Source organism: Choloepus didactylus, chromosome X (assembly GCF_015220235.1).
Source record: "Choloepus didactylus isolate mChoDid1 chromosome X, mChoDid1.pri, whole genome shotgun sequence".
Classification (NCBI taxonomy): Eukaryota; Metazoa; Chordata; class Mammalia; order Pilosa; family Megalonychidae; genus Choloepus; species Choloepus didactylus.
The window spans coordinates 180992411-181064499 of NC_051334.1; the positions used below are offsets into that span (position 1 = coordinate 180992411).

The 72089-nt window shown below is 36.9% G+C and overlaps 2 pseudogenes; one reads left to right on the forward strand and one right to left on the reverse strand.

Moving 5' to 3' along the window:
• The first annotated feature begins 17346 nt into the window (after nt 1-17346).
• On the forward strand, nt 17347-19664 carry LOC119523467 (annotated as a pseudogene).
• Nucleotides 19665-26072: 6408 nt separating this feature from the next.
• On the reverse strand, nt 26073-39500 carry LOC119522502 (annotated as a pseudogene).
• Nucleotides 39501-72089: the final 32589 nt, after the last annotated feature.

The following is a 72089-nucleotide window of genomic DNA, read 5'->3' on the forward strand; positions in this document are numbered from 1 at the left end:
TGTATAATGGTACAGCCACTCTGGAGGAGAGTCTGGCATTTCCTTAGAAAACCAGATATCGAGTTACCCTTCGATCCAGCAATTTCACTTCTTGGTATATACCCAGAAGATCTGAAAGCAGTGATATGAACAGATATTTGCACACTGATGTTCATAGTGGCATTATTCACAATTGCCAAGAAATGGAAACAATCCAAATGTCCTTCGACAGATGAGTGCATGAACAAAATGTGGTACATACACACGATGGAATACTACGTGGCAGTAAGAAGGAATGAGGTTGTGAAACACATGACAACATGAATGAATCTTGAAGACATAATGCTGAGTGAAATAAGCCAGACACAAAAAGAGAGATATTGTATGTTACCACTAATGCGAACTCTGTAAAAGATGTAAAATAAATGTTTTATATTGTAGAATGTAAGGGACCTAGAGATAGACAGCAACTAATGAAGGGGGAATGATAATCTAATAAGAATAGATAAGCTACTGAGGGGAATCTCAATGTTATGGGAATGCTCAGGAATGAATATGGCTTGCAAATTTTCTTGGGTATGTTAGGAACATGTTGGAAGCACTGTAGTTATTTTAGGTTATTTGTTTTTCTTATTCCTTTGTTTTGTTAGGGTTTTGTTAATTTTCTTGGAGTATGGTAGAGACATGTTGGAAGCAATACAGTTATTTTAGATTATTTGTTTTTCTTATTCCTTTGTTTTGTTTGAATTTTTTGTTTTTTTTTAATGTTTTGATAAAGTAAAATAAGCTGTTGCATTTAAAAATTAGCTTCAAGTGTAGTTATTTTAGGTTATTTAGTTTTTCTTATGCCTCTGTTTGATTATGGTTTGTTAATTTTCTTGGGGTATGGTAGGAACATGTTGGAAGCAATGTAGTTATTTTAGATTATTTGTCTTTCTTATTCCTTTGTTTAGTTATGGTTTGTTAATTTTCTTGGGGTATGGTTGGAACATGTTGGAAGCCAAGCAGTTATTTTAGCTTTTTTTCTTAATCCTTTGCTTTGCTTTGTTTGAAATGTTGTGTTTTTGTGCTGTTTGTTTTCTTAATTTTTCGATAAAAAGTTAAAAAAATAAAAAAGAAGAAAAAAAAATGTAGTACCAGAATATAACCAAAATTCCCTGACATTTATCGAGACAAGGGTTTTGAAAAAAACATACATACTCAAAAAAGTAATCTGCATCATTTAGACAAACAGAAACTGAGGATAAGCACGTACACGTATGTGCACATGCATATGCCCTTCATCGATTAGTCAAGCACGCACAATGAAATATGTGCACATCCCATATATTTACCATAATCAAATGAAAACACACACACACTTAAACATAGTAAGTGTGACGTTTATCTGGTACATTTAAATATATAGTTGTTATCATCTGCACTGAAGTAACTTAAGCATTTCATTATGTCACAATCAGAGGTGTGATATCTGATTCTACTATGGGATTTTATTTTTAATTCTAAAGTAAAGTGGGATTCTACAAACTTTCCCAAACAGATGCAGGAGCAGTATCTAGAATTACCAGGGGCTGTGAAAAGCAAACTATCAGTTGTTTCTCAGATAATTAAGCATTAAACTCTTCTCTGGGGGTTAAGAAAAACATTGTTTTTCTTTACTAAAAAACTTGAAAACAGCATTTTATTAGAAAACATATGTACAAAAAAGTATTTTCCAGTCAAAACTTTTTAAAAAATAAGCAAATTAGGTGTTATTTTGAAGGGAAATATTTCCACGGTTTGGCCTATGCTTAAGTTTTGCCAACTGGAAGCAAATATCTCATGTTTTCTTTCCCTGGAAAGAAGGATGGGACTCACAAGGTAGACAATAAGAAAAATTCTGGTTGGGTGAACTCTAGCAAGTCAGAAAGGCAGTTGCATTCTACTGACATCCAATACCCAGAAACTGAAATGATGACATTAAGATTCTATCAGCTTGACGTGATAGGTTTCAATGAATAATGAAGGGTCAGGTAAGGAAATCCATGAAAAAAGTCCTTACCATTACTACACACTAGGCAGTATGCAACATGCTTTATGTGCCTTGACTCAATCTCAGAATAAGCATACAATTAGAATACTTTATTACCTAAATTTCATAGAAAGGAAAGAGGCTTTCAAAGGTTCAGTGGCTTTCCCAAGATCAACAAAGCTATGAAATGACAAAGCCGGAATTAGAACCCAAGTATATTGGTGTAAAAGTTTTTTCCTGACACTATTCTGTTGTTAACCATAAACATAAAGGGGGAAACACACAAACACATTCAACCCGCACTTAATACCAAATATGCTTGACACACATGGACACACACACACACATTATTCTTTTTCATTCTTAACCTTCCTTACTCTCAATCTCCTCTCTTTGGAAATTGGATAGGTAGGTAGGCAGGATAGACAGATGATAGAGAGATAGATAGATAGATAGATAGATAGATAGATAGATAGATAGATATAAAAAAGAGAGAGAGTCAAAGACATAAAGATATTTACATACTATGAGGAAGAGAATAGATTAGATTAGATTCTAGTGCATCCTTCAAGGAGAAGACATCTTCTCCACAGAATCCCAGATGCATGGGTACTCAGGACTGAAATGATCACTTTCCTGTAACTTTCTGCAGCAGCCTGTTTCAATGTTGTGCACTATTAGAAAGTTCTTAGCTATGTTGAGAAAAAACATTCTTCCATGTAACTTTCAACTTTCACCCCTTAATGCTAGTTATACCCTCTAGGCCTATAGGGGGTAAGTCTATTATTTCTTCCTCACAATAGCTCTTCAAATATTTAAAGACTACTAATATGGCTTCCCTTAGTCTTCTCATTCCAAGGCTAAACACCCACAGAAGTTTACAAAGTAGCATTAATATCTCCTCCTGGCATTTTCTACACTCCCACGTCTTCTCTTTTGTTCTTTCTCTCTAAAACAGTGGGAACAATGAGAAATTATGACAACTATGAACCAAATTATATAATCCCATCCACCTCTTAATTCATTCCCCCACTTCTTTGCTGTCCTTCCAGGTGATGAAGTGCCATGGGATTCAGGGGCAAGAAACCTATCAGAAATCATTCTTAAACCAAAAGACTTTGTTTTAACCCTAAATGTCAAGAGAAATATAAAAGGCAGTCACATTCCCAGATTCACCACCATTCTAATTGAAGTGTGCCACAGGAGAAAAGACTGTATGAGAAACTTTTGATTTAAAAAAAGTAATAGATTTACAAAATTTATAGCAGTAGGTACAGTAACAAGGAATATTGCATATTGCTCTAAGTACATTTTAGAATCAGATTTGAGATTCAATTCTAGCTTAGTCATTTGCTGTGTGATTTTAGACAACTTACAAATGCTCTCTGAGTCACAATTTCCTCAAAGGGGGAAAATAATTCTTAATTCACTTGGCCATGGCAAAGATGAAGAAGAACTTATCTGTAACATGTTGGATCAGGTCCACTTTATTTGAAAGCACACAAATGATCAGGCTCACCCTTGTACTGTAATAAGCAAATGAATGGTTAACTTCACTTTTAAGTATGAAGTCAAATGTGCAAAATAAGACCTATCCAGCAAAGGGAGGAACTTGTGTCAGTCAGAATGAGCTTCCAAGAGCTCTGAGAGTCAATCAAGGCTACTTAATTCATTCAATATGGTGAATTTAATCCATTCACTAACCTCTGGTCCCAACTGAAACCCTTCTAAAATGGCAGTAAAATATTTTAAGGCATAAATCTGTAAGGTCAAAAAAAGAAGAGAAAAGACAGTTGACAAGAAATGTAACCCAAATTCAGATGCTGGAAAGCAGATGAACTCATGGAAACTGATTTAGCAGTCCAGAGAAATTTAAGTATCTACAGGGGGGAAACCAATTTGTAATATAGCACCCCAGAAAGACTGAGATTGCAGACATCACTTACCTCTAAAAACAGAGATGTGGATGGAGATAAAAAGAGGAGAATTAGTTGAAAGTCCATATAAAAAATGTTAATGCCCCCATTATCTTTTCTTCCACAATATAGCCAGGGGCCACCCCTTCCATATCTAGCAGAAGGCTTGAGATGAACTCTCTAAGAGATACTAAACACAAGCTTCTGAAATAGGGATGAAATGGAGGTGAGGGCAGGAGTGGGGCGATTTATAGAAAAGACTGGAATTAAGTGATATATTCTATATATTGAACATCAGGATTCTCAAGTACCCTTTATCTGATCAGCTCCCTAAAATCTGGCAATCAGTCTTATACCAGAGGCAATGAATTCCAACTGACAAATCCTATCCACAGACACAAGTTTCCAAAAAGGTTTTGTCCATAATAATCTTTTTAGTATTTCACTGTTATTTTTAAGCAGGCAACCAAGATTACTGGAACTCTAACATAAAACAGTGAGAGAAAAATGAACCACCATCCAATTGGGAAAAAAAGAATTAATAGATAATATATAATACAGGGATGCAAAAGAAAAATTGAACAGAAAGCTATGATATTGTCAGAGACATAAAGGGAATTACTGTATCCCTAAATTAAGAATAGAAAGCTATAAATATGGAGCATACAGATTACAAAGAAAGAGCTCTTTGAAATTAAAAATATGATTACAAAAATTTTTAAAAAATACAGTAGAAAACTTGGGGGGGGAGGGGTTGAGAAAATTTTCCAGAAGGTAAACAAAAAGACAATGAAAAAGAAGAGGAGATAAAGCATTAAAAAAATGAAAATCAGTTCAAGAAGTCAAATACCTGAATAACATGACATCCAGATACTGACTATAGAGAAAATGGAAAACAGGAAAAAAATTAAAGAAATAATACAAGATGATTTCCCAGAACTAACAGATGTGTTTCTAAATTGAAAGAGTTTACCTAGAGACCAGCATTGTAAATGTAAATAATCATATAAAGGCCCATCATCATGATGTTTAAGAATGTTGAGGATAAAGGAAAATAGATCTTAAATATTTCTTGAATTGAAAAAGAAATCAAAACAAATATATGGAAACAAACAAAGTAATAGGAATTAAAATGGTATTGAATGTCTCAATCACAACACTGGATTTGGATGCTAGAAGATAATTTGGTAGTATGTTCAATAACTGGAGTGAGATATTCCAAATATATAATCAATATGAAGCCCAACTATTACTTAAAGGTTTGGACATTGTTTCAGTTTGCTAAAGCTGTCAGTATGCAATATACCAGAAATGGGATGGCTTTTACAATGGGGATGTATTAGTTTACAAATTTACAGTTCTAAGGCCATGAAACTGTCCAAATTAAGCCATCAGTAGGATGACACCTGGACTCTGAAGACAGGCTGCTGGCATCCGGGGTTCCTCTGTCACATGGGAAGGCACATGGCCAGTGTCTGCTGGTCCTTTGCTCCTGGGTCTTTTTGCTTTCAGCTCCTGGTTCCAGTGGCTTCCTCTCTGAGCTTATGTGGGTCCTCTCTTAGCATCTATGGGACTTTTCTCCCTCTAAGCTCTCTCCAAACCTCTCTGAGTGTATTTCTCTGAGCTCTCTCTGCTTTTTCTGTCCTTTATCCTCTCAAAGGACTACAGTAAAAGGATTAAGACCCACCTTGAATGGGGTGGGTCACATCTCAATTGAAATAACCTAATCAAGAGGTCCCACCCACAACAGGTTTGCACCCAAAGCAAAGGATTAAAAGAATATGACCTTTTTTGGGGTAAATACCAGCTTCAAACCAGCACAGAAATGTAATGTTAAAAAAATATCCCCCATGCATCCTTTGTTAAGAAAATACTGGAGGATGTTCTCCAAGAATATGTGGAAATAAATAAGGAAAGAAGATATTTAGTGCAGGAAACACAGCATTTGCTGCAAGACAAATGCAAAGGGAATCTCCAAGATAATGGTAAAGAGAGACCCCATGGCAACAACTGTGCAAAGCGGCTTTAAGAACATCTGGTAAACATTTGAGAAGAAAGAAGAGTCTAGGAGTGATAACATCAAGAAAATTAAAATGACAGGTCACCAAATGCAACTTGGTCATCTGGATTGGATTCTGGAACAATAAAATAACATTTGTGGAAAGCCTGGTAAAATCCGAATAAAACCTCTGGTTTAGCTAATAATAATGTATTAATGGCAATTTCTTATTGAAAAAATGTACCATGGTTATTTAATATGTTAACATCTGGGGAAAACTGGTGCAGAGTATAAGGGAACATCTCTATTATCTTTTCAAGCTTTCTGTAAATCTAAAATTATTCCACAAAAAAAATTAAAAAGTCAAACAAACAAACTTGAACATTTTTAAAGAGATTTATACTTTGTCAAAGAGTTTGGAAATGAAATAGTGATATTTAGATATAAAACAAGGCAAACAGATACCCAAGCAAGAAAAAATTCACTCATAATATAATATATGGCTCAGCTATGAAAAATGGTCAAATACTCCTAATACTGTCACTGTTGAATAATGAGTATTCATTAATCACAAGTTTAAATTATCTACATGGAGCTCATGAGGAGGTGGGGAGAAAGTGGAAGGTATATGACTGTATGAATGTGAGTGTTCATGCATGTCTGTATGTGATGTAAGAGATAAATATTAATTTTCCAGGAGAGAAAGTATACAGATAATATATAATACTGAAAAATAACAATATACCAACAAAAGCATAGTTAGAAGTAAACTGGTAAACAAAAAATGAAATAGCTAAAATAATTGAAAATAGCTACTTATAGATAAACAGGAAACTCTGAAAGGGAAAATGGAATAATGGGGTAGAGGGATGCTGTTGTTCACTACAAGCATTCCAGACTACTTGCCCTTCTAAATGGCATACATATATTACTCTGATAAAGTTAACTTTTAGATAAAAATGTCTACAGAATCTGATGAATCAAAGAACAACTCTCCCCAAGCTACAAAACTGCAGGAAACCCTATTCTGGGCTGCGTAATTGCTCTTTCTACCCTTTCTGGATATGAGGCAAGGCTGATACTGAACTGTGGAATAAGGTACTTGAGAAAACAAACTCAACTCTAACAGAATGTGCCTGAAAATATTTGGCTACTTTCTAGCTGTAGCTCACTTTCCTTCTGGTACTCATATTCTAGAACCATTTTGCTCATGAACTAACCACCCCACCCTCACCCTCCAAATGATGTGTAAATTTGCTCAGTGCACATAGCAGTAGGCAATGAATGTTGGTTCCTTTCCTTCCCCATTCCCTTAATAAAGAAGTTATATTCAAAGATGAAAAGTATAGAAATAATACTAAAGGTAAAGATGTTTAGAAAGTTTATGGCTCTCTTCATGTTTCATGTGAAATGGGGAGCAGAGCACCCTTATCTCTCTGAGAATTGTGTGCTGCTGGCTGAGATCACAGGGTGTGTGATTAATATCATGAGGGGTTCCCAATCACATCCTTAGACACCTAAAAACCATGGGTGTTAATACTTAAAAAACCCTGATTGAAAGCAGACATTTTCTCATAATTAATTTTCATAGGTTTCGGGCAATGCCAAATTTACGTAATTTTAGTCATAATCCCATCAAGTTTAGAGCTCAAAAATGTTGACCCATGCTACTCAGAAACTGTCATAGGCAGGGATAATTCTCAAGGTTTGCTTTTAAAGGTAAAAAGAGTGATTTATCTACAAGATGGAGTCACAGGGACAGTATTTACCTTCCTGCCTTAAACAAATAGAACACTGTGGAAATGTATGAAACAATGGTTTCCAGACCTTGAACAATAAGCAGCACAAAACTGGGATCTTTGAGAAAAAAGGAAAAAAAAAATGATGTGCATCCAATGATAGCCCACAAAATAGTACCTTGGGGGCAGTTTCCAAATCGTAGTGCAGGGAAGTGGACCACATTTATACATACCCTGGAAATGTCAATTAATTGAGGAGACAGAGTTCAGAGTCTGGGAAGACAAAAATGGCTACAATTTGGGGGCATGGTAACAGAGAGCAACATGATAGAGAGACACAGAGAAAGGGGAGAAAGGGGAGAGAGAGAGAGAGAGAGAGAGAGAGAGAGAGAGAGAGAGAGAGAGAGTGAGTGAGTTCTGGAGATCTGCAGAGGGATCACTTGAGTTTTCAACTGAGTACTTATCTGCACATACATGATGGGAAATAGCCAAGACCAGGATAAGAACCACTGGAATGGAGGAGTGGTAGAAGATGTCTCTGAGCTCGTACAGGGCTAGGAATAGATTTTGTTCCCAGCAGCGAGAATGGAAAGACTGCTTTATATTCAGGTCATTGAGTGGTATCCTCACAAGGGTATAGCTTCAATAGTGGGGCTAGCTGAGCCATAGACTAAATGCTGCTCTGAAACCACACCAATAAAGATTAAATGCAAGCCTCAAAGTGATTCAAATAACTTAACTGCATGCCATAAAAAGTCTAATCATTTTTAAAAGAATACAACATAATCCAGCAATCAAAATCATAAAATTCACAATGCTGGCATCCAATTAAAGAAAAATCACCAGGCAGGCAAAGAAGCAGGAAAATATGATCCATAAAAAGGAGAAAATCCACTGAGTAGAAAAAGATCCAGAAATGACAGACATGATATAATTAGCAAAGAAGGCCATTTAAACAACCATTATTAATATGTTCATATGTTTAAAAAATTAGAGGAAAACATTAACATGATAAAGAGAACAATTATAGATGCAAAAAAGACCCAAATAAAACTTATAGAGATAAAAAATAAAACACTTGAAATGCAAAATACACTAGATGAGATTAAGAACAGATTAGATGCTCCAGAAAAATATATCAGTGAATTTGAAGACACACGCACACAAAAACTATACTGAAGAAGTACAGAGACAAAAATATGATTATATACTACATATCAGGAAGATGTAAAGTAAAACAAACTAGTTATTCCAACATTTATAGTGATGAACACAAAACTTCCTGTGCTAACTGAAAGAACTCAGAACAAGAGACTGTTCCCCATATATATGAAATTCTAGAAAAAACAAACATGTAGTGACAAAAGAGAAAAACATATCAGTGGTTTCCACATATGGGGAAAGAGCAAAGGAATGGTTGCAAATGGCATGAGATAAGTTTATAGGGTGATGGGATTGTTCTATATCATAATTGTGGTTGGTGGTGACATGACTGTATACATCTGGCAAGAATGCATTGATTAATTTAAATAAAATTGTTGAATTTTAACTGATATAAGCTATAATTCAATAAAGCTGATTTTTAAATTGAGCAGAGCATCAGAAACCTGTGAACAATATCAAACATTCTAACATGTGTATAGTTGGAGTCCAAGAAAGAGGGTGAGGAGAGCAGAAAGATGTTTGAAAAAACAATAACTGAAAACTTTCCAAGTCTAGTCAAAAAATAAAACCAAGATTCAAGAAACTCAACAAATATAAAACATAAATAATATAAAACCACAGCAAAGCACATCATAATCAAATTTCTGAAGACAAATGATACAGAATCCTAAAGGCAGCTGAAGGGGGAGGGGCAAAAATGTACAGAGAAGCAAAGATAAGAAAGACAGGAGAAATCAGATTAGAAAATGTGCTCACCAAAAGATAAGGAAGCAACATCTTTAAAGTACCCAAAGAGAAATATGTCAACCTAGACTTCTATACCTAACGAAAAATAAGTAATTCAAAAATGAAGGTGAGGTGTGATGGCAGTGAAAATGGTTGAGTCAGGACCTCCCTAAGTTCTCTCCTCCATAAAAGCAATGAGAAAACTCTAGGTCTTCAAAGGGCACTATCAGGAAAATGAAAAGAAAACCTACACAAGGGGGAAAATATTTGCAAATCATATATATGATAAAGAAACTGTGTTCAGAATATATCAAAGTGCTTACAATGCAACAACAAAAACACAAACAATTCAATTAAATCAATTAAATAATGAATAAAGAACTTGAATAAACATTTCTCCATAGAAGATACACAAATGCCCAGTAATCACATGAATAGATCCTCAACATCCTCAGTCATTAGGGAAATGTAAATCAAAGCATCAATGAGATCCACTTCACAAACACTAAGGCAATGATAATAAAAAATGGAAAATAAAAAATGTTAGTGAGGATGTGGAGAAATTGAAACCCTCACACATTGTTGGTAGGAATTTAAAAAGGTGCAGCACTGTGGAAGTTTGACAGTCCCTGAAAATGGTAAACAGAATTACCATATGAACTACCAATTCCACTCCTAAGTTTTATGCAAAATAATTGAAAACAGGTTTCAAACTTGTTCAGAAAATTTAATGTCACCATTCACAGTAGCTAAAAAGTGGAAACAATCCAAATATACATCAAAGTATAAATCAGAAAACAATATTGATATATTCATACAATGTAATATTATTCAGCCCCAAAAAAAGGGAATGAATTTCACATTTCCTGACTTTAAAACTTATTATAAAGCTACAGTAATAATGGTACCAGCACAAGGACAGACAAAAAAACCAATGGAATTGAATTGACAGTTTAGAAATAAATCCAGTAAACTAATTCCAGAGAAAGCAGAAGGAAAGAAATGACAAAGATTAGAACAGAAACAAATAAAATTGAGAATAATAAAACAGAATCAACAAAATCAAAGTTGTTCCTGAGAGAAGATCAGTAAAATCTGCAAACCTTTAACTAGACTGAAAAAAAAAAAAGATGCAAATTAATAAAATCAGAAATGAGAAGGGGGACCTCACTACTGACCCCACAGAAATAAAAAGGATCACAAGAACATATGAACAAATGTATGCCAACAAATTAGACAACTTAGATGAAATGGGCAAATTCCTAGAAACACCCAAATGACCTACACTTACTCTAAAAGAAATAAAAGACCTCAATAGACCAATTACAAATAAAGAGATTGAATCAGTCATCAATAACCTCCCAACAAAGAAAAGCCTAGGATCAGATGGCTTTACATGTGAATTCTACTGATCATTCAAAGAATTACTGCCAATCCTGCTAGAACCCTTACAAAAAATTGAAGAGGAGGGAACAATACCTAATTCATTTTATGACGCCAACATCACCCTAATTCTAAATCCAGATAAAGATGCCACAAGAAAAGAAAATTACAAACCAATTCCTCCAATGAATATAGATACAAAACCTCAACAAAATACTTGCAAATCAAATCTAACAATAAATCAAAGAATTATACACCAGGATCAGTGGGTTTTATTCCAGTTATGCAAGGGTAGTTCAACACAAGAAAATCAAATAATGTAATACATCACATTAACAAATAGAAGGGGCAAAACCACATGATCATCTCAATTGATGCAAAAAAGGCATCTGGCAAAATCCAGACTCCTTTCTTGATAAAAAGACTTCAAAATATATTAAGGGCATATATGAAAAACCTACAGCTAACATCATATTCAGTGGTGAAAGACCAAAAGCTTTCTATGTAATATCTGCAACAAGACAAGGATGCCCACTGTCACTACTGTTATTCAATGTTGTGCCAGAAGTTCTAGCAAGGGCAGTTAGTCAAGAAAAAGAAAAAAAAGGCATTCAAGTTGGAAAGGAAGAAGTAAAACTTTCAGTATTTGCAGATGACATGATCCTATATATAAAGTGCTGAAAAATATACAACTAAAATATAGACCTAATAAACGAGTTTAGGAAAGGGGTGGGATACAAGCTCAACTTGGAAAAATCAGTAGTGTTTCTATACATTAGTAATGAGCAATCTGTGGAGGAGATCAAGAAAAAAAATCCCATTTCCAATAGCAACAAAAATAATCAAATACCTAGGAATAAATTTAACCAAGGGTGTAAAGTACCTATGCGTAGTAAACTACACAACATTGCTTAAGGAAATCAAAAAGACCTTAATAAATGGAAGGGTATTCCATGTTCATGCATTGGAAGATTAAATATCATTAAGTAGTCAATTCTAACCAAATTGATTTACAAATTCAATGCAATCCAAATCAAAATTCCAACAGCCTAATTTGCAAAATTTGAAAGCCAATTATCAAATTTATTTGGAAGGGCAAGGGACCCTGAATTACAAAAAACATCTTGAAAAAGAAGAATGAGGTTGGGAGACTCAAACGTCTTGATTTTAAAGCATATTACAAAGCTACAGTGGTCAAAAGAGCATGGTACTGGCATAAAGATAGATATACTGACCAAAGGAATCAAACTGAGAGTTCAGAAAAAGACATTGAAACATCTATGGCCAGTTGATATTTGACAAGGCTGTCAAGTCCACACAACCAGGACAGAAAAGTCTCTTCAACAATTGGTGCTGGGAGACTGGATATCCATATCCAAAAGGATGAAAGAGACCCCTACCTCACAACTTATATAAAAAGTAAATGAAAATGGACCAAAGTCCTAAATATAAGAAGCAGGACCATAAAACTCCTAGAAGAAAATGTAGGGGAGAATTTTCAAGATCTTGTGGTAGTCAATGGATTCTTAGATTTTACACCTAAAGCACAAGCAAAGAAAGAAAAAATAGATAAATGGAACCTCTTCAAAGTTAAAAACTTCCGTGCTTTAAAGGACTTTGTCAAGAAAGTAAAAAGGCAGCCTACTTAATGTGAGAAAATGTTGGGAAAGCACATATCTGATAAGGGTTTAATATCGGGAGTATATAAAGAAATCCTACACCTCAACAATAAAATGACAAAAACCCAATTAAAAAAATGGGCAAAAGACTTGAATATACATTTTTCCAAAGAGGAAATACAAATGGCCAAAAAGTACAAGAAAAGATGCTCAACATCTCTAGCTATTAGGGAAATGCAAATCAAAATCACAATGATATCATTTTATACCTACTAGAATGTTCACTATTAAAAAAAAACCAGAAATCCAAAAGTGTTGGAGAGGATGTGGAGAAAGAGGAACATTCATTCACTGTTGGTAGGAATATAAAATGGTGCAGCTGCTGTGGAAGACAGTTTGGCGGTTACTCAGGAAGCTACGTATAGATGTGCCATATGATCTGGCAATCCCACTACTAGGTATATGCCCAGAACTAAAAGAAGAGGTGCAATGTTCATAGCAGCATTATTCACAGTTTCCAAAAGATGCAAGCAACCCAAGTGTCCATCACCTGATGAATGGGTAAACAAGATGTGGTATATACATATGATGGAATGTTGTTCAGCAGTAACAAGGAATGAATTCTTGATGCATGTGACAACATGGATGAACCTGGAGGACATTATGTTGAGTGAAGTAAGCCAAACACAAAAGGGCAAATATTGTATGATCTCAGTAATATGAACTAAGCATAATAAGCAAACACTTAAAGTTAGAATCTACAATATAGGTTACCATGAGATAGAACGGTGGTATAGAATGGGGAGCTGATGCTTCATTTGTGCAGAATTTCTATTTAGGTTGATTGTAAATGTTTGGTAATGGATAGTTGTAATGGTAGCACATTATTGTGAGCATAATTAACAGTGCTGAATTTATGGGTGTGAATGTGGATGGAAGGGGTAGTTTTAGGTCGTGTATGTTACTAGAAGGAAAGCTAGAAGATAAAACATGGGACTGTATAACACAGTGAACCCTGTGGTGGATGATGTCTGTGGTGAATAATACAAATATAAGAATGCTCTTTCATGAACTATAACAAACGTACATCACTAATACAATGTGTTAATCATAGGGTGGTATATGGGGAAAATACACCTAATGCAAACTGTGGACTACAGTTAACAGTAATCTTTTAGTATTCTTTAAATATAAATGAATCTATAGAGACAGAATTAGATTATTGGTTATGTAGGTGTTTCTAGTTTGCTAATGCTGCCGTTTTGCAAAACACCAGAAATGGATTGGCTTTTATAAGGGGGGGGGGGTCATTTGGTTACACAGTTACAGTCTTAAGGCCATAAAGTGTCTGAGGTAAGGCATCAACAATCCGGTACCTTCACTGCAGAAAGGCTATTGGCATCGGGAAAACCTCTGTTAGCTGGGAAGGCATGTGGCTGGCTTCTGCTTGCTCCTAGGTTGCATTTCAGCTCCTCTCTCAGCTCCTGTGTGCTCTTCAAAGTGTCCCTCGTGGCTGCAGCACCGTCTGGGTCTGTGTGGCTCTTTTAAAATACTCCAATGTTCCAATTAAGACCCACCCTGAATGGGCAGGGCCAAATCTCCATGGAAACATTAAATCAGTTATCACCTACAGTTGGGTGGGTCACAGGTCACATGGAAACACTCAATCAAAGGATTCCAACCTAATCAGCACAAATACATCAGCCTTTACAAGATTGCACTAAAGATAATGGCATTTCGGGGGCCATAATACATCCAAACCAGCACAGTAGGGCTGGGGAAGGATAGAGGGACTGAGAGGTGACTGCTAAGGGGGTATGGAATTTTTCTTTTTGGAGTAATGAAAATGTTCTAAAATTGACTGTGGTGATGAATGCACAACAATGTGATTACACTAAAAGCCACTGATCGTACACCTTGGATGGATGGTAAGGTATGTGAATATATCTCAATAAAACTGCTAAAAAAGATAACCTATAGAATGGGAGAAAATATTAGGAAACCACATATTCAATAAGGGTTTAATATCCAGACTATATAAAGAAATCCTACATCTCAACAAGGAAAAGATAAATAACCTAAATTTAAAATGAGAAAAGTCTTGAATAGACATTTCGCCAAAGAACATATACAAATGGCCAATAAGCAATTGAAAAACGTTCAAAATCATTAGCCATAAGGGAAATGCAAATCAAAAGCACAATGAGATGCCAATTCATACCCACTAGAAGGGCCATTATTAAAGAAACAAAAAATAACAAGTTTTGGAGAGGATGTGGAGAAATAGGAACTCTCATTCATTGCTGGTGGCAATATAAAATAGTGCAGACACTGTGGAAAACAGTTTGGTGGTTCTTCAAAAAGTTAAGTACAGAATTATCATATTACCTGACAATCCCAGTTCTACACATATACAAAAAAAAAACTGAAAGCAAGGGCTCAACAGACATTTACCTATCAAAGTTCTTAGCAGCATTATTCATAATGGTTAAAAGGTGGAAGCAACCCAAGTGTCCATCAACAGATGAATGGGTAATCAAAACATGGTATATACATAAAATGGAATCTTATTCAGCTGTGGAAAGGAATGATGTCCTGATACATGTGTCAACATGGATGAAACTTGAGGACATCATGTTGAGTGAAATAAGCCAGACACAAAAGGACAAATGTCTTGTGATCTCACTTATATGAAATAACTAGAATAAGCAAATTAACAGAATTAGAAACAAGAAAACAGGTTACCAGGGGTTGGGGTGTGGGTAGGTAATGGGGAGTCAATGTTTAAACTGAACCGAATTTCTGTTTGGGTTAATGGAATAGTTTTGGTAATAGATGGTGGTGATGGTAGCACAACATTATGAATGTAATTATCTCCATTGAATTATATATTTGAACTTGCTTACAGGAGAAATTTTAGGTTGTATATATGAAAATAGAATAATTTTTTCAAAACTCCATAGGACTGCATAACACAAACAGTAAACTCTACTGCAAACTATGGACTATATTTAGTAGTATAATTATAATAACATTGTTTCATCAATTTTAACAAAATTACCACACTAATGCAAATTGTTGATCGGGAAAACTGTGTGTGAGGGTGATATACAGGAACTCTGTATTTTCTGCATGACCTGTATGTAAATCTACAACTTCTCCAATAAAAAATTTTTTTAAAAAGGAATAAAGTACTGACTGGTACATGCTACAACCTGAATGAACCTTGAAAACTTTAGCTAAGTGAAAGAAACCAGACCAAAATGTTCCATATGGTATGATTCAATTTATATGAATTGTCCAGAATTGGAAAATCTGTAGAAAGAGAAAAACGTTTAGTGTTTGCCAGGGACTAGGGGAAGGGGGTATGTGGACTGACTGCTTAAAGGGTATGGGATTTCTTTTGGGGCGGTGAAAACGCTCTGGAATTAGATAGTGGTGATGTTTGCACAGCCTTGTTAATGTACTAAAAGCCACTGAACTGTACACTTCATAATGGTAAAAAATGATGAATTTCGTTATGTGAATTTTACATTAATAAGAATCATATACTTGATAAAGATTTTGTATCCAGGACAATAGAGGTCTCTTAAGAACTCAACAGGAAGAAGCAAAATCATGTCAGTAAATAAAGGGCCAAATAGTATAGCAGAAAATTCACCACAGAACATATTCAGAATGAATGTAAAGAAGCACACTATGTAATAATCAGCATGATTAACTATTAGAGAAATGCAACTTAAAACCACTGTACACCAAATAGAACAGCAAAAATTTTTTAAACGCTGGTAACTGAAAGTGTGGGTAATGTTGTGGAACAACTGGAACTCTTTTACACTGCTTGTGGAAATTCCAAATGGTAGAGCCACTTTGGAAATCTGTTGGGTGCTTTCTTAAAATGTTAAACAGTCACTTACCACATGATCTAGTAGTTCTACTTTTACCTATTTACTCAAGATAAATGATTTCACAGATCCACACAAAGACTTGTACTGAAGGTTCACAGCAGCTCTATTCATAGTAGAACCAATTGGAAACAATCCAAATGTCCATCAACTAGTGAATGGATGAATACATTGTTTTTCATCCACATAACTATTACAGAGCAATAAAACGAATGAACTACTAATGTCTGCAGCAACGTGGATGGATATCAAAATTATTATGCTAAAATAAAAAACTCAAATGCAAATTACTTCATAATGTATTCCTTACACTTACACGAAATTCAAGAAAAAGTAAAACTAGAGAACAGAAAGCAGGTCAAAGTTTGCTGGGGCTGAGGGTCCCAGGAGGAGATTAAAGCTACAAGGTGAAAAAGAGACCTTACTGGGTTGATGAAAATGTTTTGTATTACGAATGCTCTGGTGGCTACACAACTGTACATGTTGATGAGAACTCATCAAAGTACATGGTTAAAATTGGTAAATGTTATTGTATGTAAATTTTACAACGTTAAAGACTAATGAGAACCTGCATGGGAGAAGCATACCTGGGGTGGCCCTGCACTCAGCTCATCTCTGCTGGTGCAGCTTGTCCCCCCTACCCTGAGCATGGCAGCCCAGCCATCTGAGAGTGCGTGCTCCCTCCCACACAGCCTGGGCTTGGCTGGCTGGAATTGAGGATGGGAGAGTAGCTACAAGAGGTGACCCCGCGACACTGAAATTAATGTTTTTGGAGACAATTTTGTGATATTTGATTTACCCGTGGAGTAATGTGGACAGATGTTCTCAAACTCGCATCCTGTATCAACTGGAACCAGCAGTGTGTCTTAATGTTCACTTAAATCAGAACTGGTGTAAGGAAAAGAATGAGAGTCCGGTTAAATAAAGGTGATTATGTCAGAGACTTGAAAAGGATCGTTCTCTGTTTTCTAATAGTGTATATGGCCCTTTTAGTGGGAACAGATCAGGATTTTTACAGTTTACTTGGAGTATCCAAAAGTGCAAGCAGTAGAGAAATAAGACAAGCTTTCAAGAAATTGGCATTGAAGTTACAACCTGATAAAAATGCAAGCATATTAATTACTCAAAGATGAAGAGCTCCAGGAAAAGTATGACAAATATGGGGAAAGGGGACTTACAGATAATCAAGAAAGAGGCCACTATGAAAGCTTGAACTATTACTGTTATGATTTTGAAATCATAACATTAGGTAGAAGAAAATTTGATACTGCGGTTAATTCTGGAGAACTGTGATTTGTAAACTTTTACTCCCCAGGATGTTCACACTGCCATGATTTAGCTCCCACATGGAGAGACTTTGCTAAAGAAGTGAATGGATTACTTCGAATTGGAGCTGTTAACTGTGGAGATGACAGAATGATTTGCCGAATGAAAGGAGTCAACAGTTATCCCAGCCTCTTCATTTTTAGATCTGGAATGGCTGCAGTGAAATATCATGGTGACAGATCTAAAGAAAATTTAGTGAGTTTTGCCTTGCAGCATGTTAGAAACACAGTGACAGAATTACGGGCGGGAAATTTTGTTAACTTTATTCAAACTGCTCTTGCTGCTGGTATTGACTGGCTGATCACTTTTTGCTCCAATGGAGGAAACTGTTTGACTTCACAGTCATGACTCAGACTCAGCGGCATGTTGGATGGTCTTGTTAATGTGGGATGGATGGACTGTGCAACTCAGGACAACCTTTGTAAAAGTTTGGATATTGCAATTACTACTGTCTATTTTCCTCCTGGAGCCTCTTAAACTAACAAAGGGAAAAGTGGTATTTTGTCTTTTAATTCATTGGATGATAAAGGAATATATTTGGAAATAATGAATACTCTTCCAGGTTTTGAACTACTTTTGGCAAATACACTAGAGGATCGTTTAGCTCACCATAGACAGCTCTTATTTTTTTTCATTTTGGAAAAAATGAAAACTCTAATGATGCTAAGTTGAAGAAATGGAAAACTCTACTTAAAAATGAAGATATTCAAGTTGGAAGGTTTGACTGACCCTCTGCACCAGACATCTGTAGTAATCTCTATATTTTTCAGCCATGTCTAGCAGTATTTAAAGGACAAAGAACCAAATATGAAACTCATCACGGAAAGAAGATTCTGTGTGATATACTTGCATTTGCCAAAGAAAGTGTTAATTCTCATGATACTACACTTGTACCTCAAAATTTTCCTGCCAGTGACAAAGAATCATGGCTTGTTGATTTTTTTACTCCTTGGTGTCCACCATGTCAAGCTTTATTGCCAGAGTTATGAATAGCATCAGATCATCTTTATGGTCAGCTTACGTTTGGTATGCTAGATTGTAGAGTTCATGGAAGATTCTGTAACAAGTATAACATTCAGGCTTATCCAACAACATGGCATTCAATCAGTCCAATGATCATGAATATGAAGGACATCACTCTGCTGAACAGATCATGGAGTTCATAGAGGACCTTACGAATCCTTCAGTGGTCTCCCTTACACCCTCAACTTTCAATGAACTATTTAAACAAAGAAAACATGATGAAGTCTGGATGGCTGATTTCTATTCTCCATGGTGTCATCCATGCCAAGTCTTAATGCCAGAATGGAAGAGAGTGGCCAAGTTGTTAACTGGACTGATCAATGTGGGCAGTAGAGACTGCCAGCACTACCATTCTTTTTGTTCCCAAGAAAATGTTCGAAGGCACACTGACATAAGAATTTTTCCCCCCAAATCAAGTAAAGCTTATGAATATCATAGTTACAGTGGTTGGATTAGGGATGCATATTCCCTAAGAATCTGGGGTTTAGGATTTTTATCTCAAGTGTCCATAAATCTAACACCTCAGACTTTCAATGAAAAATTTCTGCAAGGGAAAAATCGCTGGGTGGTTCATTTCTATGCCCCTTGATGTGGACCTTGCCAATATTTTGATCCAGAGTTTGAGCTCTTGGCTAGGATGATTAAAGGAAAAGTGAAAGCTGGAAAAATAGACTGTCAATCTTATGCTCAGACATACCAAAAAGCTAGTAGTAGAGCCTAACCAACTGTTAAATTTTATCCCTATGAAAGAGCAAAGAGAAATATTTGGGCAGAGCAAATAGATGTCAGAGATGCAAAAGATATTGCTACCTTAATACATGAAAAGTTGTAAACTCTACACAATTAAGGAAAGGGAGATAAGGATGAACTTTGATGTTGAAGATGAAGAAAAATTGAAAGAAAAAAAAATTCTAAGAAATGACATCAGAAGGCACCTTTTATAATGTTTCTACAATCATGATGGGATTAAATGAGCATTAACATGGACTTGAATTGTGCTGCCTGAATTCTGTAAAACATAAATCAGGGATCTGAAAATTTTTCTGTAAAGGGCTAGATTGTAAATATTTTAGGCTTTGCAGACCATATACTGTATGTCACATTTTTTAAAACAATCCATTTAAAAATTGTAAAATCCAATTCTTAGCTTCAGGTGGTATAAAAATAGGCCACAGGCCAAATTCAGTCCAAGGGTCATAGATTACTGACCACTAGAAATGATATTTAAGGTGGTGACTCAAACGTTTAAACCTTCTCTGCTGTATCTATATACATATCTAAGATGTACAAAGTGGAATTTTTCACTTTAAGGTTTACAGCCAGCTGAAAAGGGATAACTTGGTTTCTCTTCACCTGTTTTTCTAAAAAAATTCCATCTCTAACCATATATTTCATTTGAAAAACATACAATGTGGCAAAATAAACAGATACCCTATTTTTGAGCTAAAAAAATAACTAATGAGAAAGATAATGAAGAAAACAATGAATTCTCATCTCATAAATACTGTTTGTAGGGGAGATCATCTATTTAAAATCATTGGAAGAGTATAAAATTACCCATTAACTTATTCATTAAAAAGCTATTAAACAACGATTTACTGGCCACCTACCCTATACCTGATACTGTTCTAGACAATGAGGTTACAGCACTCAACAAGCAAAACAACATCTCTGATTTCACCTCATGACTATTCTGGTCATCCTTTGAAATATAAATATTTGAAACTGCATTGTTAATTGATTTAGGTGTCTCTCCTCATAGGATATTATCTTCTAAGTGTACCACCTCCCCATTTGACAATACCATTTGGCACATATTTGTTCTCTCTCACAGTTTGTGTGTTTTTCTTCTTCCCTAGATAGTGAGCTCTGGGAGAGCAAGAACCATAGCTCTTTGTTGTTTGTTCTGTTTTGTTTAATTTCCTCATCATCCCAGAACTTAGCATAGTGCATAGTCACTAAGTGCTTTATGGAATTAAATTGAAAACCCAGTGCATATGACTGTGATATGTATGTGTGTGCATGTGTGTGTGTGCGTGTGTGTGTGAAATGAAAGATTGTTTCTGATTATACTTCACCTCAGCACTTGAATAGTCAAATTCTCCATCCACCATCCCCTCCTCCAAAGGCAAGGGAGATGTTTGGTTGAGTATAAGGCTCCTAATTCCCTCCTGCATAGAGTGCTTCCCTGGTTAGACAGCTGCCTCTTTTGGCAGACCATCATTGACTGACTATTTTAAATCTTATGAGGAGTTATATCATCTAAAAGCTTTCAGAGGGCACCACTCTGGGAGATGATGAAAAAAGCAGCAAAGGGAGGGGCATAGATTGATGCCACTGCATCTTCCTAATAAATTAATTTGTTTTATTTTCTTCTAGCACTGCCTACCCCAGGCTGCTCCCAGTCTTCAACATCAACACAGTTAGTCAAGTTGACTCATCTAGAAAGCATATGCTCCATTTCAATGAGTGTTTCAGTTGATCCTATGGTTAGCCTATGTAGTCCAAATGTATGGAAGACCCCTATTACAGAAATGAGCACATTAGCCCACTAGGGATTATGCTCATTACAGAACCAGAGGACTCCAGGTATATCTAAACAAATGAAGACAATCTTGGGCATCTGAGTAATCAAATTCTGTCCCTTTATTAGGGTCCCCAGCCAGGGACCAACTATGAAGAAGAAAATAAAAGTCTACATAACATACTAAGATCTGCAGAATGATAACTATAGGAGCTAATTAGTAACACCAGCCAGGATGTAGAAACTCGTCAGACAAAATATAGAAAATAAATGAAATATATGCCTCTTTTTATGGTGTGATTGACATAGTCAAGTAGATCATAGCTCATCAGACCTGAAGCAGCACTTAGAGAACTTCTGGCTCTGTGCATCTCAAGACTGCCTATATACTATGAGAATCTGGAAATCCTTATATATATATACTGATGTCCAGGGCTCACCCAACTCCAATTAAATCAGAATCTTTGGGCCTGGATCTTGGGTACCAATATTTTTAAAGCTCCCTGGTGGATCCCAACGTGCCATCAGGGCATATACACACACATACATAGCATGCATTTCCTGTTGGTTCTGTTTCTCTGGACAACCGTGACTGATACAGTAACATTTTAATATTTTTCATCATAAAAGCAATACATCTTCATTATAGAGAATTGGGGAAATATAGAAAAGTAGACTGTGATCATATGGGTATATTAAAATGTTTATATTGTTTGTAAATCTGTTTTTCTCATTAATAAGTGATGCATACTTATTTTAGAGAATTTAGAAAAAATACTGCACATAATTTATCAAGAAGAAAATAAAATTCACCCAGAATAACTACTGTTAACATGTTATTGAAAGTAACCAAATTTATTCAACAAATAATTACCGAGACACGACTATGTGCTTGGCCCTCTTCTGGAAACTTGATATACATCAGGAAACAGAAGAAAGATCTCTACTCTCATGGAGTCTCTGATGATAATTCATGGATTGCAAAGCTGCAGTTACATTCGTATTGAGATCAAAAAATAAAATTTAAAATATTTTGGCTCAAATACCCATCTGGAAGCAGCAAAAATTAACATATGTACTAATCCAAATGAACAAGCCTACACTTCATTAAACCATCTGTTCCTAAGAAATCAAAATCATCATCAAGTTTCAAAGCGTGAGTATGGCAGACTAGGCCATTAATAACCTGCTTCATTCCCATCTTTCGAGTCTAAATTGGCATTCCCAATTTACAAATCCAAGCTCTTTTGAAGCCATCTAACACTCCTTGTTCTTTCATGCTTTCCTGACCTTAAACATGTTTCTTCAGCTTGAAATGTCCCTTGCACCACCTCCTGTCTTGCCTATCCAAGGAGTTCCTCTTCATCATTTGATACTCAGCAGCAATACTGCATCTACGATGCTCTTTCCTGCATTCACCTACATCTGGGAAATCCTTCACTCTTACATGGTGCTATTGCTATATGTATATCTTTATTAAAACAAATGTCATAGAACACTCTGTAAACATTTATTTAACTCTCAGTTCACTGCTACACAGTGAACTCCTTAAGGGTAGAATATTGTGTTATTGATTTATAAGTAAACAGTGTCTGTGAGAGTACCTGAGTTACATAGTAGCTGTTCAACAATTGTTTGTTATATGCATTGACAAGCATATTTTGTTGCATTATTTAAAAATGTAGTTCTTTCAACCATACAGATTATTTCCTCATACATAAAAAAGATGGTATTTGTCCACCCCTAGCAGACTGCAGACTCTTGTTTCTGGCATATTTTGGCTCTACTCAAGTGGATTTTGGCTCCCTCTTCCAATTGCTTTACAAAATGCATTGTTTTGCATGCCATCATACATGAGTGGAATTCATAAGCATTATGCTTTTTCTAACTGGTGTCTAAGTGAGCTGGCAGACAGCACGCATACCCAATGCCCTGCAAGTAAAATGGTAGATATAGTTCTTTCAGAAGGTAAAGAGTTAAGCTATCTGTCACTTCTTTATTGTAAATAACAGTAACAACAACAACAATAGTATTTTCTACAAGTCTGTGAGGGTAAACATGATTAGAGAGCTTCATCTTTATGAACCAGTAAAAGGTTTTTGTCATGTCCAAAATTTAAATGAGGCCTCACATAATCATGTTGATATCTATTTATAAATAGCAACATGGAAGAGTGTTTCCAAAGAGGCTTCTAGGAGAAAAGTCAGAAAACAAGCAGCATACTGCACTGCTTACCAAGTAGACTCTGGAAGTAGGTCTCCTGGGTTCAAATACTGGCCTCACTGTTTACTAGCTTAGCTGTATGGGCAATTTATCAAGTCCTTCCATGACTCAGTTTCCTTATCTGCAAATGTATCTGTGGTTGGGAGAATTCTAAGATGGCCCCCAAAATTTTCTGCCCTTGTATATATGCCTTGTAAAATCCCCTCCCCTTGAGTATGGGCAGGCTCTGTGACTATAATAGGATAATCATTGTACTGATTACATTATGTTTTTCAAGACTCTGTTTTAGCAGAAGGGAGAGATTCTAATCGAGAGCAATACCACTGCTGGCCTTGAAGAAGCAAACTATCATGTCGCAGACTGCCTATGGAGGGGTCCATGCAGCAAGGACCTGAGAGCAGTCCCTAGGAGCTGAGAGCAGTCCCTACCCACAATTACCAAGAAAACTGGGATCACAGTCATACAGCCTCAAGGAAATCAATTCTGCCAATAACCGGAAGGGGCTTGGAAACAAATTGTTTGTAGTCAAGTCTCCAGATAAAGACACAGCTGGTCATAAAAGCCTAAGCAGATAACCCAGCTAAGCTGTGTATGGACTCTGGACTGATGGAAACTGTGCAATAATAAATTTAAGTTGTTTTCATCCACTAAGTTTATGGTAATTTTTTATACAGCAATAGATAACTAAGACATTGCCTACATCATAGCACAGTTATGAAGACAAAATGAACGAAATATTTAAAGCTATATATGTTCCTAGGAAATGAAAAATGCAAATCATTTAAGGAACTAAAAATGAAGAGTATCCACATTCAAAACCCATACAGAGAAAGGAACAATATTGGAATAATTTCCTCAAAACTCAATCTTTAGTTTCATATCCTTGACTCTGGACTTGGAATCACACTTCTTACCTCTTTCAAATGAGCGCCCTCTGGGGCTACTTCTAACAGAGCTGCACTATAATTCATTCTCCATTGATCTGACATATATAATCTTCTCAGAAACTCCTACAAATAAATTTCTTCTTCATCCAGTACTCACTTATTAACAGTTCACGTCTCTTAAGATGTCTTCAAGCATAACAGTTCTATGGAACAGATAAGGTTAAAAATATTTAAATTAATCATAAATATGCAACCATGATGAATTATTTTTTCACATTTTAAACAAATTTTTCTCAATTTCTGTAGGATGTTGCAAATGAAGCTTCAGTTCTTTTAAAAAAAATCATTTAGGCTCTTTTTTGCCCTCCCATTATACTTATAATGAAACATCTGAAGTGGTTTAGAAAGATTAGACTATTAAAACAAAATAATCGACATTTTAGCGCTGATCTCAAGCTGTTCCATGAACAATGAATCACCAAAGTTGCCAATTTTACACTATGAAATAAAAATGTTTCATACAATAAAAGTTTATGCTCCTGGTGACAGCCAATTTATTATTTTATTTAGAAAGATTCATTTAACCTCCAGCTGTTGTATGCTAGGTATATTTTGAAATAAGTTTGTCACTTAGATATTGATTTACATGCATTAAGAATATTAAAACAAGTAGGATTTTTTCTTCTTTTAAGTGTTTGTTACAGAATTTCAGGCTCAAAGCATTTTCACTCACTTTTATTGCTGTATCATATGAAATTGATATTTACCAATTGACAAAAGAATGCATTCACTAAGACTCATTATATTCTTACAGTCCAAATTATCTTGGAAAATAATTATTTAACTTAATTTCCCATTAAAATTTTAATTCCACTCAATTTTATATATTTATAACATCTTACTTCATATTTTTATTATGTAATATAACCTTCATTGTCCAGTCTGCAACTGCCAAGACCGGTGATTAATTGGTATGTGCTATGGATTTTCACAAGAAGTGCTTTTAATCCTGTGGATGGCTTTGTGCTGAATAGAGAGCTCACCCAGCAGAAATCCTCACCCTTCCCAAATAATTATGCTTATGTATTTATATATGTATTCAATTATTTATAATGTAGTGGCCATGCACATATTCCATCACACTCGAGAGGGGGCAAGAACATGTTACATGACTTTTCTTTATCCTGTGGTGATAAATTCAATCTTGTTTTTTGGAGGCCCACCTCTCTGGAGTTTTCCTAGAATTGGAGGGATTACTTGGTGAGCAAAAACAGGGGATGTAAAACATGTAAACTGCTTTAGTGCGTATTCCCAATACCTGTGTGGTTTATTGACAGGCTGTGAACGCTATTCCCTCCATGGTGGGTAGAGGGTTCTTTTCCCACAAATTCCAAGGCCACAAGTATTAGCTATAGATGTTCAATTCCCCCAGGATTCTATTGTCTTATTTTGCATGGCTGCTATAGAAAATAGCATACAATGGGTTGGCTTAAAGAGCAAGAATGGATTGACTCACAGTTTCTGAGGCTAGAAGTCTGAAACGGAAGCATCAGCCAGGCAACATTTTCTTCGAGGTCTGTAGCATTCAGGTGCTAGCTTACCACAATCCTTGAAGTTGCATTTCCTGCCTCGCGTCAGGCATCACGTGTCACGCGTCACATGTCGCACAGTGATCTCTCTCTTCCTGTGGCTGCTTTTCTGGTTTTGGCTGACTCCCGGCTTCTGGCTCCTCCCTGCGGCTTTCTATGACTTCCGGCCTCCAGTTTCTTCTCTTTATGCGGCCTCCAGTAATACACATTAAGGCCCACCCTGATTCAGTAAGGCCACACCTTAACTAAGATACCGTCTTCAAAAAGTCCTATTTATATTTGAATTCACACTCACAGGAACATGGATTAGAATTAAGAATATATTTTTTGTTGGGGTACATAATTCAAACTACCATGCCTGTCAATCAGAGTTCTGTCAATTTTAGGATGCTGCATGTTACTGGGGTGCACATCCCCAATATTTGCAGAAACCAACTTCTTTCCCCCAGGCCTTGTGAATAGAGCCCTTTCTCCTCCATGATTAAGTTCTGACCCTCACTCCTGTCCCAGGCTCCATTAACTGCTAATATTCCCCAAATAAAAGTCTTGTCAGGGTTTCTTCTTCAGGATAACTTCCACTTTTTAATTTTGAAATAAACTTTATACTTTTTGGAATAATCTTAGATTTACAGAGAAGTTTTCAAGATAATACAAAGAATTCCTATATATCCCTCATCCAGTGTCCTCTAATGTTAATATATTATATTACCTTGGTAAAGTTGTCAAAACTAAGAAACCAATATTGGTTTAACATTATTAAGTAAACTCCAGACTTTATTCAGATTTCACCAGCTTTCCCACTATTGTCCTTTTTTTTTGTTCCAGGACCCAGTCCAGGAAACCACATTTCATTTAAAGCAATTTGGTTTTGACTCAGTAACAGAAAGGACGTTAAGCTCCTCCAGGGGCATGGAAAGTCCAGATCCTTAACACAAAAGCTTTTGAGGATTGCCTAGGGAAGGTAACTACCATTTTTTCCTCAGTTCCACAGAGGCAGGATGAAAATAAATATTTCAGTAAATTATCCTGCCGCAATAGTTTACGAAACTCTTTCTCATGTAATAATACCTTTGACCCATAAGCATATTTTTATAGAGGAAACTGATGGCCAGAAATGGGATGTGATTGTCCATATCTAGTAAATGGAGCTTTGACCTTCAGACCCAGTTTTATTGACTGTAATTCTGGGAATCTTTCCACAATACTATACTGTTTCCTATCCCTTCTCTGAGGCCAGTAGAGGTCTAAAACCTGAGACAATTTTGCCACTTAAACAACATTATTATACAAGATAATGAAGTAGAAAAAAAATGAGGTAGGATATAAATAAATGGGCTGTTTTGTGCCTGCACCTGAGTATATATTAGGTAACGGATGATAGGGACAAAAAACCTACCAGGATTCTGAAACTAGTAATAAATATCAAGTCAACCACATCCAGTTATAATAGATTTTAAGGGACTGTCAAAATTCCTTTATTATACCACATTTTTTGTATCCAATATTTTTTGAAATATATCAACTATCATCTGTGTCTTGAGAATAACTGTTGGTGTGGACATTTGCACAGTGGTGATATTAGGACTATGATGGTAAAATGTACAAGTAGGACTGTCTTTAATGGGGCCCCTAAAATCTGCTTCCTGTTTTCTTGTTCCAACTGGAATCCATGTTGTCCTTGTCCAATTATATCACTGGGAAAGATTATATAATTTGTGGAAGTTTACCTATGAGGCCATAGCAATATGTTTCGATTAAACATGGCAATATAGTAATAGTTTATTGTCAAACAAGAATTCAGTAGTACACTTCAAAACCAAGAATGTGGTTATTTTTAACCCATAATCAGTCTGCTCTCCAGGGCTCATTGCATTGACATTCCCATATATAAAAAGTGTTGAGATCCACTCCAGACACTGCTTAAACTTTAATTTCATTTTTCTCTAAAGAAAAGTTCCCATCTAATATGACTATTTTACAGTCTGTTTCATGATTAATAATTAGTCGAATTTTAGGTGTGTCCAGAATTACATTTAGAAATATTTCTCCCCCACCCCATTCTGTTTTCTGTTCTGAATAGACTTCCAGTGTGGGGAAAAACAAACCTTCAAAGGCACATTCCATGAAAATATATTCTTTGCTTGTCAAATGATCCCATTTTTCCATGACTCTTAATGCACTTTGCCTACCACTGCTGGGAGGAAAAACAAGAATACTTGTTTATTATCTTCATTTAAAACAAACAAATAAATCATTGTTTCCTTATTGCATATGAAAAATACACTATCCCTCTCTTCTCTTCCCCAAGCAAGTTACTCCCTTTCTTCACACTGAACAATAAGGCCCATCTTCATTACATAGATTTTCTGGATTGAACAAAGAACATTTTGCTTTCTCCTTCTGGTTTCCACAGACAGATGTCCCACAATTACATTCTTCTCTCTAGCCTTGCCTCTCCTTTTAAGAGGTTTGGGTCTTGACAAATAATGTTATAAAATATTAGGTGGACTATTCATGTAAAATTCAATATTTCTGTGATGAGTGACATTATATTTGTATGTCTTATTTCTACATCTACTGAATGTTAGAGAAGATTTCAGAAATTATGATTAAGGAAAGAAAGAAATTTGACAAAGCTCATGTAGCAAATCAAAGACAAAATTGTCTATTACTACTTATTCTAGTCCTTGGGGCAGAAACTTCCATATATTTTTTACCATACTTCTGTGTGCATTCTTGACCTTAAGAAGTGTGATGTTTGATTACCTGGCAACAATGAGTGGACTGTTTTTTCATCTTCCCTGCTTTAATTCCTCATCTAACTGGACTTCTCTATATATCTACTATGTTACATGGTCTTTCTGAAGTCATTTTCCTCCTAATTTCAACAAATTAAACTTCATTGTGCAAATGGACTGAGAATAACTAGGTGTTAAAAGGATGAGGGAAAGAGATGCAAAGTGTTATGACATTACAAGCTCTCTAACCCAACTGGGTTATGACAAGTAGTTACTTGGTTAATTGAAAGTTGGTGGAACAGAGCAGTATGTTTCTTTTTTTTAAAAGGCACATGCATATGTGGTACGATTTTAAAGAAAACAAAAGCACATCAATTTGCTTTATTAGTCTGGGTTCTCCAGAGAATCAGAGCCTATATATATATGATTTATATATATGATTTATTATGGGGAACTGGCTCACATGATTTTGGGGACTGGTAAATCCAAATCCCATATGGCAGGTCTGAGACTGGGAATTCCAGGAAGAGTGATGTTAAAATCCAACTCTGTAAGGGAGGTAGGGCAGAGTGGAGGGTATAGTCTCAAGGCAGAATTCCTTCTGATACCTGAAATCCTCAGTTCTAATCGTTAAGACCTCCATCTGATTGGATGAGGCCCACCCACATGCCTGAGAGTAATCTTTACTTAGTCAACTGCTTGCAAATGCTAATCCCATCTATGGAATACCTCCACAGTAACAACTAGGCCAGTGTTGGACCACACAACCAGACACCACAACCTAGCCGAGCTGACACATAAAATCAATCATCACATTTGCCAACCTTGCAATGTAACCTAAGGCCTTTGCTTTGGATATATGATCAAGTCTCATGCCCTTCTTGCATATATATCACTCATAATGGTGTAGACTACCATCTTCAGTTCCTGCTTCTTTCAAATGGGGCAGTAACTTAGAGAATTGTGGTAGCAAGCTGGATTCAGACTAGTTAGAGGGTTCTATAACTTTCCCCAATTTTTTATACTTTTCTCTCCCCACGTACACATTTGACAGCAACTCGTCTTTTTAATGACTCATCATTATAGAGTCTTCTCAAAGCCCTCAACTTGTTAATAAAAGAAAGAACACCTCTTTTCTTTCAAACTCATATTTTATTGATTTACATAATATTTAAGTAAATTAGGTAACTCTAATAATAAGTAGAACTGATATAATCTGATTTAGAAATGAGTACTCCTGGTAAGTGTGCCAATCAACTGTTCAGTGATGTGCTTGGTCACATGAGGGGGCACTAGTGATTGTCAGAGAGAGGAGAAATGATAACTGAAGATTAATCTGATGAGGAGGTTAAATGAACTCAACAGCAGTTGGGACAGTAGATGGTGAGAAAAAACTGGAGTTGGGAAGCAAAAAGAGGAAACCTCTTTAGCAAATGAAACACTCTTTCTCCATGAATAAGGGATACTTTTATATAAATGCATGCATAAACATTGGTTACTTTATATTTCTAAGAGTATCCAATCAAGTATAATCCCAAAATATCGGCTCTCAGACACGCTGTACTCTGAAAGAATTCCTTCTTGATAATAATGTCCCTGATGGGTTCATTTTCTAATTTGAACTTGAATTAATTACCTTAAGCAATTTCACAAATGCTCCTAAAATATCTTCTCGCAAAGATGTTATTGAACTTGTACTATGTAACTGAGCTAAAAATAGGAAATTGACAGCTTAACTCTCTTTATCGTGTCTTCCAAACTGCAGAAATAGAAATAATGAAACCTACAACACTTATTTCAACAAAAGGTAAGATACAGTGAAGGAAATCTTTCAAAAGCTTCTTCGTGGGGTGAGAGCTGTATTTTGATTTTGCCCACCTCATAGCATCATGCTTTGGGAAATCTTATCAGAATTAAAAACTCTTGAAATATCCCCATCATTAAAACATACTTTTAAAGTTTCCCATTAGTCACCTTATCGTACAGTGTACTAAAAATACACCAATAGAAAATTATATTCAGTGAGATACTCTCTTGCTAGGAGTCCCTATTTTTAGCAAGCAGGTGACTGTTTTGAAATTGAAGATTGCTTCTATTACATAAAGTGTTCATGCTCTTAAATATTCAGTTCTTTTAAATGTCATCAATCTTCCCAGAGTGTGCAACCCCAGAGGCATTCTCCCCACCACCGGGAATTAGGAAAAGGTCAACTTTCTTCTGAGGGACCACGACGCAAAATCATGCACATCAGGAACTGAAACTCATTTTTGCCTATTATAAACCAGCATGCTACTCATTCCACATGGCCCAAGTAGCAATGCATAGTTCTGCTTCTGCTAAAACTGGTTTTCTATCTCATAGCTGTAGGTTGTTGTCACTCTCTCTCTGGTCCCCTTACCATGATCTTGAGAGAATTTTCAAGAGAACATAATTTTATTTATTTTTCCTGGAGGTATATTTTGCCTTGGCCATGTCATTGGATATTTTTGAAGAGCATGGTGTTTTTATTTGTGAATTAGAAAGACAAGGGCCAGCGATGGATTTAATGGGTTTTCATTCTCATTTCCCTTGAATTCACTCTCTGAACCTGAAAAAAGTTTTGGCAGATGCTGACACCAGCCCATTCCTAAATAACTGATTTATAAGCCTGTGCATTGGACAGGGCATTCATTCTCATTGAAACCCCTTTGTGTAGAATTTTTAAATTGAATGCCACTTTCTCCTGGCGAAATATAATTTCTGTTCTATTGCCAATGTTATCGCCACAGCTGCACAAGTCTTGAAATGGATGTTTTAAATCCCTGGTAGTGTGCCAATAAGAGCATTAAGGTTGCCTTTCTATAGGCCAAGAAAGTCTAATGGCTATTTTTAGGTGTGCATGTATGTGTATCCTTGTATATGTACACACAAACACACAGGCACGCACATTTTTCCTTGGTGGTAGATACGTGATGTTTGACTTTGAAATCATACTCAAAACCCCGGAGGTACTTCCTGCAAGATTTTTTTAAAGTCACTAGCTTAAAATCAAGGTTTCCTTGAGATATACACTCACATTATTATGAAAATGATATTTATTAGACAGTCTTATTACCTGCCCCTTCTACGGTAGTACTGGCAATTTCAGGTATTGCTCTTATTTTTGGTTACCTTGGATTTCAAAAGATTTTCAATGATTTAACTGTAGGAGGTAATTGGTAGGTTTGGCTGTTTAACAGTCACGACTAACTGAGAAACACAAAACCGTACTTGTTTTTTAAATTGTTAACCCTGACTTTTATTTGAACTTAATATCAGATCTACATATCTATGAGCAAATTCTTATGCATGACTTGGAATACAAGGTGAGAGACTGATATCTCAAAACATTTCATGGTTTTGAAAAAGTCTCATTGCTAAATAATGTTTAGTATTTTTTTTTCTTGTGAAACATGACCACATACAAAAAGCGCATACACTTAAGCAATGTATTAAAAAATTATAAAGACACACAGGTTAGTGTCACCCAAGTTAAGAAATAAAATATTTCCAGCACCCAGAGGCCCAACATATATCCCTTCCAGATTTCAAAGGTTGTGCCTCCCTAAAATATCTAAATGGTTTTCCCTAGCTTATTTTTTAGTTTGTATAAATACAATTATTGGAATTATACTAAAACGTATCTTAAATGCCTTGCTTTTTTTTTCACTCAACATGATGCTCATGAGATTTATCATGATCTGTTGAGTAGCTGTAGATCATTTATTTTCATTGCTGTACTTCACTGTTTTACCTCACCATGTAAATATAACCATCCATTATACCATTTGTGGACATTTGGGTTCTTTTCCAGTTTGGGACTATTTTAGAACAGCACTGATATAAACATTCTTGTACGTGTACTCTGATACATATATGTATTAGATTGTCAGTGGTCTATACCTAGGAGCAGAATTTTGGTCATAGGCTCTGTTTCTTCAATTTAAGCAGATAATGACAAATCATCTTCCAAAGTAGTCATATCAATTTATGCTTCCACCAACAGTGTTTGAGAGCTCCTGTTCCTCATACCTAAATAACTGCTATTGTCATTTTAACTTGTGTTGATCCAATGGATATTTGGTAATTTTAATTTTAATTTATCTGATTATTAATGAGTCTGAGTGCCTTTACCTAAATTTATTGCCATTTGGGATTCCTCATTTGAAAAGTGCCCACTCAAGATTTTAGCCATTTTTCTATTGGTTGTCTTTTTCTTATTGATTTGCATATTCTCTATATATTCCATATAAGAGGCTTTTGTTGCTTATATGTCCAACAAGTATTTTATTCCTCTTTTTTTTTACATTTCACTCTCTGTGCTTCAGTTTCCTAGCAGCTAAAACAAATACCATAGAGTGAATTGGCATAAACAATGGAAATTTACTGGCTCATAGTTTTGAGGCTGGAAGTCTAAAATTGAGGGGTCAGAAAGGGGATACTTTCTCCCTGAAGACTGGCATTTTGGGGCTGTCTGGAAGTGAACCTTGGTACCTGGCTTTTATCTTACATGGCAATGAACATGGAGGAGTCTTATCCTTTCTCTTTCAGGTTCCATTGACTTCCATCTTCTGGCTGCTCCTCATAACTTCCTCCATCTGACTTACAATCTGCTTATCAAGGATTCGATTAATTCAGATGAATACCCAATCTAGGCTGGAGGGGCAAGATGGCAGCATGGAGAGGTGTGGAGTTTAGTTAGTCCCCTGGAACAACTAATAAACAACCAGGAACAACTAGCAAATAATCTAGAACAACTGCTAGGAGACAACCATGACTGTCTACACATTGTAGATCAACCTAGATTGGGTGGAATGGCTGAGATCACAGCATAGAATCCGTAAGTAAAAACTGCAGAATCGTGCCGTGAGCTCCCTACCCCCATGGCTGGCTGAGCTGCAAGACCTCACTGTAGGAGAAAGCAGCATTCCCGGAGCCAGCAAATATAGCTCAGCCTAGCTCCAACTGGGGTTTTAATTAACAAACGTGGACTGCTGAATACAAACTACAAACATAGACAAACCCCTAACAAGCAACAAAGTACCCTGAGGTCACTCCCAGTGGAGAGGAAGTGGGGCTGATGGAGAGAAAAAAAATAATTAAAAAAAGAAAAAAAAAATACAGAGACTTTTAGAGACTGGCCTTAGAGAGCCAGAAGGTGCCTGTGCCCCAGGAAAGGGAGACCAGAAGAATGGTTGATCTCTCTGGCCGATGGGGTGAACCTGAGGGGGGCTGTGGAATGGCTCTGAAAAGGGGCTTTCTTTCTCTTATTACTCTCTCTACCTGAGTGGCTCAATGGAGAGATCCTCAACCATCTGCAGTTCTCAGCACTCTGACTCAGACAGAGGTGGAGTTAACAGAGTCAGAGAGACAAAGGAGTAATTCAAATGCAGAAGATAACTCCCTAGGAGGTGTATCTTCCCTAAGAAGAGGGAGGTGGGGCCCAGCCCAAATGCCCGCCCTCCCTTCAGAACTCAGACCCAGGGCCTTGGGGAAAAGAATCAATCCAGAAACAACTTAACCTGAAAATTAAAGGAGCCACACCTCTTTACACCAGTGGGGAATGACAGGCTTACAGGCACCACCTGCTGGGCAAGTTAGGAGAAGCACAGTGACTGGAAACCTCATAGGAAAGTCTGTCATTCCTTTAAGATACACCCTGACTATAGCCCCGTTCTGAGACCTGAACCCATTCTGGTCTGGGAAAATATGACTGGGGTTACCAAGGAAACAAGATGCCTAGACAACAGAAAACCACAAATCACACTAGGAAAACAAAGATATGGCCCAGTCAAAGGAACAAACATACGCTTCAACTAAAATACAGGAATTGAAACAACTAATACTAAATCAATTCAACAAGATTAGGGAAGATATGGCAAAAGAGATGAAGGAGTAAAGAAAACACTAGGTGAACATAAGGTAGTAATCGAAAGTTTGAAAAAACAACTGGCAGAATCTATAGAAATGAAAGGCACAACACAAGAGATGGAAAACATTCAGTAACTGGAGAATAATACACCTGAAATCCTACACACAAAAGAATAGATAGGGAAAAGAATGGAAAAACATGAGCAATGCCTCAGAGAATTGAATGACAATATGAAGTGCATGAATGCACATGTCATGGGTGTCCCAGAAGGAGAAGAGAACAGAAAAGGGGCAGAAGCAATAATACAGGAAATAATCAATGAAAATTTCCCATCTCTTATGAGACATAATATTACAGATCCAAGAAGTGCAGAATACCCCAAACAGAATAGATCTAAATAGACCTAGGCCAAGACACTTAATAATCAGATTATCAAATATCAAACACAAAGAAAGAATCCTGAAAGCAGCAAGAGAAAAGTGATCTATCAAATATAAAGGAAGCTTGATAAGACTATGGGTGGATTTCTCAGTAGAAACCATGGAGGCAAGAAAGATGTGGTGTGATATATTTAAGATACTGAAAGAGAAAAACCACCAACCAAGAATCCTATATCCGGCAAAACTGTCCTTCAAATATGAGGGAGAGTTTAAAATATTCTTTGACAAACAGACAAACAGACAATGACAGAGTTTGTGAACAAGATACCTGCTCCACAGGAAATACTATAGGGAGCACTACAGACAGATAGGAAAAGACAGGAGTGAGAGGTTTGGAACACAATTTTTGGTGATGGCGGCACAGCAATGTAAGTACACTGAACAAAGATGACTGTGAGTATAGCTGAAAGAGGAAGATTTGGACACCAGAAAGAAAGAGGAAAGATAAACCCTTGGACTGTATAACCCAGTGAAACCTATAGTGCTTAACAATTGTGATACAATGTTCAACTATGTTGTTACATGAGGGAGAACAAATGAATGTCAACCTTGCAAGGGGTTAAAAATGGGGTGGTACTGGGGAAAAATACAATCAATGCAAACTAGAGACTATAGTTAACAGAAACATTGTATTATGCTCCCTTTAATGTAACAAAGGCAATATGCTAAAGCTAAATGCCTATAAGAGGGGGATATAAGGGAGGGGTAGAGGACTCTTGGCATTGGTGATGTTGTCTGACGTTTTTATTTTACTTTAGTTTGATTCCATCTTTCTTTTTGTTGCTTTTTAGCTGTTTTTTTCTTTCTTTTTCTTTTCTTTTGTGCCTCTACCTTCTTTGATCTTCCTCCTTCTTTGTAGAAGAAATGGAGATGTCCTTTTATAGATAGTGATGATGGTGGTGAATGGATATACATGTGATTATACAGGGAACCACTGACTGTTTATTTAGGACAGAACATATGGTGTGTGAACAAAACTGTCTTAAAAATGGGTTGATGAAGAAACCTTGAGGGCATTATATTGAGTGAAGTAAGTCAGACACAAAAGGACAAATAATGTATGGTGTCACTGACATGAAATAATTATAATATGTAAACTCATAGACATGAAATATAAGTTACCAGGATATAGAACGAGGCTAAAGAATGGGGAGTGGTTGCTTATTATGAGCAGAATGTTCATCTAGGGTGAACTTAAATGTATGGAAATGAACAGAGGTGATGGTAGCATGTTGTGAGAATAACAGTGCTGAATGGTATGTGAAGGTGGTGGAAAGGGGAAGCTCAGAGTCACATATGTCACCAGAAGGAACGTTGGAGGTTAAAAGATGGGCGTGTATAAAACAGTGAATCTTGTGGGGAACAACGTCCATGATTAACTGTACAAATATTAGAAATCCCTTTCATGAACTAGAACAAATATGTGACACGATAACTAGAAGTTAATAACAGAGGGTTATATAGGGAAAAAATATACTTACTGCAAACTATGTACTACAGTTAATAGTATTTTAGCATTCTTTTATCAATAGTAACAAATGTACCATACCAATACTATAAGTCAATAATGGAGGGGGTGGGTTAGGGGTATGGGAGGATTTGAGTTTCCTTTTTTGTTTTTATTTATTTTCTGGAGTAATGAAAATGTTCTTAAAATTTGAAAAATAATTAATTGTGGCGATGGATGCACAGCTGTGTGATGGTACCACAGGCAATTGATTGTGCACTTTGGATGATTGCATGGTATGTGAACAGTCTCAATAAAATTGAATTTAAAAAAAACCCAATCTAATTAAGTCTGGGCATGTTTTAACTGAAGTAACATCTTGAAGGGATCTTATTTACAGTGGGTCCACATACAAATGGGTCTACACCCACCAGAATGCAGATCAAGACCAAGAACATCTTTATGGTAAAAAAAATAATAATTAATGATGCAATTTCCAAATGTTTAAAGGACAGTTATGTTTTCATCTTTTTTTCTTGAATCCATTTGGGTAAATTGTATTTTAATAGTAATATGTCTATTTTATCTAAATTTTATCTTTCTTTCTTTTCTTTTTTTTACATAAATTGACCATGGTACCCATTTAATTCTTACTGTCTGCAGGATTTGTAGCTATGTTTCCTTTTTTTAAAAAAAATTATGTTGGGGATTATTGTTTTGTTTTTCCATAAAACCTTTATTCTGCTGCATGTCAAATTTAGATCAGAAATCCATCTGGAATTAAATTTTATATGTGAAATGAGATGGGCTTAGGGTACATTTTTTCCATATGTACATCCATTTGGCCCACCATAATTTCTTGAAACAATCACATTTTCCCCCACTAAATTGATTTGGAGTCTATTTCATAAATCAGGAGATCATATAAATGTGGGTCTGTTTCTGGACTATTTTTTTTTACATTGGTCTATTTGTCTATCCTTGAAAATATCCTTGTCTGTCCTTGAAAATATCATATTGTCTTTTGGTAACTTCAAAGAAAGTCTTGATATCTCATGATTTACATCCTCCACTTTGTTTTACTTTAATATTATTTTGAAGAGTTTGGTTCCTTCTCAATTACATGAGAATTTCAGCATTGGTTTGCCAATTTCACCCAAAATAACCTTGCTGTGATTTTGATTGGCAGTGTAATGAGACTTCAGATAAATTTTCAGAGAATTGACATCTTTCCCAAATTGAATAATAAATGTGGTATATTCCTCTATTTATATTTATATTTTTAATTTCTTAAAATAGTGTATTTCTCATTGAACTTTGTTTTAATGAGTCTCAAAATTTTGCGACAGATTTTTGGTCATTGTTTTCAATTTAAAAAGAACTGTTTTCAAAAACAAATAACTTAAAACTGCCACACAAAAACAAATTGTCCACAAAACATTCCTTTCCTTCTCAAGGTTTTACAAGGCATTGTTATCATTAACCAGTCTTTTACTATTAAACTTAAAAGGCCAATTGAGACAAACAGTTCTGAGACAGTTCTTCCACCACTGATTAAGACTGGGGTTGCAGGTGTTATGGATAATATTAATTTAGCTTTCTGAGCTTTCTGGGCAGATTTAGTGACCTTGCCAGCCCCAGCAGCCTTCTTGTCCACTGCCTTGATGACACCCACAGCAACTGTCTATCTCATATCACAAACAGCCACATCACCCAGAGGAGGAGAGTCAGAGAAGCTCTCAACATTCATGGACTTGCCAGGAACAATATCAATGGTGGCAGCTTCACCAGATTTCAGGAATTTCAGTCCATCTTCCAGCTTCTTATGGGAATGTCAATCAATCTTCTTCAGCCCAGCACACTTGCAAGCAATATGAACTGTGTGCCAATCCAACACAGGTGCATGGCCAGCACTGATTTGGCCTAGGTGGTTCAGCATAATCACCTGAGCAGTGAAACCAGCTGCTTCCATTGGTTGGTCATTTTTGATGCCTTCAGTCACATTGCCATGATGAACATTTTTTACAGACATGGTCTTGACATTGAAGCCCACACTGTCCCCAGGAACAGCTTCACTCAAAGCTTCATGGTGCATTTCAACAGACTTCACTTCAGTTGTAGTGTTGACTGGAGCAAAGGTGACCACCATGCCCTGTTTGAGAACAGCAATCTCCACTCAGCTCACAGGGACAGTACCAATACCACATATTGTAGACATCCTGAAGAGGCAGATGCAAGGGTTTGTCAGTTGGACGAGTAGATGGCAGGATGTAATCCAGAGTTTCATGCAGTGTGGTTCCACTAGCATTGCCATTCTTACAGGTGACTTTCCATTCCTTGAAGCAAGGCATGTTAGCACTTGGATCCAGCATGTTGTCACCATTCCAACCAGAAATTGATACAAATGCTACTGTGTTGAGGTTGTAGACAGTTTTTTTCATGTAGGTGCTGACTTCCTTAACAATTTCCTCATCTTTCTTCTGGCTGTAGGGTGACTCAGTAGAATACATTTTGTTAAAACCAACTATTAGTTATTTCACACCCAGTGTGTAAGCCAGAAGGGCACACTCACAGTTCTGCCCATTCTTGGAGGTACCAGCTTCAAATTCCCCAACACCAGCAGCAACAGTCAGGACAGCACAGTCAGCCTGAGGTGTGCCTGTAATTGTGTTTTTAATCAAGTCTCTGCATCCTGGGGCATCAATGATGGTCACATAAAACTTGCTGGTCTCCAGTTTCCACAGAGAGACAGCAATGGTGATACCACACTCACGTTCAGCTTTCAGTTTATCCAAGACCCAGGCATACTTGAAGGATATGTTTCCCATCTCAACAGCCTCCTTCTCAAATTTTTCAATGGTTCTTTTGTTGATTCCACCACATTTGTAGATCATATGGCCAGTAGTGGTGGACTTGCCTGAATCTACGTGCCCAATGACAACAATGTTGATATGAGTCTTTTGCTTTCCCATTTTGGCTTAAGATATAGTGATGGTTTTCACTACATCTGTGTTCTGGCAGCAAATCCATTGTAAAAAAAAAAAAAAGATGAAATAGTGTTTTCTTTGGTTTGTTTTCAGTTTCCAGGTTACAGGTATTTCAAATATTTTATTATATTTATTCTTATATATATGGTGTTTGCTAATGCTATTTAAATTTTCATATTTTTAAAATATTGTTTTTATATGTTGCTTATATAAAGAATTATAATCATTTTTGTGTTTAAACATGTATCAAGGAACCTTGTTAAATCTGCCTGTTAATTGCTAGTTTATTACAAGATTCTTCCAGATTTCCTAAGTACACAGTCTTATCGGATTTAATTCTTTCTTTCTGGTTCTTCTGCCATTTACTTATTTATTTACCTTATTTCACTAGCTGGCTGTGGTGGTTTGGAGTTGTATGTACCCCAGAAAAGCATGTTCTGAAATCTAATCCATTCCTGTGGGTGTGAACCCATTGTAAGTAGGGGCTTTTGAAGAAGTTACTTCAGTTAGGGTGTGGACCACGTCAATCAGGATGAGTCTTTTTTTTTTTAATTTTATTTTGAAATAAATTCAAACTTACAGGAACAGTTGGAAAAACAATACAAACCCCATACACAGAACTCCAGCATACCACAACACCCTCCACCGATACCCCAATCCACCAACTTTAACATCCTGTCACTCCATTTCTTTCTTTCCCTCCCTCCCTCCCTCCCTATCGTCCATCGTCTATTGCTCTGTCTTCTGAACATATGAGAGCAAGCTGCACACATCCTTGAACAAACAATATAATTCACATATACATTTCCCATGAACAAGAACATCCCTTTATGCAATCACATTAAGCACAGCTAAGAAGTTCAAGAAATTGAACATTGATACAAACCTTACATTCTATATTTCATTTTTTTCTTATGTCACAACTGTGTCTCTTTGAGCCTCCTCTCCTCCATCCTCAGATCCCATCCAGGATCATCCTTGGCATTTAATTGTCATTATCTATTTAGACTGTCTTTTTTTTTTTTCAATTGTGGAAACATATATACAGCCTAAATCTTCCCATTCCAACCTCTCCCTAGCATTCCATTAGTGGGATTAATCACATTCACAATGTTGCAATGCCCTCACCTTCCCACCACCCATTACTAGAAATTTCCCTTCACCCCAAACAGAAACCCTACACTCATTTCTTAACTCCCCATTGCCCCTTCCCCCACTCCTCGTAACCCATACTCTTCATCTATATGGTCATATTCTCTGATACTTTCTTTGTGTTTACTGTGGGGCTTAAATTTAACATCTTAAATCCATAACAATCTTGGTTTTCTTTGATACCAACTTAACTTCAATAGGACACATAAATTATGTTCCTATACTCCTCCATTCTCCCACCTTTATGTAGTTCTTGTCAAAAATTACATATTTTGCACTGAGTCCAAAACCACTGATTTATCATTACAGTTTATGTATTTTAGATCCTGTAGGAAGTAAACAGTGGAGTTACAAATAAAAAGTACGGTAGTATTGGTATTTATATTTACCATGTGATCTTTACTGGAAATCTTTACTTCTTCATGTGGTTTCAGTCAATTGTTTAGTGTCCCTTCCTTTCAGCCTGCACAATTCCCTTTAGCATTTCTTATAGGACTGATCTACTGGTGATGAAGTCCCTCAGCTTTTGATTATCTGAGAATGTTTTCATCTCCCCCTCATTTTTATCCTCCAGGTGTTTGTGAATTTTCTAAGTCTCTGATGGTTATTAACTTCTATTTGTATTCCATTGTGGTCAGAGAATGTGCTTTGAATAAATTCAATTTTTTTTTTTTTTTTAATTTATTGAGGCTTGTTTTATGTCCCAGCATATGGTCTACTCTGGAGAAAGATCCGTGATCACTAGAGAAGAATGTGTGTCTTGGTGATTTGGGATGTATTGTTCTATATATGTCTGTTAAATTTCTCTATATGTCTCTCTCCTTTCTTTGTTTCTCTGTCAGTAGGGCTCCCTTTAGTGTCTGCAATAGGGCAGGTCTTTTCTTGGCAAAATCTCTCAGCATTTGTTTGTCTGTGAAAAATTTAAGCTCTCCCTCAAATTTGAAGGAGAGTTTTGCTGGATAAAGTATTCTTGGTTGGAAATTTCTCTCTCTCAGAATTTTAAATATGCCTCTCGCCTCCATGGTGGCCCCTGAGTAGTCACTACTCAGTCTTATGTTGTTTCCTCTGTATGTGGTGAATTGCTTTTCTCTTGCTGCTTTCAGAACTTGCTCCTTCTCTTCAGTATCTGACAGTCTGATCAGAATATGTCTTGGAGTGGGTTTATTTGGATTTATTCTATTTGGAGTTTGCTGTGTATTTATGATGTTTAGAAGATTTGGGATGTTTTCCCCAACAATTTCTTTGAACACTCTTCCTAGACCTTTACCCTTCTCTTCCCCTTCTGGAACACCAATGAGTCTTATATTTGGACATTTTATATTATCTATCATATCCCTGAGGTCCATTTTGATTTTTTCAATTTTTCCCCATTCTTTCTTTTGTTCTTTCATTTTCCATTCTATCGTCCTTGAGGTCACTGATTTGCTGTTCAGCTTCCTCTAGTCTTGCACTATGAGTATCCAGAATCTTTTCAATTTGGTTAACAGTTTCTTTTATTCCCATAAGATCATCTTTTTTTTTAATTTGCTCTTGCAATTTCTTCTTTATGCTCTTCTAGGGTCTTCTTCATGTCCTTTATATCCTGTGCCATGCTCTCATTGTTTGTCTTTAGGTCTTTGATTAATTGCTCCAAGTACTGTGTCTCTTCTGATCTTTTGATTTGGGTATTTGGGTTTGGGTTCTCCATATCGTCTGGTTTTATCAAATGCTTTAAGATTTTCTGTTGTTTTTGGCCTCTTGGCGTTTGCTTTACTTGATAGGGTTCTTTCAGGATCTAAAAAATACCAATCTCTAATTTGTCAGATCTACAGCTTGGTGGTGCACACTTTCTCTATCTAACGAGCAGATGGCATCCGTGATTCACCTATTCCCCTCAAGTCAGTTCTCCCCAACTTTGTCTTTGTGGTGTGTGGGGATCTGACTCTTGTGGGGTTTCAATTGGTGCACCAAGTTTGGGTGTGTTGTTGGTGCTGTCTGCCCTGAATGTAGGGCATGTCTCTGAGCGGTTAGGGAGGCAGGGCAGCTTTAATAATCAAATCTCCGAGGTGTTTCTGGAGATTTAAGGTTTTTGCAAGAGCCTAAACCTTCATTTCGTTCTCGCCACAGATTGTCTCTGCTGCTGACCTACAAGTCCTTGGTATTGGTGTAGGGTCCCTGGGATTTCTGAGTGGGTCCCTCTTCCCAGCCGTGCTCTTCCAGGGCCTCTGCTGAGGGAAGGCTGTGCTAGGTCACAAGTATGTGCCAGCCCTTAAGGGAAGTCCTGGGCCACCGGGACTTGCAGGGGCGTTCCCAGCCTGCTGTACAGATGGCTGAATGGGGCGTGTTAATTTCCCCCTTTTCGCACAGCTCCTCCTTCCCAGTTCCGGGACAATTAGCTGTGGGTGCACGAAAGGCTATTGTCCACCCCCGATATTGTGGCGTGTGCGCGGTGTTGCAGAAAACACTTCCCGTCACACTGGGACCCTTGGCACGGCTCTGGGCTGTGGCTCTGGTGCCAGGCAGGAGCGTTCCCAGCCCACTGGGAAGATGGCTGCAAGGGGTGTGTTTTCTTTCTCCTTTTGGTTCCCCTCTGCCTTCCTGGCTCTGAGACAATTAGCATCAAGTGCAGGTATGTCTATCTTCCACTCCAGAGATTGAGACGTTCGCACGGCCCGCTCCTGCCATGCTTCACTGTGTGGTTCTTGCTGCTGTACCTGCAGCCACTTTTGTTTTTTTTGTTTTGCTTTGTTTTTTGTTTTTTTCTTTTAAAAAAGAACTAGTCCACCTCCAAACACCAACCCATGGTTTTCCCACACTGCAGCGTGGCCGCTGGACTTTCAGCTGGCTCACTCACTCATTTCAGAACGCAGACTCCTGGATTCACTAAGTGCACAGTCCCTGTGGATTTAGCTGACCTTGTCCAGCTGGTGCATTGCTGGAATTGGTGTTCTGGGTCACTTTCTGGCTTTTAACTAGTATTTTTCATGGAGGTGCTTTTTTTGCCCTGTCTCACCTAGCTGCCATCTTAGGTTCCTCCAATCAGGATGAGTCTTAATCCTATTACTGTGGAGTTCTTTATAAGTGGAATGAAATTGAGGCAAAGAGAGAGAAATCCCTGAACACAAGAAGCTGGAATCAATGAAACCTGGAAGAGAAGGAAGAGACCAGCAGACACCACCATATGCCTTACCATGTGACAGAGAAGCTAAGGTCGCAGGCAGCTGGTCTTTGGGAAAAGAGCATTTCCTTCATGATGCCTTGATTTGGAAATTTTTCTGGCCTCAAAACCATGAGAAAATAAATTCCCATTGTTTAACTTGACCTATTTCATGGTATTTGCTTGAGCAGCATAGGAAACTAAAACACTAGCATTTCCCTATAAGGTTGAATATAATGATAAAAGCCATATTCATCTCATTCTTGACTTCAAGGGAAACATTTCAATATTTAATTACTGAGAGTTATATATCCTAGAAATTTTTGTAGATATTACTTGTATATAAATATCCACAGTCTGTCCCTCGATTGCTAAGTATTTTATCATAAATAGGTTAATTCACCCAACTTTCCCACAGGGTTCCCTATCTCATTTAAAGTCATCATCATCCATCCAGGTATGCATGCCTGAAACCTAGCAGCTATCTGTGACATTTCCCTCCCATTCAATCTAACACCAAGTCTTAGAGATTTTCCCTTGTAAATATCTCTCAAATACATACACATCTTTCCACTCCCACCACAACCACCTAATCCAATCCACCATCATCTCTTGCTTGGACTGCTTCATCAGCCTCATAACTCATTTCCTAATTGTGCTTCAACACAACTGATTCTTCACAATGCCCCCAGTCTATTATACACATAGCAACCATAGTGATCTTTTACAATACAAACCTGATTATGTTACCTTGTTAAAACACCTCAATGACTTCCCAACTCCTTTTATGATGGGGTATAAAATCCTAGTATGTTCTACAAGATGTATTATGATCTGAGCTTCACCTGTATCTCTAGCGTAATTCTACACAACTTTCAACCTCACTCTCTGGACACCGGCTAGTTTGGCTTTATTCCAGTATCTCAAATATGATATTCACCCTTCCAGTCTCAGGGAATTCATTGATACTGAAGAAATTTTGGACTTCTTGATATTCTGATGGATATTTTAGGAGATAGATAACCCCTAAATTTCAATCAGGTGAACATTGAGATGGTCAGATCACTGACTATATGGCTCTCCTAATAGGTGGTCCCACAACTGAAAATGAATTCCTCTTAAATACTATTCTCAGCTTCCAAGTCCCTGATTGGTTTCCTATATCATAGTCCTAGACATGTCAAAAATTCAGTAAAATGAGAAGTTGCTTCTCCAAAGAGAAATGGTTGTGCTTCCACTGATCAGGAAATTGTGTAACATAATGAAATCAGATACCAAGGCCCAGATCCCTCAGTAATAGCTTTCATGACCTTGTGCAAATCATGCTCTTTCAATTGTGGTTGCCCTGGGAAAATGTGGTCAATAAAATGTTTACTTACTAATATGCTGATAATAACCTAATACTGTTTCCCTGAAGATCAATTAAAATGCATGTAAAGAACAATGTAAAATGTTCTACAATTGTTAATTATTACTGTTGTTGAGAGTACTATTATTTCAGAACCAAACAGTTACAGAACTATTTTATAATCCTTAGTAAAAATAGAATGGCTCTTGGAAAATTGGTGTATCTGGTTATGCAGCTGAGATAATTACTGGACCACAGTTTCCTGTGTCTGGCAGGAAACATCCACATGGTGAGGAAACTATCAACAATATGATATTTACCAGGCAACTCTTTCACATTAATGTGCATCTGTCTTTGAATCGTGTCGTCATTCACCACAATTTCCTAGAAAGTCATATATGTGACAATGTAAATATCACACAGTAAAGGAGATAGAATAAAATAATGGGTGCATCTGTAGGTTTTACAAGGACTTCCACAAACAGTGTTAGCTGCTGAGGTTATAGGATGCACCAAGGAGATCTTATCATTGGAAATTATATACCTCATAATAAAAAGAAGAATATGTGGCAATAAAGCATCTCTATTTCACAAATCAAGATAGTTGGACAAAGTACTTCAGAGCTGAATAATTACATTTTCTCTCAAGATATTATCTGAACTAGACAATAGAAAAATCGAATTGATCATTGCCAAGTCACCCAGGGTAAACCGTTTTTTTCACAAATACTGCTACATTTTATCTATTAAAATATAATTTATTTTTAAGATATAAAAATAAAAAGCCATTATGAATTTCCACAACCGAGTTTTCTCCAGGACAGTTCTTTTCCTCATGGGGGGAGAAAGTTTAAAATATATCTTTCAGAAAATACAATTCTTTAGACAGTAGGCAACACCTACGTAGCCCCTGTTTACAAGGCCACACCTATGGCTAAAGTGATTAATTCTTGTACATGTACATGAACTTGGGTTTTCTCTCTCTGGGGTCATCTCAGACTGGCTGTATCCCTAAACCAAAGTCCATATCTACTTTCTGGCTGTCATTTCCAAACAACTCTCACCCTGTCTCCCACTGTTAAAGCTTATAGGTAATAATTGTCTCTACTGTTAGAAGCTCTAGAATACTACACCATCCTTTCTTAGTTTACTTTAGCCCTGCCCACAATGTTATAAAAATCCTTTTATTAAAGTCTCTTTGAATAATCTTAATTTGGATGTGCCAGTGTTTCATAACAATGTTTGTTTTTTGGAGTTAAAATTTACATATAGTAAAATGCACATTCAAAGAGTGTTGGAAAATGTATACACCCATATATCTAACACCATAATCAAGATGCAGATGATTACACACCCACTGTTCCGACTTCTATCCCAAGGATGAGTTATGTCTGTTCTTGAGCTTCCTACAAAGGTGAACTAATGATAAATAATATTTTGTTTCTGGTTACTTCTGCTCAACATAATGTTTTTAAGATTCATCCATTGTTCTTCATTGAGAAGTAGCAGTCCATTGTTTGACTATACCACAGTTCGATTATCCATTAAGTTATTGATGGACATATGGATTATTTCACATTTTCAGCTACAAATGTTCTTCAAAACATCTTCTTGTAGATGCATGTTTTCATTTCTCATGGATAAATACCCAGAAGTGTAGTTGCTGGATATAAAGTAGTTATAGGTTTGACATATGATTGGAAACTACCAAGAAGTTTTCCGAAATGGTTGTGCCATTCTACATTCCCACAAGCACCATATGAGAAATCATTTCTCTGCATCCTTTTCAAAACTTGGTGTTGTCCATCATTTTAATATTAATGATTTTAAAGGGTATGTATCTGCATATCATTATGGTTTAATTTGCATTTCCTGTAATGGCTAATGAAGTTGAGCACATTTGCATGTGCTTATTTGCCATCTGTTTATCTTTTTTAATTAAGTCTTTATTTAGGTCTTTTTTTCTTTTTTCTTTTTTGCCAATTTTTAACAGTTGCTTGTTTTCTTATTATTGAGTACCTGGAGTTCTTTATACATTCTGATTATATGTCCTTTGTCAGAAAAATCTGCAAATTTTTTGACCTATCCTGTGGTTTGCTTTCACATTTATTAATGTTTTCCTTTGATGAGCAGAAGATTTTAATTTTGATGAAGATCAATTTTTCAATTTTTATTTTATGGCCAGGGTTCTCTGAGTCCTTTTTAAAAAGTATTTGCTAATACCAGATTTGTGAATGTTAAAATGAATGAAGATTAGCTGAATACCTATGTTTTCTTTTACAAGCTTTGTAGTTTTAGCTTTTACATTTATACCTATGATCCATCTTAAATTATTATTTTTTTTTGCATTGCTGTCAGGTAGTAGTAAACTTTCATTTTTTCCTCTATGAATATCTAGTTGTTGTAGCATAAATTCCTGAAAAGTCTACCCCTTCCCAGTAAATTACCTCAATGTCTTTCTAAAAACTCAACTGCTTACATGCATATCAGTGTATTCTGGACATTAATTTGTTCTATGGATCTATTGCCAAGTCCTGGACTAATAAAACGCAATCTTTATTATGTAGCTTTCTAGTAAACCTCAAAATCAGGTAGTATGAGTCTATTAACTTTGTACAATGGTTTTCAAATTTGCTTTGGCTATTCTATGTTTTTGCATTCCCATATAAATTTTGTAATTAGTCAATATCCACTAAAAGCCTGTTGATAATTTGACTGGGACTTCACTGAATCTATAGATTTAATTTTTAGAAAATTAGTATCTTAACAATTTTGAATATTCTATTTCATGAACATGGTATAACTTTCCATTAATTTATATCTTCTTTCTTTCAGCAATGAATTGAAGATATTAGTACCTTCATACATACCTTTTCTTAAGTTTATTTCTATTTTCAGTGTTTTATGTTACTATAAATGGAATGGGATTTGTTTATGTCATTTTCCACTTGTTTATTGCTATTATATATAAATACAATTGATTTTCTATTTTGACCTTGTATTCTGTGATCCTGATAAATATTAGTTTTAGCCCTTTTTTATGGTACATGGCTTAGAGTTTTCTATGTAAAGAATCTGGCCATAAAAAGGCTGTTCTTCATAATGGATAGTTTCTACTGATCAAACTTCAAGTTTACCTTTTCCTCTGTAGTCTCAAATCTGCTATTTGATTTTTGCATTTCAGATATTATACTTTTCAGTTCTATAATTCCCATTTGGCTCTTTTCATAGTTCCTTTTACACTGCTAAGATTGCACATCTAGTCATTCCTTATATTTTACTTTAATATCCTTAACTGCTTATTCCAATATCTGGGACATGTCTAGGTCTGTTTCTTGTAACTTCTTTTTAACCTTAATTAAGCTCATATTTTTCTGATTCATCACATGCCTCACATTATTATTTTAAGCTGCACATTGTGTGTGATCCATTATAGGAAGTCTAAATTATGCTGTCTTCCTTTAAAAGATATTGAGTTTTGACTGGCAGACAGTTAATTCCAATATCTCCTAGCACTGTATGGCCTCTGTAATTATTGTTCAAGTTCAATCTACACATTAGGCAAATTTTACTAAAGTATTTTGTGATCTTGCCTTGCACATGTGTATCCAAGCCCTTGGTTGAAGAAACACCATGAATCATCTCACAATCTTCTGGGATCACTCGTTTGTACAGTCTCCTCTTCTCTGGAACCCAGAAGTTAATTATAAACAGCCCTCTTCAACATTTTCTCTTAGAACAGTGAGCATTTTCCAACTGTTTGTGAAAATTCCTTACAGAGCAGACATTGAGGTCAGAGAGACTTGGGATTGAAGACTTATTCTATCACTTTATTGCTATATGATTTTGAGCAATTTACTTAATCCCATTGAATAGCAGTTTCCTTATCTGAAAAATGGGAATAATACCACTTATCTCTTAGAGTTTTTGTGAAATTCCAAAATGTATCAATATGCCTAGGACAGTGCCTGATATAAGTAGAGTTCAATATATCATAGCACTAGTATGAGTATCGGTAGTAGCAGTATTAATACTTGCAACATAGCCAAGTGACCTTAAACATAAACTCTAGAAATATAAATGCTAGTATTCCTTATTGATATAGAAATCAAATCTAATAACTTTTAAATTCTTGCATCACAATATTGCTTCTTTAAAAAAACTGAAATTATCAACAACTTCCTTAATCACCTTAAACTGAATTTAAAAGTAAACACATCTAACTTTAGAATTTTGCCATGCCTGTGGCTATATTATAAAATATCTTTGATATTTTTGCTTAATTCACGCTTTAGCTTCCTCCAGCAGATAAAGGGGTATAAAATGAACAATTGTATCGGTCTATGAGCCACAACATTCAATATGCAATGGAACCAATCAGTGATAATAGTAAAGGTAAAAATGAGCTGCTAATGGCAAATTGATAAAAATATGACATGTGTTTAAAAATAATTAGGTTAGATGATTTTGTTTGGAATCTAACAGACTTCTTCAAACAGCAGGTCTTTTACTGAATTGAATATTGATTTTTACATCTAAACATATTTGCCTGTGACATTAACCTCTCTGGTTGCTAGATTTCCTCATCCGAAAGAAGTGTTTGGTATTTATATTTGCCATATCTACTTCAAACTAATATAATTTCATATTTCCTTTCCAGAATTTTCTCATGGAAATGACAGAAATAATACCTGAAATAATAATTAATCTACATTCTCACTCAATATCTAATATCTAAACTCAAATATCTTTCTTATGATATACGATTTGCAAGTATTTTCTGGATATAGAACTTATTTTCTATTTTCTCTGTTGCCACATTTTACGTAATAATTTATGAGGCTAAGCTGGGATTGCCTAGCTATTTTGATTAAGATATAGCTATCACAGAAATTTAAATATGTCAGTCCATTCCTTTGAACCATTTCATAGTCACTCTTCTCACAATTCCATACTCACAATCTGAAACTTCCCTCTTTACCACACTACTATGGAATTCATATGGCATCCCTTGAAATATCTACTAAATTTTTATGAAGGCACAGAGCCAGGCAGCATGAGAAACAGAATGTCTACATAAATCTTGATTGCAGATGGGAGGGGGACAGTGAAAGAACGACCTGGAATAGAATTTTATAAATTATTCCTCCAATATAACACTGCCTTATACTTGAGTATTATATTAATGTGAAGTCTAATATGATTCCTGTAGTGTTGATTTCTACTCAATAGAAATTCCTTAGGAAGGATGATATCTAAAGAAATATATAGTGTGGCTGAAAATATCTAAGCTAATTGTAGTCATTGAAAGATCAATAAAGACTGACATCATTTTTAAAATTTGCATGTTTTAAAAATATTCCTTGACTTGTTTCTTTCATGATTATTTTGAGCTTTCTGGAGTTTCCAAGCTGATATGGATGATGGATATTTTCTTCATTCCCCAAATTGCTTTCCATCTCAATTACATATAAATGAATGACTTTTGAGAACAGAAAACATATCAAATGCATTTCTTTAATGTCCTGGTGCCTAATGCAGTATCTTCAAAATGGTAGGTACAGAACAACTGTCCTCTTAATTGAATTGTGGCTCAGGCAGCCTCCAATGCAGATGGCTTTTGCCCTTGAAAATTGAATCCTTGAATCCTTAATCTGGAACCTTGCCCTGTCTGAAAATTCTACCCAATTTTCACATTATGCAAAGCCACAAACACATTGACTCTTTCAGGCCACAAGCATATCATTTAGTAAATTCTGACTACAGAGATATAGCTGGTTGCTTTGTGGACTCAAAACAAGTACTAGAACTAGCACTAAATTAATTAGCTGTAGAAAATTCAACAATCCTAAAAAGCCATCAAGATCAACTGGAGTTTTGTTCACTGTATATACCTTGGTATCTTTGTGTAAAGTGCACCCATTCACCAATGTAATCTAATGTTGGAAAATAAATGAGGGACCTTATTAAACTCTGACAATGATTGAGTACTAAACAAGGCATTTCTGTAGCTAATCTATTAAATTATGAGGACCATATCAAAATTATTAACATACATAATTTGAGTATTTATAGCCCATATTTCTTATGTTTCACAAAATTAAAGCCATAACCGTAAAAATTCATGCAACCTAACAATTAAAAATAAATAAACCATTCATTACTCTGTCCTGAAATTAGACCCTAGCCAAACCTTTTCTAATTCTCTGATAAAACAATATTGATTAGAGCATTTTAATAGGATTATTTTAATCAGAAAAGAATACCTTATTAACACCTAGCAATCAGATGTCTTCCCAATTCTTCCTCTTAAAATATCTACTGCAATGTAAGAAAGAAAAATTAATGCCATTTTTCAGAAGCTAAATATACATTCAAAGATACACAGGTGTGTTTTTTTCAAAAGTCTTAACCTCAACTAAACACGATAGAATATTTAAGGTATTTCATTATTGAGTCATATCCCTTTAACAAAAGCAATAATTTGCTACTTAGATTTGATTAATACCTATTACCCCTACTAGTTACTTGTTTTTATCAAGACTCAGTTAAAAATAACTTGAAACTTTTTATACTTTGAATGATTCTTTAATGATTCACAAGGAAATCATCAATTCTAGGAATTAAGGGTTAACCCAAAAAAATCCATTTGTCAAATCCATAAAATTCGATGTAAATGGAAGGTGGAACATTGGGAGCAAGCTAATTTCAAGAGTGTATGAGGGTTCTCCAGAGAAACAGAACCAACAGGATGAATGGATGGATAGGAGGTAGATAGATAGATAGATAGATGGATGGATTCATTATAAGGAATTGGTTCTCATACCCATGGGGGCTGGCAAGTCAGAACTTCCTGGGACAGGCTGCAAGTTGGAAACTCAGATAAAGGTGAGGCTGAAGTCCTTAATCTGGATTCACCAGGGGAAGATGGCTGGCTGGTAATTCTGGCAAGAACTAATGCTGAAGTTTTGTCCACATTCCACTTCTGACTTCTGAAATCCTCAGTTCTGGTTTTTAAGACTTCTGGTTGGACGAGGAGACTCTCCACATGGCTGAGGGTAATCTCCTTTGTTGATCGCAGATGCAATCGACTGACTGTAAATGCAAATCCCATTTCAAAGCACCCTCACAGTAACAAGCAGGCCAGTGCCTGACCAAACAACTGGACACCATAACCTAGCCAAATTAAAAAGTGAACCTAACCATCATAAAGGATATATTACACAGGTACTTGGGCAGAGGGTCCACAAAGATACTAGCTGCTTCAGACTGTAAAATAGAATCTAAAAGCATCTGCTTTCATAGTACTTTTTTTTTAACAGTTCTAACAGTACTTATCATGATAGAACATGCCTCTCTCACTAGTATTGTTTCAATAGTTCTTTTTAAATGGTCTCCACACTCCCTATTTTATCCCATATTTTGTAGCTGCAAGAGAGATCTATTTAAAAACCAGGTATGATCTTTTTGACCCCCACTTATAAAATCATCCAATAATCTCAAATCCTTCAAATCTCTTCCTTACTCTCTGTATTTCCGCCACACTTGCTCTCCTTCCATTCCTCATAATTACTAAATCCTTCCAATGGTAAGCCCTTCATACATACTGTTCCTTGTGCCTGGAAAAATACTGCTCACGTCTGGCTAAAACTTACTCAAATGTCTTGTCACAGCTTACAAGTTAAGGTTTCAGAGGCATGTTCACTCTCCATACAATCTAAAGGAGTTCTAACTATCATTAATTGTTCACATAATAACCTATACTCAATTAATAGATAAATATAAATACAGAACTGTATGATTATTTGTTCAATGTCATTCACTAGACTGGAAACTCCATCTTAAGAAAGACCATGCCTGATTTGTTCAATGATACAGCCCCTGTGCTAAGAGCAATGCCTAGAAAATAGTAGGATTAAATAAATTCCCAGCTACCTCTGGCATCTGACTTGACCAGTCACCCCTCAGATCTTCATTTGACTGGATTAAAGAAGCCGTGTCATTGTGAACTCAGTATTTCTTCTCCCCTTTTTTATCACTAAAAGATCCCTAATTTTATTCCAGAAGCAAGATACTAGCTAAAAGACTACATTTCACATTTCAGTGAGTTATGAGTGGATGTCATTGGGTTAGGTTCAGAGAAAGTTCCTTAAAAGGGACTGGTTGAAGTGAGAGTTGCCTCCTTTTGCCCATCCTCACCTTCATTTTTCTTCCTGACTGGAAAGTGGATGTGATGACTGGAACTCCATTAGCCATCTATGATTATGAGGCGACCTTGAAGATGGAAGCCACATACTAAGAAGGGAAAAGCAGAAAACAACTGAAGGAAACTGAGTCTCTTACTACCATAGAACCATTGTATTTACCTTGTAGTTCTTGTTTGCATCATTTACTTTTCTGACACAGGGATCTCTCAGGTTAAGGGCCATTTATTAAACTTTAACTGAACCTATTTTTAATGAACATATTTTCCAATCAAACCCAAACCCAGACCCCTGCACTAAATCAGAGGGGCAAGGTTCAAATGGGGGTGTGTGTGTGTGAATGGGAGGGGTTAGCAAGAGAAAACAGAGCCTAGATGTACCAAAGAAACTTGCAGGTTACTCAAACAGAGATTCAGGATTTCAGGGACAAGTGAACAAGGTAGTAGTAAAAGGTAATAGTAATCCAGTCCTCTGAAATGACAATCAAGGTGGAGACTGGATATCTTCAAGAGATGGTGGATATGTGGTACAGGTGCTACTTCCTCTCCTCTCTTCAGGACCCAAAGAAGTCATTACTAATGGATCCTCTGTTGAGCTGAGCCCAGACACAGTCTCACAGTTCTTCCCAACCCAATGCTCTAGAAGACTACATTCCCAATTGATCATAATTGCCCACAAGATGAAACCTATTGCTATCCTTGGACTCATGTATAGTAAGTGAATCAACTGGTGAGCATCAGGTCAACAGAGTTTGAAGAGAACATTAACTGCATAAGATGGGAATGAAAGAAGGACTGATAATTCCTTACCATTACCTCTCACTTGGCCTGATGCTGTTGACTCTGATGTCCCCACTGCCCTCTCTGATCATGGCATATGTACCTTCCTCCTTCTATATTGGGTGACCCCCATGTGCTTTCCGGCATGGACACTATCTCATCAAGATCAAGCTGCAACCCTCTGCCACAATACAGGCAGTGATTGTATTTATTATCCAAGACTATCTGCACCTAGTTTAAGCAGATTCTTATTTACATAAAAGAAATTATTCACCTTGATCTAGAGTGATCAGAATCAGATTTTTGACTCTGGCACATCCTGTTGGGCCTACTGCTTTCTCTAGAATAAAACATTCACATTCACATAAGAATCTTTTTGAATAGCTAGTATATAGAAATTAAACTCATTTCACATTAAATCAGGACAACATCATAGTAAGAAAAGAGTATATATACCTGTGGCAGGGAGATTTATGAGATGCTCCCCTAACCCCATAATCTCTACCTCCTGGTGCTATTCCCATGATTAGATTACAGTATGTGGCAAGGGTGGAGGGATTTTTCAGATGTAATTAAGGTCCTAAATCAGTTGAATTTTAAGTCCATCTAAAGGGAGATTGCCCTGGGTTTTTCAGGTTTAGTCCTTTGGAAGCCCTTTGAAAGAGTCCTTAAAGGAAGTCCTAGATGCTCTCTGGCTGGCCTTATAGAAGCAAGCCACCATGAGTTCTCCAGCTCCAAGTAAAATGAATCTTCAAACAATGATGTGAGCTTAGAAGAGGACCCTGGGTCTCAGAAGATTCCCCAGCTCCAGACCTTAGTGAAAACTCTGAGCAGAGGAGCAAGCTAAGTTGTGCCTAGACTCCTGACCCACAGAAACTGTGAAATAATAAATGACTATTATATTAAGCCACTAAACTTGTGATGATTTGTAAATCTGAGCTAAATCTTTGTCAAGGAAATAATGCAGTGGTATTTTTCCCAAAACTGTGCCTGTGTGTCTGCGTGTGTGTCTGTGTGTGTATTTGTGTCTATAGATCATTAAACATATATCAAGTACCCTCCATGTGTTGAATAGAGACATCCCCAAATATATGTCCATGTCCTAAACCCTGGAATCTGTGGATGTGACCCTTTTCGGAAAGAGGGTCTTTGCATATGTAACTGAATTGAGGATCTTCAGATGTGATCTTCCTTTGTTTTAAGGTGGGCCCTTAATCCAAGCATGGGGGTCTTTATAAGGAAAAGGAAGAGGGAGATTTGAGCCACATAGACATACATGGGGAGATGACCATGTGCAGATAAAGGCAGACATTGAAGTCATGCCTCCCAAGGCCAAGGAATATCTAAAGCCACTAGAAGCTGGATGAGGCAAGGAAGGATTCTGCTGTGTAGCCTCTAGAACGTGTGTGGCCCTGCTGACACCTTGACTTCAGGCTTCTGGCTTCCAGAATAACAGAGTAAATTACTGCTGTTTTAAGCCACCAAGTCTGTGGTAATTTGTTATGGGAGCCCTAGGAAACTACACACAAGGTGTCCAGCAGAGGGTGGTAGAAAGAAAAATTGGATGCAGATTTCACCCGTCAGCAATTTATAATCCAGTATGAAATCTATGATATGCATATAAATAAAATAGAATAGAAAATGGCACATGCCAACAGAGAGGTAGATAAAAATTGGTTCTAGAGTGAAAAGAGGGAAGTTCTACTTCAGTTAAGGTTAGCTCGAAAAAATAATTTTGAAGGAAGGCAAAAGAAATGGGTAAAAAGAGATGGGAGAAGTACATTCCAAACAGAAGAGAAACAAGCACCTGTGAAATCCTGCCTTTTTCAGTGGAACAGCCTGCCATCTGACATCCATTATACAGTAGTTCCACCTAGCTTGCGTAGTAAAAGTTTTAACGTTTAATGTGTTCTAATTTAAGGGTTCAAATGATCTATGTAAATTCAAATGACTATATCAAGTTATTACCGTATGATTTTGAATAACTCTTGGAAAGCAAACTTTTCTCTTGTTTCAAGTATTAGGCATTTGTGCTGGTTAGGAGCTATTATGTACTCCAGAAAAGGCCATGTTCTTTTAATCAGTTCTTGCAGGGGCAGCCCTATTGTGGGTGGGAACTTTTGATTAGGTTATTTCAATTGAGATGTGACCCAGCCCATTCAAGGTGGGTCCTAATCCTTTACTGAAGTCCTTTCTGAGAGGATAAAAGACAGAAAATCTGAGAGAGCTTGGAGAAAGAAAAAAGCCCCAGAGAAACAAGCAAAGACCCCCAGAAACTGGAGGAGCCGAGAGAGCCACTAAAGCCAGAACCTGAAAGCAATGAAACCCGGGAGAGAAGGACCAGCAGATGCCGGCCATGTGCCTTCCCATGTGACCAGAGGTGGCCCAGATGCCAGCAGCGTTTCTTCGAAGGTTATTGTCCTGGTGATGCCTTAAATTGGACATTTTCATGGCCTTAGAATTGTAAATCTGTAAGCTAATAAATCCCCATTGTAAAGACCAACCCATTTCTGGTATATTGCATTTTGGCAGCTTTGGCAAACCAAAACAACATTATAGAGCACCATTATGCAAAATGGTGCAAAAATGGAAATTTGAACCCATAAAGCAATGATGACACATTAAATAAGATAAATTTACATGCATGATGGTGCACATCTATAAGTAAGGATGCCAGGTCAATGTCTCCTGGCCTTTGTACATTCAATGTTGGTTTTTACATAACTATAAATTTTGTATTTGAAATAGTGACTTGGCATATCATTTGTTAAGATAAACCCAACAAGCAATTTGAGGACTGATCTTTATTAGTGCAACCATCCACCATTTTAAAATAGTAAACTAAGCTTCCTATAAAAATTGAATTTCAAAAATTATTATTGCTGGTGTAACCAATAAGAAAGAGAAAGCTTGGAGCTTTGTAAAACACACAGGTGTCAGAATTAAAATAGAACTAGTCAGAAAAAGATCTAATATAATTATTGGTTGCATCAGTGTATAAAATCTATTTTATGATTGTATACTATATGAAGTTGAAATTTTGATTAGACCAGAAAATTTACATGTGTAAAACTAGTAATCAATGCAATTGGTAGAGAAAAACATGAAGTGTATATAACAAGTGTCACACACACATTTATATACACAAGCAGGTGATTCTAAATATACTTTATGATTCAAGGCACTAAACCTCTCTTAACTTCAGTGTCTTCTGTAAATGATTAAATACATACACACACAATATACCCATCTGTTACTTCACAGGAAATTTTTCAAAGGAAATGAAATAATGTGTGTAAAAATGTTTTGTGAACTCTAACTCATTATTAAATCTAAAAATGAGAGATAAAGATGATTCCAATAAAGAAATCCACTAGAATCTCAACAAAAGTGACATTTCCAGGCTAAAGATACGACTGGAACATCAAGAAAGTGCAAATCTAACAGATTCACATCTCACATCAGATATTTCCCTCCTGGAATGTTAATTGAAGTCCTAATTGATATTAACGTAGCTCTTGACAGGAAGTTGTGGAAGCCAATAAGAATAGCCAAGGACCAGGGGCATAACTTAGATAAAACTAGGCTTTCTCATCTCTCCTTTGAAACCTGTTTCAGCATTGTGACACGTGGAAAAGAAACTAAAATTCAACTCCAAAAAGCCCTTAAGAGCAATGCACATCTTTATAGATGGCTTCTTGAGGAAACAAAGAAGGGGATTAGCAGTTATAACACAACCAACCTTCCTAAAAAATGTTTCACCCATCTCTTTGTTCCAAATTCCCCACTCAACTACGGCTGCTGTGATCTCTTTCTCTCCCTCAAAACTCTCTATTTGATTTCCCATTTCATTCCTCCCTTCTGTGATTCTCATTAATCATCTCGATTCCTGGATCTTTTATTTTTCTCAAAGTGTGTCTCCATGTGCATTTCTATTTCGAACACTGTGAGCCCCTTCTCTTGAAATTTTAAGTTTCACATCCTGAAAAAGTGTGCTGCTGAGTACAACAATGAGTAATTAAGAAGCACAAAGTTTCCTCCACCCTAAAATTAGAGAAATGTATGTAGGATATTTCTACTATAATACATATTTTCCCCTGACACATACAGACTTCTGAGGGGGGTGATTTATCTGTGTCAACCTGAACTTCCTCAAATCCAGTTGAGGTCAGCAAAACAAGATCTTGCAGCTGTAGGTCACACAGCTCAAGTGGTAAAGGACCTACATTTCCCTCCCACAGGAGGAGACACCTGGTTGTTAACCAGAGACATCTTCTCATAACAGAATTGAAATACACTATCAAGTTATTTAAGTAAAATGGGATCATTCTGGAACAAGGAATGGCAAATAGCTCAGGAATGGAATAAAGAGTTCAGAAATAGATCCAAGCATATCCATAAACTGAATATATCATAAGGTGGCATTTCAAATCAGTGTGGAATTAGGAATTTTAAATAAACTATATCAAAACAATTTTGGAACAAAATGGAAATAGACTTCTGTGTTTAACCAAATACCAAAAAAAAATGTATTCCAGAAGCTTAAGACATAAATACAATATTAAACTATTGGAAGACTACTTCCAATAAATCCATATATATATAAATTTGGAGTTTAAATGTCACTGAACAAAAATTTTTAAAATGAAGTTTTTGAGTACATGAACTATAAAAGGCGTCTAGTTTATGAAAGATATTGTTAACAAAGTTCAAATGCAAATTGTCAATTGAGAGAAAATTCTCCATAGCTCACAAAGGATTGAGCCACCCTGATAAGAAAAGAGCTCCCATTAACCATAAAGAAGTTAATACCGATCGGAAAAGGAAATGAAAAGGATGTACTAGGTATCTCTTGTTTGCTCCCCCAGATTCACCCCCTGCCCTTCTTCTCATGCCTCTGTGATCAGGGAGGTTGACCCACATGGACTACATCTACTGGCTCCATGGCTCCGGACCTTCTGGTGGGATTTGGCCGCCACTGGAAGGCAAAGCAGGAGATGAAGGTTGGAGGAGAAAAAAAGAGTGTTACTTTTCTTCCAGTTTTCTCCATGCCAGGTTACTGCGGGTTGGTTGTATCTCTACCAAAGAACACAGTTCCTATCAGGCAGCCCTTTCTATGGTGCTAGGCCATCCTTATCCCTTCAGGCCTGTTGGTGGTAATAGCTACCAATTGTTACTAGCCCTGGGGTACTACTGCACTATCCCTTCCTGGTTTCCTTAAACTAGAGGTAGTCCAAAAATATGGTCCAGAGAACCCCCTGGGACCTTGAGACCTTTTCGGGGAATATAAGAGGACAAAATCATTAAAATGGGAAATTTGGAATTGTATCTATGCTACTGCAATAAAAAGTTTAAAATTTTTTTATATTATGTATCAAAATAATAAGATGTTATTTGCTATTTCCACAGCAGATTGTATGCACAAATAACTACAGAGCAGTCTTCTATTAAGCCAGACATTAGAGATTCACAAAACAGTACAACAATGCAACCCTTCTCAGTGATTTTGTTTTGGAAAATACAGTTATTTTTCATGAAAATGTTAGTTATGCTAACAAATAATTTTTATTAATGTTTTTTTAAATTAGTTAATAGTATAAAAACCCTTAATTTTAAAATCTAATATGCTAAATACTGACAGATAACCGACCTGAACAAAGGCTCTTTGAGCTTGTAAAAGTTTTAAGAGGGTGAAGTGGTCGTGAGTCCATAAAGTTGGAGAACTGCTGCTTAAAACACTGCACCTACCTTTTTAAGCTGTCGCCTTTATTTAATCCTCTTTAATTTGCCTCAGTTGAGTATGTTATATGCTTCTGGCCAGTATCCCGAATGATGCAAGGAAATTCACAGGAGAGACAGAAATTTCCAATAAACCTTACTAATAGTTAAAGGAAAAATTATACAATGAAGAGGTATGTGATGGATTGAATTATGGACCGGAACTTAGACATGTTCTTGGTCTTGATCCACATTCCTGTGGGTGTGAACCCAATGTAAACAGGATTTCTTGAAGAAGTTCTTTGAGTTAAGGTGTGGTCCAACTGAATGAGGGTGGACCTTACTCTGGATTACTGGAGTCCTCTGTAAGCTAAAGAAATTCAGACATAAAGAGAGAAAGCCACGTTGCATGAGCCAGAAGCAGGAAGCCAGGAGGGACCCAGAAAAGAAAGGAGAGACATCATCATGTGACCTGAGCAGCAGATGCAAGCCAAGGAACCAGGAGGACTTCAAGCCAGCACCAGATTGTACCCACCCCAGGAGGAAGCAAGCCTTCTAGCTTCCGGAGCCATGAGAAAATAAATTCCTGTTGTTTATGCCAAAACCATTGTGTGGCATTTGTCATAGGAACCAAAAAACTAAGACAAGATACCTGTTTTCATCTGACAAATCTTGCCTGAAAGATTTAGAACATCCAGTTTTGAATGAGACCGTTTGGAAGCAAGCATTTTCACAAATTTTTGTTTTGAGTATAAATTGGTACAAATCTTTGGAGACCAACTTTGCAGCATCTCTTTAAAATGGAAATGCTTTATGACCCAACATTTCAAATTCCAGGAATCTATCCTTCAGAAATAAAAAGGTGACTGCTTAAAAATATTACAGTGATATTCACTATAGCATCATTTGCAATAGCCAAGAAAAGAAAGCAAAACAAAAACACAGACTTGAATGTTTATCAAAAGAAAATTAGATTAAATATTGTATAGCCATGCAATTAAATTCCCCATACATGTTTAAAAAAACAAACACAAGTTAGACCTATATGCACTTAGCCTAGAACCGTAACTATGATATATTAAGGGAATAAGGTAAATTGCAAAATACCATACATATAGCAAGACCCATTTTCATGTGCATGTGTGCACATATGTATACATGTATATATCTGTCTGTCTAAGCACGAGAATATCTGTAACAAATTAACTAGAATTAGATGGGAGGAGTGGGGGCAGAGCTTTTTAGAAAAAGCAATTTTTAGAAAAAGAAAATACAGAGCTGAAAAAAAAGGGGAGTCTGAGGCTGTTTAACATGCTAGCAAATAGCCTAACAAAACTCAAATAGCCTGAGGATATTACTATATTGTTGATATTCATAATAATGATTATGGCTTCATAAAATAACTTTATGCTCAGCTTTTATCTTCTCACAGATTTATAGTATGCTATGCTAGTTCTTAGCAAACACACACACACAGGCATTTTATTTTAATCATGAACTAAGCATTGTTTACCGTAGCTTTTTAGTCTTCCATGACAGTAAAAAGTTCCAGTATCACATATTTTCAAACTCATTTAGACCAATGTATTAATTCTTCCAGCTTTTGCCTGGTTTAGTTTATCTCCAATCCATAAAACCAAAACCAAACCAAACAAAAACAAACCACTCTGACACAGTAGAAAGTATGAAAGTGTCCAGGATAAGTATTTAAAAGTCCTGGCTATATCACTTATGATATGGAACTTAAGCACATTATGAAATCACTGATGTCCAGTTTCTTCATCTATAAAATAGAAATGTCACCTTGTTCATAATGTTACACTAAGATTCAAATCAGGCAAGGTAAATAAAAGTGCCTAACATTTTCAATTGTGTGCATATGTGTGTGTGTGTTTGGGGGGGAGACAACAAAAGTGTTTATTTGGGGTTTAGAATTGCAATTCGGGGAGCACAGATCCAGGGAGCATATGCTATAAATGCCAGATTTAGAACATTTCCTCACTCGCTTCTGTGATCACCCTATATAAGCTTCCCCTTTCCACTCCCTCCATGGTGTTCCCTTCTACTTTCTGGATGGGATGCTGCCAGATTCATGAATCACTCAATAAAGCTGTGAGATCATAAATTGCATGATTTTTTTTAAATTTTATTAGGTCCTTTAATCATTTAGGAGTGCCTAGTCAGCTGCAAGCTGAATAATACCCCCCCCCCCCCCCAAATAATGAATTCCATTATTGAATTGCTACTGAAGGCCCTTCTGGCAGGGAGCGTTTGGGAAGAAGGAGTGCCTAAGTGGAACACAGCAACAAGAGGATAATTCAGTCAATAAATATTTATTGAATGGCTTTCTACATGCCAAGCTCTGTTCTAATTCCTGGACATATAGGAATGAACAAAACAGACAAGTTATCTGTCATCTTTGGCCTTGTATTCTAGTGAGAGAGTCAAAACAATAAAGAATAAACAGAAAAAAGTTTAAATACAATTTAATCTATCAATAAATGCGCTGAAGAAACAAAGAAGCTGGGTAAAGAAATTGTGACTAGAGGTGAGAAGCAGTGCTCCTTTAGAGGGTGTAGTGAAAGGAGTACCAAATGAGAAGGTGATATTTGACCAGAGACTTGAAGGAAGGGAGTAAGTTATAAAGGTATCTGGAGGGAGAGCATCCTCAGCAGAGGAAAGAATAAGTGCAAAGGCCCTGAGGTGGGGGCATGTCTGGTTTGTTGGAGAAACGGCAGAAAACCCAATGTAGGGAGCATGGAAGGAGACAAGTTCACAAAAGTAATAGGAGGCTGGAATATTTACAGAATTATAGGACATTATATGGAGTTTGGTTTTTACTCAGATCCACCTTAACTTGTATCAAGAACGCTCTGACTGTTTTGTTAAAGAGATATCATGGGGTTGCCAAACTCATAGGATTTCCAATTTGTGAAGTGTGAAAGACAGATTGGCATCAAGTACATGGATATGGGAAAATGTCAAAGAAAGATGATTGGGAGGAGAGTAGGACTGCAGGGAGGGTGGATGGAGTTCTCTTTTGATATGTTAAATGCAAGGGCTCTTTTAGACTTCCAGGTGGAGATACTGTGTATGATTTTGGATATGTGAGTTTGTATCTCAGGAATCATCAGAACACAGATTGTTTGTTAAACCATGGGATTGGATGAGATCACCGAGGAAAAGAGTATACATAGGGAAGAGAAGAGGGCAGAGGGTGGTTACTGGAGGGGGTTTCCCCCCAAGGTACAAGTGGGAAATTTCAGTAGGGATAATTCATGTGGTATAACAGTTGGAAAAGTAGCATACATGGGTACAGATGTTATTAGGCTGCTAGCCTTAGTAGTAGGAAAATGAGAGTTCTCATCTGACCACTTCTAGTTTCTCTGTGAAATCACAAGTGAGGTCTTCAGCTGAAAGTTAGAAGAGGGGAGAACTATGGCAGGCTTAATAAGGGAGGAAAAGTTTGAAAAGTTCTTCTTGAAGAGGGAAGGAATAAATATATTGGGAAGTGCAGGAAGCTTGCCAGGCAGTGCTGAGTACCCAACCATGGGTTTTCCTCTAGCAATACTGAACTGCTCAGGGGCAGGTTCATAGTAGGTGGGAAATTGGCAATTAGGACAGGGAAGCAAGGTTGTTGAGGGTGCAGGCAAAGGAGTGACTTTAATGGTGGAGCATGGAATCCAAGCTGGGTAAGGAGGAAAATGGTGGCATGAGAACAAGCAAAGAAGATGTGGTGTGATCAATCAATTAGATATCAGGGATAAAATAATTGTTGGTGCTGTGGGTACTAAAACTGAGCTAAAAAACTAGGATATATTGTTCAGAAGGTGAGTACCTGAATTAAAGATTTGGGCTATGAAGAAGTTACTGCTAATAACAGGATCTGGATTATATCCATGGTGTGGGTAGTTGAGGTGGGGTGAAAGAAAACATCACTGGACATACTTTGGATATGACAGATATACTCTATACTGAGGATGCTGACAGGAGAGGTAGCAGAACGGAAAACAGGAAAGAAGCTGCTAAAATCTACAGAGTATGACAGCAAGTGGCTGTGAGCAAACCAAAATTAGCTATCAGTTGAGAAATGTTGCAGGGGAGTCAATGTCTTTAGTGGAAAGCCAACTTTCACTTAGAGCAAGAAGATGAAGGAAATATTCAAAGAGGTGTCTGACATGGAGGGTTGGGCTGAGGTCTGAGTCCTGGAGGGCACAATGGAACATTTTGGAAAGTCAGTGAAGGATGGGCAGTTGGGTTGGATTAGGTTATGTTCAAAGCCATGTGGACTTTAGCGTCTGGCGGACCTAGGCTTTTGGTGGAGAGTAAGGGAACAGGAAGGAAAGGCATGATGGGATTCGTACTATCTCTTGGAGGAGGATGGATGATCATTTCTCAGCCATCGAAGGAAAGTTAAATTATATTTTTTGTACATTCTTAAGAAACGTTAGGAAACATTATTTTGCAATCCTTCTGAAATGGTTACACACTGTAGTATTAGCTCTATGAGAGGCAGTGTAGTGTAGAAAAGAGTTGGACTCCAGATCCATCTCTGACAACTAGTAGCTAGACAAACGACACTGGACATGTGACCTCAACTCTGTGCCTCAGTTTCCTCATCTTCAAAATGGGGGTAATGATATTACCCACATGGTAGGTTTTTTGAGAAGATTAAATGAGTCAATAACATAAGGTATTCAGCACCTACCTCAAACAAAGTAAGAGACAAAAAGTGCTATTGTTGTTACTACTATTAGGGAAGGGATTTCCCTTTCGTGGAAAATGAAATGATATGAGAGTTCACATCCTCTAAAATGTCAGATAAATGGGGGCACACTCTCATTTGTGTAGTTAATTACCTGAAGCAGGTCTACTTCCCATAGCAAACCACGTTGACCTCCTGTGCACACTCACTTTTTTTTTTACTCTTCAGGTGTAGATCACTCCAACTTCTGTTAATAAGTAAATATTTGCTTTTTCATTCCAGTAACAACTGAAAATGATACTGTGGAATTTTAGGGAAGAGCTGACCTGCTGCTATTAGATTTTGAGGGACAACCACCAGCTTTGGCTGAAAAGTTATGCAGGTGTCAAGAGTGGAAAAGAGAGAGTTGCTACAGTGGGAGGTCGTGGAAATGCTGGTGGAGGGCATAACAGAAACTTTCAGCAAATAATCCCTTTATTGAAGAGAACAGAGTCCAAAAAGGGCAAATAATCCCCTGGTCATTTAGCACAAAAAATCCAAAAAAGCAAGGGGAAAAGTCCCATTCAGGTCTGTCTCCCAGGGTGGTCAAAAACTGCTCCAGGTTGGGGCAGGTAGATGGCAGCTCCACATGGCCCACTTCACACTGGAGAAGAGAGACCAATCTAGAAGATTTGAGTGTGGTTTCATCCAAGTAAGGGGGAGGGGGCCTTGTCACTGAGAATTCCTGTTCCGATAAGCATCTGGGGCAGCTCTTTCTGGGTTTAAGGTCTGGTGGGACCTTTTTATTCGACTTAACATCTCCCTGGGCTATGGAAGGGCACACAATAGAAAAGGAGGTGGGGGTAGGAGATGGCCTCTTAGCGAGTGTTTGTGACTTCCCCAGAGAAGGCGGTGGGGAGGTGAGATCTTGGCAATAGCTGCTCAACAGGTGTCTGTGACTTCCCTAACAGTCCTCATTAGGGATTCACAGGTGCTTTGCCCAGAAAGCCACTTGTTGAAAAGCACCTAAACCAAAGTACTCTGAAAGCTAGGGGGCCGGAAGTGTAGCCTAGTATGACAGTTTTTAAAGCATATATTTTTTCAATACAAAATAGTCTTTTAACCTTTAATAGGTCTGGTCAAAAAATTTTTCCAAGACTAGGGGATTTTTTAAGCCTTTATAATTTCCCCCAAAGCATTCATTTAATAAAATATGCTATTTATACTAAGAGTCTGAGAGTTTTATGGCTCTTTTACCCATTAATTGTAAATAGACATAAGCTTCTTGGTTCTTGGTATTTGCTCCATAATTATACAATATCTATAACTTTGGGAGATAGAAATCCTGCTTGCAGATCCATACCCCCAAATCCCAGCCCCCAGGCTGGTAGCTCTCCACCAGGTGACAATCATGTAACTGGCAATAAAATAGAAACTTTGGTATTATAGGAGACAATGGAAGCCATGAGATGAAAAAAACAGTCATTCTCAGATTTTAACGTGTGTTTTAAATCATTTCCATGGGAACCAACATTTGGCACAAGGGCCACTGTCATGAAAAACAGTTAGAAGGCAGTTTCTGCCAAGCCAGATGGTTAATCTCTAACAGGGGAATATAACAAGGAGGAACTGGGTTATATAACCCCTAAAAACCCTTGATAATGGACTCAAGTGGACTAAGTCCCTGGGCTCTGTCACTGCTATTATCTGTGATGACATCATCATCAACCACAGGAGGAAGCACAACCAATTGTAAGGTCTCTAAAAGGGTAAATACTGCAGCTAAAGAAACATGAGTAAATACTTCTAGACTGATCAAGAAAATTTGGGTCAAGAACCCCAAGGTAATCTAAATAAAGTTACATCGGGGGAGCAGCAAAGCAAAGGAAGAAAGTGCTGTGTTGGCTTAAGTTCCCACGGCAATTAGAATAAAAATAATTATCCAGATCAACTGTCAGTTCCCCTTCAAGCCAGCTTCCTGTAATGTCACTTTGGACTGCATGGGATCAAGCATTTTCTCATTCGACAGTGCTAAAAGGAACACAAGACGTCCGTAATTACTCAAAGTAACACAGCAAGTTAGTGACAGAGGTGGGACAAGAATCCTGGGACTAGGACTTAATGAGTCCAGTGAGATTTATCTGGAGACACTGCTCCCTTGAGGAAGAGCTGCAACCTGTCCTTAGGGAATCTCTTAGAACAACTACTATTTCCCAGGATCCTCTGCCAACTTCCTATGGGACTACCCACTCTTAACTGTACCTATTATCACATACCAGTTCTCAGAGTTTAGATTGAGGTGAGATATTATAGTTCTCTTTCCTGGAGGGTAATGTTAGTTAAAAAGCTTGCAGAATATGAGGGAATAACACACACAACCCCAAAGACACACGCATACTCTAGTGTATTGCTCTATGGAAGCAAGACATCAATATCTCAAGGTTCTATTCTTGAAGCATTAAATTAAAATTTTTTTTCAACCTGGAGAAAAATCCATTTATTCATACCTCAATTCTCCTAGGCATAAAATGGGTTTAATGAGGACTGTCTCAAAAGAGCATTATGAATCTAATTAATCCTTTAATTATGAGAAAGTATTATAACAAAACCAATTTCACAAGAAGGAACACATCATCTGTTAGTAGTCATTAACTGGTGCACATTTGTTTCTTTTCTCTTTGTTTTCTTGTTCATCATAATTTATTGATTTTATTAAATTAGTACAGCAATAATCATATTTTTATAAATATGAAAACTAGAAGGAATGAAGAACATGATAATTGAGGTGTTAATGAAATATGTTTTTTGGACAGTAAAATAACTAATATTTCTCTAAAAATTCCATATAATAAATATTTCTAGAAATATGAATAATATGAAGACTTAAATTTTTGTGACTCAAATTTGTTTATTTCTAGGATGTTTTAAAGAACAAAGATTTTGTTTTCCTTCCTCTTCTCATGATTGATGGAATTATCCATAAATGTTTTTGACCACCTCATTATTTTTCCATGGATGACTAATCCATAAAATAAAGGAAAAGGCTCACTTTACATTAGTGTGGCTTCTAGGGAAGATAGCTAAACTGATAACGAGCTTTTGTGAATATTAATTGTAAGAAAATACTTTGACTCGTTCCCTACACTCACTCAAAATGCCAACAAGACAACTTTATTCCTTGTCTACAGAGTGCAATAGAACTGGCCCGAGTACCATTGTTTGTTCATTACTGGTACTCTCAGTGGGCTCTCCTGGAACATTCCAGCACAGCAGGCATTGTTCTGTGCCTCCAGCCATAATTTAATGGAGAAAGCTGTCATGATGAAAGAGTCTATCATGGGAGAAAGAGATTGTGCAGCATTCAAAGGTGCCTCCTAATTGCTGTGTAAACATGTCTTGGAATCCAGATCCAATGTCTTTGCTCTATGGAGCCAGTAAGACCTAAAGGGCCAAATTTGGTCCCCGAATTCTCACACCCTGAAATTTGGCTGCAAAGAGTGCTGCATTAGTAATTCTGTAAAGAGATATTAGTCTAAATAAAGGAAATAAATTACTCCCAAATGCATTGAGCCTTGTCTCATTGAGCCCCCTTTCCTTGGAGTCTGTGACCCCTTAGAATATGTTTAAAGATATTGTCGGAACTTGAGATGGCAGGCTTCTGAGTGTGCTCCAGACTATTGGCTGCAAGGATGGATGCAACCTCAAAGAGCGCCCTCCCCATTCAGCTCTAAATGACACTGCTCTTGCCTCATCATAGCACCCCTACCACTCCCCAGTCATGCATAGGAAATTCTGTACCCCTGTCTTGCTCTCTTCACGAGTCACCATCAGTGCCATCACAGTACTCCTATTCCTTTCTGCACAGGAATTCCTGGGGGGGAGTCACCTCTGAAGTGTACATGCCCAGGGGACATCTGTTCCCTACCTATAAATAGGGTGCCTCTCTCTCAGGCCCTATTCTTGGCACTTGTCATGGACACTCACTCATAATCTTCAAGTCTTCTGTTACTAGGTAGTTGGAACTCTCTGCCAGAACCAACCAGGAACTTGGTGTTTGCATCTTGATAATTGGTTTATTCAAGCAACAGCCCTTACCATAGCAGTCCCTATCTTGAGTGCACAATTGGAACCCCCAATTCAGTGTCCCCTAAATATGATGCTTCTTTAAATGCAATTCCACATATAAATACTGACTTACCCTAACATAGAGTCTGGGCATGAGGTCAGAAGACATGCCCGGCCAATTGTAAAGTAATGTTGCAATGGTTAGAAGATAATCCAGTGAGATGCAGCTGAGAGGTAATGGTTACTTGGACCAGGGAAGTAGCAGAGGAGATTGTGAGAAGTGGTAAGTTTCCGGATATATCTGAAGGTAGATCAGCAAGTTTTACTCATGGATTGGACATAGGGTAGAGTGGAAGAGAGGAATCAAGGATGTCCCCAATATACGTGGCCAACCCCAACATATGTGCCCTGAGCTATTGGAAGAATGGAACTGCCACTGGTTAAGACGTGATAGAATATGGGAGAAGCAGCTCTGAGGGGTGGAAACCAAGATTTTAAGACTTGTTAAGTTCAAGCTGTTTATGAGACATCTGATTTAGATTCCAGAGAGTGGATGAGATTATTACCAAGCAAGTGAGTGAGTATCAAAGCTCAAGGACTGAACTCTGAGGCACTGTTATATTGAAAAACTAAAGACAAGAGAACTATCTAACAGAGAAGACTAAGAAGGAGCATCTAGTAAGTAAGAAGAAAGGAAGAGCGGGTGGCATCTTGGAACCCAAGTGAAGACAGTGTATCCAAAAAGGAGGCAGTGATCAACTCAGCCAAATGCTGCTAATAGGTCAAGTAAGGTCAAGACTGAGAAATGGTCAGTGATCTTAGAAATATTGAGGTCACTGGTGATTTTGGTGGGAGCAGTTCTGATGGAGTGGTGAAGGCAAGGGCCTCATAGCAGTGGATCTAAGAGACAATGAGAGGTGAAGAATTGGAGACAGAGATTGTAGGTACTTCTTACAAGAAGTTTGGCTGCAAAGGATAGCTAAGAAATGGGATAGTAACTGCAAGAGAATCAAGAAGAGCATTGTGTTTGTTTGTGCATTATGATGGAAGAAGTAAGAAAAAAGAAAAAAAACATGTCCTTGTGCCGATGTGAACGATTTTATAGAAAGTGAAATAATGATGGTGTGCTGGAGTGATATGCTCAGCATCTAGTGTCCAAGTGGAGGGATTGACTGAACATAGGAGGACAGAACTGTCCTCAGTGTCAATTAGCAAGAAGGCAGAGAATTTAATGGTAGATGGGTAGATATGGTAGACTGTGTCTACGGAAACAATCTCTTCTGATTGCTTTAGCTTTCTTAGTGAGGTTTGAAGTATGTTCTTCAGCTGAGAGAGAGGGTGGAGGAGGAGGAGGAATTTGGAAGTGTGAATAAAAAAGGAAAAAGTGTGAAACTGTAATCTAGGAGAAGGGGAGAGTGAATGGATTCGGGGAGTATAGTTAGTTATGATTTCTTTCTTGAATAAGAGAGAGGTACAGATTTATATCTAATCAGCCAGAATCATATATAACCTGGGGTATGCCTCTGCAAAAGGGACTGTGCAGGGAAATAATATGGACTATGTGGAATTGGGAAGCCAATAAAACATTTATAAAGAGGTTTAAAAAACATGGTAATTGTTAGTACTCTAATGCCAAGTGAAAAAGGTGAACACAAAAATCAAGCAAACAATGAGTTTAACTACATGAAAAGGAAAAAAAGAAAAAGAAAAAAATAAGATTCCAAGGAAAGGTTCAAATGTAATCAGTGACTATTTTGAGGGATGGGATGATTCTAGGTGGTATTTTTTTTTCCCTTGCACTTTTTATCCTGAGCTCGTGTACTTGTATAAAAAACAAAAACAAAAACAAAAACAAAAACGACCGAATGTATTTTAAGGAAAAAAAATCAAAAGTATCTCAAAGACTTGCTATAACTATTTGGAGATGTTAAAGTGGTGCCTTATACAGCTGGCATTTTAGCCTCAACCTAAAGCTCGGTGTTTCCCAAAGGTAGTCCTGGAGCCGCTCGCATCTGAAACGCTTTGGGTACTTTTAAAAATGCAGATTCCTGAGTTCCAAGCAACACCTTCTGAATCAGAATATCTAGATGTGAGGCTCAGGAATATGCATTTTAAATAAATTTTCAATGAGGGACCCTTTGCCCTTTCTGAGGTTAATCCCTACATGTGGGCTCTGATATGCCTTCTCCCTGTCACTGTCAACTCTCCTCTCTTTCTCTCCTCAATCATCAACTGAAGAAATGGAGACAATAGTCTCACCAGAAAGAGACAAAGAGTGGAAAAGGAAGACGGTATTTGATCTTGAACATGTTGAGTCAAAAGTACCTTTGAGACCCTTGTCTCAAAGGACTATGCAACAGACTGCCTGAATATGAATCTCCATCTGTTTCCGTCTTCCCTCCGAGGGTTTACGCCACCAATGCCCCTTCTAAATCATGCCTGTCCTAGTTCATAAATTCAACTTTTACAGAAGCAAAATCCATATTGAGCAGCCTGTCACTATCAAGTGTGGAGAGAAGCGGGTGCAACAAGAATTCTCGTGCATTGCTAAGTGCAGCATAAATGAGTACAATTGCTTTGAAAACGGCGTGACAGTTTCATGATCCTATGAACATGCAACTCACAGCTGGTGCCCAGGTTATTTCTGCTCTAGAGAAATGTGTCCATAGATAGCAGCATTGCTCATGGGAGCCAAAACCTCCCAACAATTTAAAGGTCCATCAACAGCTGAAAGGATAAATAAATTGTGGCCTTCATGCCATAATGGGATCCCAGCAAGCAATTAAAATGACCAAAGTAAAGTCGTAAACTCAGCAATGTGGATGAATCTCCCAAACATATTTTCAAAGGCAGATCTACATCCCAAGGTACAGAATGAGTTCACCCTTGAAGTTCAAAAGCAGGAACAACTAAAGCATGGTATTTAGGGATACTAGCACATGGAGAAAACTGTAAAGAAAATAAGGAAGCTTATCACAAAAGTTGTGGCACTATCTCTAAGCTTCAGAACCTTAGGGGGAAGGAGGGGCACCCAAAGGACTTTTGAGGTGCTGGCAAGTCCTAATTTTTTTGTCCTGATTTAGGGCTACATGGGTGTTAATTATTATTTATTAAATATTAATTATTATTTACTAAAGTATACATATATGTTTACACGTGATTCTGAATGTATACTATATTGCATAACTAAAGAATAAAATAGAGAATACATATCTATTGATCAAAACAAGCTAAATTCGTAGCCTTAAAGTCCCAGAGCAGAAATCTAGTGACCTGTTGAGCATACTGAACCCTTATGAAGATCCCTAAGCCACTTTGCTATCATTTATTTATCCATCTGTTCATTCATTCCTTTATCCACAGACTCTTAGAAATGGGAGGGCCCTTAGAGACCATTTAGGACAAGCCACTCATTTTGCAGGCAGGGGAATGAAGGCCCAGAAATAAGATTGGCTTGTCCAAAGTCAAACAGCAACTCAGTGAAAAAG